Below are 72,089 nucleotides of genomic sequence, written 5' to 3'. Positions count from 1 at the left end.
GATGATTCAAAATGTTGTCAACTGTGATGAGCATAGTCTTGAACTTCAAAAGGACATCGACGTTGAAGATGCAGAAAATTTGGATTTATTTTAAAGTACTAGCCAGGACCAGCAGCTAAAGCACCAAAGCATACACAAACAGTCGCAGCCTTACGTGAAAGCTATAAACTTGTACAAAGGGCTCAGCTGTAAATTTGCAGTTAGGAAATGGGAGACACACGGGCGGGGACACGGGATAACTCAATCAAGAGATGGGGAAGGACATTTCGCACCGTCTGATAGCGATCTTCAAAAGGACAATGCCCAGTCCCTGCACTGCAATTACTGTACAAGAACACAATTATCAGCCCACCGGGGGACATTGTGCTGTGGCCTTTGTCTAACGAATACCATTAAGTTGTAACTGATAGTACAAGATATATAAACTGTGCTCATTTCAACCTCGGTGGAGAAGCGCCTGAATTTCCCAGTGTTTTCTCCCTGCATGTGTAATAAAGGAACCACTTGAATATTGCATCTGGACTCCGAGTGTTGAAATTTTGTCCCAGAGTATTCCTCGGACCTTTCAATTGGTGCTGCGAGCAGGGCCCGAAGGATGCAGGACACCGACGGGGAAATGGGATGAGTCACAGTGTGAATTCATTTTTATTCATACTAAATCCGACTCCGTCCCAATCCAGGAACTGTCAGGCGCCCCACGTATCAGAAACCTGGGCTCCAGGCAATAGTTCAAGGGGTGGTAAGGGTGGGGTAGATCGCTTGTCTTATAGATTGTTATAATTACATCCGGTATTAGCCGCAAGTAATGAGTTCGGTCTGAAAGGACCCAGGGTAAGAACCGTACCGCTGACAACAACTATACCCCGACCGTCTTACCCAGAGATGGCCAGTGGTGACAAACTCGAGTGGGGACCAGAGGGATCCTTGACACAGCATTTAGCTGACAAAAATAAGAAATCGATAGGCAAAATGATAAAGAACAATTGGAACCCATTTGAATCACCCGCTGATCAGAGAAAATGGCGGGATAATCAGAAAAAAGACAAAGATGATGAAGCCTGGATCCTAATGTTAAGACAACACGTAGAGTTAAGTAAGAAAGTAAATCGAATGTTGGCCAACAAATCCCAAAATGAAGAGCTGGTCCAGGCAAAAAACCTCATGTCAGTTTCGGCAGCTTTAACACAGCCACCACTAGCTGCACAATACGCAGATAATGTAGATTGGAACGGGCTGGTGGAACAGGCAGCAGGATATGAGGAACAACGGGAAGCGGGTTGGGAATCACCACCCCCATAACCCGTGGCCCCAATTAAGATAGAGCATGTGCCCCCGGTGCCCGGACAACCAGGCAGACCAGGCACAGCAGCAAGCTGATTTCCGAGCCTTTAGAGCAGAAATGGCACAAGACTTAGGGCAAGCCCCAGTTAATTGGAATACAGTGACTGGAGTAAAACAAGAAAAGGGCGAGAGCGCCCATGAATATGGCAATCGGAGGTTTGAGGCATATTGTAACTACAGGGTTGTAGGTGCTGTGCTGAACCGAGACGATGTACGGATTATGGATTTAAGATAAACCCCTTATGAGTTGATGACCGGGAGGGCTATGCGCTTGCCAGAGGGCATAGCCACCGGAAGTGAGGATATGGGACCCATCAGAGATAAAATTAAAAACGATATTAAGCAATTGGATGGGCAGCTAAAGGAATTACAACAGGAAGTGAAGGACCAACAGGCTATCAGGGATTTAGAAGAGAGGACAAAAGGGGGACCCCCGTCACCACCGGCTGAGGTCGGAGACATGGTGTTTGTTCAAATCGCCCCTAGCCAACCAGGTTTTGCCCCAAAATGGACTGGACCGTACGGAATTATTCACGTGCCTGCGTCGATATGAAGGGAAAAGCTAGGTGGAAACATTGGTCGCAACTGAAAAGGTATGATGTAAGTAAGAAAGACTAAATTACCAGGCAGCGGGGGGAAAACGGGCAACGAGCAGTCCGTACTGTGTTAGCCAAGTGGTTTAGGATTCATTCCCGATCTGGAGGACTGGCCATCTGAAAGACAAAAGGAGGAATCCTCAACTACGGGGAGGGTCACCGTGGGCTGTGCACAAGGAGGGACGTAAAGGAGAAAGCTGCCTCTTATATCCAACCTAAACCCTGGTGATCACCAGCAGTGTGCTTCATTACAGAAATAACAATAACCGGGTAACCTCCACGACAAGATGGAAAAAAGCTGGGTGTCGACGATCGTTACCAGGGCCCTGGCTACCGCAGCCACCGGCATACAGAATGTAAACCGTGAAGCAGTGGCCGGTATGGGCTTATACTACAAGAATGTCAGCGACGGATATTGTGTGAAAGGAGGTGTGAATGTCACAACGGAAAGGTCAATGCTCTTCAAGTGTGGCACCGGGCTTACGCAACTATCCATTGGAATGAGCGATGGTGAGAGCCTAGGGCAGAGCTCGCATTCGGGAACGGAAGTCCGATGGAAAAATGAGGGCCCACTGTGGTTCCAGATCAGCGATGGTTCGGACGGACCCTGGACATGTGCGAAGGGGGCACAGGTCCAGATACAATGTGTGAGAGATTTTTCGCAATTTACCTTCACACCCCAGGACAACAACAACTGGGGTCACTGTCCCGGGGAGGAAGACTTGGGAATGACAGATACCTGGCATTGGATCTTGAGGGCCAAACACGGAGAGTTGACTGCAACGGCGGACCCCCGGACCGACACCACCCCGCTATCACAGGACACGACGACACCACAGAGACTATCTTGCCCAGACATGACGCCTGGGCCAAAGAATGAACTGGTACTGTATACGGACGGTGAACTCTTGTATGATAATTTTAAACATGAAATTGTACAGGTAATTGTGAACCTGGCAGGTATGCGACTGCCTGAGTATTGCAGTAACCAAGCGCCCCTACGAAAACTGTACAAATTACTGAGTAAGGCTGTGATTAATCAGGCGGTCGACGCCACGGGTGCCACTAGATTCAGGGGACATCCTGCTTTCCACCGCCAGAAGAGAGAGTTAGTTAACAATGTACTTTCAGGGGTGAACACAGGGACTTCCCTGGTAAACTCTCTCGACATTCAAGGAATCAACTCCGAGGTCACGAATCTTAAAGGGATCATGAGGCAGCTTGCTCATAAGAGCAGCGAGGGGTGGTGAAATGGCAGCGGCCCTAGGGGGCAAAACTGTGGCATCTGTATTGGAAAGCGTACACGTTATAGAGACCCATGCTAAAGCCACCAGCCAATTAACAGAAAGGGAGGAACGACAAGAGGGCAGCACCCAAAAAAGGCAGCTTACGGCCAGTGGATGATCGGGCAATTAAGACACAATCTGGGCCGGATCCAAAGGGGCGAGGTACCGGGCTGGATCAACAGTGCCCGGTTGTGGGGGATGGCCAAGAACCCAGGCGTCATCGACGCATGTACATTGAAAGGAGTGACCAGGGTGTATGCAGTGATTCAGAAGTGCACCTCAAACCAAATGAACGTGATAGGTATAGGCAATCCCCTCAGTCACAGCAGACACGGGCCCACACCCTCAGTACCAAGTGGAGAACATTGGGTTAATCTGAGACAATGACTCCCTCCGGTACTACCCCATAGATATGCATGCCATATGCAAGAATGAGGGCATACACGGGGAATCACTGAGTGGGTGCAGGAGGAAAGGTAGCCTCACAATTTGCTCCCATCCAGTCGGAACGAGGAGGGGGCTGGACAAATGCGGGTACAACCGAACGGAGGGTTGTATATTAGAAATTACCCACAGAGGAAACCATCACACCCGCTCAGGATACAAGGGAACCCCGGCTCCCAGCTACTAACGGACACACGCGAATGATGTACGTCCAACAAAGGGGTCAGGTCTCAGTCAACCAGGGGGTCATTGTGCTGTGGCCTTTGTCTAATTAATACCATTATGTTACTGATAATAAATGATATATAAACTGTGCTCATTTGAACCTCGGTTGGGAAGTGCCTGGATTGCCCAGTGTTTGCTCCCCGCATGCGTAATAAAGGAACCACTTGAATATTTCATCTGGACTCCGAGTGTTGAACTTTTGTACCAGAGTATTCCTCGGTTCTTTCAACGTGTTGGTGGATTGAGCAGACAAGTGGCAGATGAAGTTCAATGTACAGAAGTGTGAGGTGATCCATTTTGGCAGGAAGAATATGGTGAGACAGCATAAAATAAAGGAAGAGCCTCTAAAAGAGGTGCACAAACAGAGGGACCTCAGACGTACATAGGCCATTGAAGATGGCAGGACGTGTTGAGAGCAGTTAATAAAGCAGATAGTATCTTAGGCTTTATTAATAGGGGCATTGAGTACAAGAGTAAGGAGGTCATGTTGAACTTGTATAAGACACTAATTAGGCCTCATCTGGAATACTGCGTCCAGTTCTGGGCACCATACTTGAGGAAGGATGTGAAGACATTGGAGAGGGTACAGAGGAGATTCACAAGAATGATTCCCGGGATGAAGAACTGTAGCTATGAGGATAGATTGTAGAGGATGGGACTGTTTTCCTTGGAGAAAAGAAGGCTCTGAGGAGACTTGGTGGAGGTATTCAAGATCCTGAGGGATATGGACAAGGTAAATCGTGAAAAACTGTTTCCACTCAAATGAACAGCAAGGACTAGAGGGCACAGATTCAAAATAATTGGCAAAAGGAGTAAATGTGATGTGAGGAAAGATTAATTCACCCAGAGGGTGGTTGGAGTCTGGAACAAAATTCCTGAGAGGGTGGTGGAGGCAGATTCGATCGAGGTATTCAGAAGGGAATTGGATCGTTACCTGAAAAGACAGAATGTGCAAGGTTACGGGGATGAGGCAGGGGAGTAGGACTAGGTGGAAGGCTCTTTCAGAGACCCAGTGCAGACTTGATGGGCCGAATGGCCTCCTTCCACACTGTAAAAAATTCTGTGACATCACAAAGCAGTATCAAGATTTTGCGATTTAGAGACAGATCATGAAATCGGAAATGATCAAAACAAAGGGCGTACATTTATTGTGAGCTGTACAGCCCGAGGGGCTCTAAACAGTTCCCAGTCCCTCGGTACACTGTGGCAGAAAGGTCTTAGACAGCGACCCTTCCCCATTGCGCCTTTGCGGCAGCTGCCCCAAGCTTTAGTGCGTCCCTCAGCACGTAGTCCTGGACTTTGGAATGTGCCAGTCCGCAACACTCGGTCGGGGACAACTCTTTGTGCTGGAAGACCAACAAGTTTCGGGCAGACCAAAGAGCGTCTTTCACCGAGTTGATGATCCTCCAGCTGCAGTTGATGTTTGTCTCGGTGTGTGTCCCTGGGAACAGGGACCTTGGCTCCCGAGGCCAGTTCGAACTGGTCGCAGATGTGGATCAGTCTGCGCACCGACAGCGGATCCGAGCAGAAGACGGCGACATCATCCATCTACAGGGAGGCTTTGACCTGAGTGCCTCCACTGCCTGGGATTGTCACTCCTCTTATGCCTGGATCCTTCCTGATGGACTCGGCAAAGGGTTCTATGCAACACACGAAAAGAACAGGCGAGAGAGGACAGCCCTGCCTGACTCCAGATTTAATCGGAAAGCTATCTGTTTCCCACCCATTGATTGAGACTGCGCTACTGATGTTAGTGTAGAGCAGTTGGATCCAATTTCGAATTCCCTCCCCAAACCCCATTTTGGAGAGCACATCCACCATGTAGGTGTGCGATATTCTGTCAAAGGCCTTCTCCTGATCCAGGCTGATGAGGCAGGTGTCCACACCCGTCATGCACATGATGGGGAGGGCCTTTGTCACTATCAGCCAAGCTACATCCTAATGCTAATTTGAAAGTTTTGGTGATGAGGCATTCTTCCAAATTACTTTGACAGTCAGCTCAGGAAACCACCCGACAGCATTCACTATCTCCTTTTCCCGCAGGACCACATTACAATATGTGCAGCCCACTGCCTGATGGACTTGTGGTCAACATGTTTTTCTGCATAAACTGTTCCACAAGGGATAGGTGATACAGCAGGTTCCAACTGAATGGAGCGTTCCCTGGTAACATAGCCACATCCATTCTTCCCAACACCGGGAAGAGGTAGAATCTCAGCACGGAGTGACACTTGGGCCTGGATTCTTGGGCCTGAGCATTGGGGCGTCTTAGGTCACTGTGCTAATGACATCATTGCTGCATCACTACCCAGCAGCCAAACTCAATGTACATTGCTCAACATGGGCTGCTGTGTTTAACCGACTTCAGTTTCAGGAAGATGTAACAGGAGCACATTTCACTCTGTGCTATTGGACAGTGGTTTAATAGTTGGAAAAGATCAGTGGTGCTCACCAGGGTTCACACCTGAAGAATTGTCAACCTTTGTGTTGCTGCACAGCACAATCAGATAAAGCATTTCTTACCTTCCGTCACTTCCTGTTCCTTCAGCTGTAGCCTAACCAGTGTACATTAACGGTTTGGCATAACTTCCTTCCCTTTGGACCCCATGCCTCAATTTATAAAGCCGAGGATCCTTATTTGTGTTTACATGAATTCTTGCTGCAACAAACAGAGCTTCGGCGAGATCATACCCAGAGTATTGTGTACCATTGTTTTGGTCTCCTCACCAAATGAAGGATATTCTTTCCATAGTAGGGATGCAACAATGGTTCAGTAAAGATTGAATGGAGTGGCCAATATTTTCTGGAGTTTAGAAGAATGAGCCATGGTCTTGGGTTCGCTAAGGCTGTGCTGAGGAAAGTGGAGGGAAGGAGAGTACAGCACAAAGGATAGGAAGGCTGGCACAGGCAAAAGAAACTGCAGCCAACAGGGTGAAGCGGGGTACAGGTGCTGTCACCCTATTTTCTAATGTGGACAACTGCCTTAGTGTGGTTGTGCCTGCAGTTGCACAGAAATCCAACAGGGGGCAGTGTCTGGCCTAGCTGCACAGGAGAAAAATTGCAAGGCCCTGAGCTGAACTTCAGCGCAAATACCCACATGTAAATGGCACATTGAAGGTGAGAAAAGCAACTCTTAATGAGGAGCAGTTTCAGAAGAAATGTAAAGCATGGTCAGGCAGCTGTAAAAACATTGTTCTGTTGACTGTTACATCTGCTCATCGTAAACAGGGGAGTTGCACCATTCTGCTATACCCTGCAAGACCAGGTTAAAGCATGTAGTGGACATCGGCATGTTTTAAAAGTTTTTGTCGCATCAGAATTGTTTAATTTAATAAGAAACTTACTGATGTGTCCCAATGAAACAATTAAGTGGTTCAGTATAATTTTTTTTCTGCCATTTTAAATCAGCTTACTCAGCGACAACTGGTCACCCAGATTACAAATTCTCATTTTATTACAATAAACCAGTTTCAGATATATCACTGAAACATTATCTGTCACCTACCGTTCAAATGCATCAAGGAATACAGAGAAAATAAAGTTACTTTTTATTATTCTGCCTTGTTGCGTTGGTTCAGGGAGATTTTGCATTCATGATTTTCCAAATGAATTGGTGGCCAGAAGCCTAACCTAACCAGCACAATTTCAAATGTTCTTTCAGTGCAATTTCCCGATTGTACCCAAAGTGAAATTATCTCAGCTCGTTTCTGTGATGTAAACTGCTGCATAGATGAGTGAGATGGAAACAATGGAAAGAAGCATTGAAGAAATTAAAGACATTAGCAAAACAAAGAACATGTGGATAGGTCAGACATGCAAGGAAGTGAGAAGTGAGACACATTGAAAACAAAGACACCCTGCAGATCAGGTCTGACATTCAAACGGAAAATTGCAGACAACTCATGATTTGATCAGAGAGTAAATGCAAAATACTGCTGATGGATGCTGGATGCAGATAGAAATCTGAAACAAGAACAGAAAATGCTGGAAAAGCTCAGCAGGTCCAGCAGCATCTGTGGAGAGAGAAACACAGCTAACATTTTGAGTCCCTTTGACCCTTTGTTTGGAGAGTACTGTGTTCTGACAAAGAGCCTCATCCCAACAGCTACACAGCTCCCCACACCCCAATAAAAAGCCTGTTTCCAGATTGTGTGAAAAGCTTGTGGAGCTGGGCTGCCCGCTGCCCAGAGATTTAAAGAGATAGTCCATTAAAATGACCAAAAGTAATTTGACTTCCATTAGTAGACCTCTAAACTGCAGGTTTTCTGTGGGAAGAGGGTTGTGTGAGATCTAGTATCACCCCAGAGAATTGAGCAGATATTCCAGCTAACATCATAACTGGATGCAAAATATTCCATGGCACTATTCAAGAAAGAGTGGCCGAATTCTCCCTGGTCTCCTGGCCAATATTTCTCCTTCAACCAACATTACTGAAAACAGATTATTTGTCATGATGTCATTTCTGTATGTGGGACTTTGCTGTGAGCAAATTAACTGACACATTTCCAGCATCACAACAGATTTCAGCACTTCAAAAATATTTAATTGATTGAAGTATTTTGCACCATCCAGTAGCGAGCAGGAATAGAAATGATTGCCTTTTGGTTGAGAAACGCAGCAGAAACTAAGCTATTAACAATGAAAAACATAGAAGTTCCCACAAGGGAAACCAATGAAATGACAGATAAAAGGTTTGAATTCTAAATACAGAAATATCACGGTCAGGGAGCCCTTAATAAGGTTTATGATTAAGAAGAACGAGATTGATCAGAAATTCATTTAAACTCACTCCTAATCTGTCCTAACCTGGGGAGATCCCTATCTGATGGAAACTGAATGGTAGTGTTGTGCATTTAAAGTAAAACAGACCATCAGTCATTGGCCATCTATTCCAAACATGGCAACTGCAACATGGATTCTTACATGTGCAAATCGGGATCCTAGTGTTGATTGTAGTGTCAACACTAAGCTATTAAAATGAATGCGCAGACAGAACGGAGCCAATCGGAAATATTATGTCAGGATATGCAAAATACAGAACCTCCAAAGCAACACAGCTGAGCTCCTGAACAATAACTGCCAGTGAATGATTGTGATCACAACAAGCAATTGAGGTGTGAATTGCTGCAACTCATTGCACCAGGCTTTTATTTTGAAATGCTTCCACCATTGTTGTTTGATCTGCAATTATTAAAGATGGCATTGCTTATAAAACTTCTCTCTCTTAAAAAGATTATTTTCTTCAACACTTTAATTTTTAAGCCTCAGTTCAGTTCTATTGAAGAGTCATACGGACTGGAAACGTTAACTGTGTCCCTCTCCGCAGCATGTCAGACCTGCTGAGTTTTTCCAGGTATTTTTATTTTTGTTTTGGATTTCCAGCATCTGCAGTTTTTTGCTTTTATCAACAGAACTCAGTCTTGGTAACAAAACCATTGTGAGCTCAGCACTGTACTTGCCAAACTGCAATGATTTTCTCTCTTTTCTTGAAATCATCTTTACAAACTTCAATCAGTCTCCTTACGACAGGCAATTGTGGTGAGGCAAAGTGGGAGCAGGAAAAAAACACCATGCAGATATATTAACCTCTAGGAATGAAACAGGCTTTATTCTGAAAAAGTGAAAATTGTCCAGTGTAAAACATCTGTCCCAAAGCTTTGAGCTGGAACTATAAAATTGTCAAATAATGGCTGAGTTCTCCCTGGTTTCCTGGCCAATATTTCTCCTTCAACCAACATTACTGAAAACAGATTATTTGTCATGATGTCATTTCTGTATGTGGGACTTTGCTGTGAGTAAATTAACTGACACATTTCCAGCATCACAACAGATATCAGCACTTCAAAAATATTTAATTGATTGAAGTATTTTGCACCATCCAGTAGCGAGCAGGAATAGAAATGATTGCCTTTTGGTTGAGAAACACAGCAGAAACTGAACCATTAGAATGAAAAACATAAAAGTTCCCACAAGGAAAACCAATCAGATAATGTCACAGAATCACAGAATTGTTAGGGTTCAGAAGGAGACCATTCGGCCCATCGTATTTACACCAGCTCTCCGAATGAGCATTATGACTTAGCACCATTCTCCTCCCTTTTCCCCTTACCCTTGCACATTGTTTCTATTCAAATAATCATCTAGTGATAATCCTCTTGAATGCCTCGATTGAACCTGCCTCCACCACACTTCCAGGCAGTGCATTCCAGACTCGAACCACTCGCTGTGTGAAAAAGATTTTTCTCACATCACGTTTGCTTCTTTTGTAAATCACTTTGAACCTGTGCTCTCTCGGTCTCGATCCTTTTCAGAGCGGGAACAGATTCTTCCTATCTACTCTATCCAGCCCTCTCATGATTTTGAACACCTCTATCAAATCTCCTCTTAGCCTTCTTTTCTCCAAGGAGAACAGTCCCAACGTTTCCAATCTATCTTCGTAACTGAAGTTTCTTACCCCGGAGACATATTTGTAAACCTCTTCTGCACTCTCTCCAATGTGTTCACATCCTTTCTATAGTGTGGTGCCCAGAGCTGGACACAATACTCCAGCTGAGGGCTAAATAGCATCTTATATGAGCTCAGCATAACCTCTCCACTCTTGTACTCTATGCTCCTCTTAATAAAGCCCAGGATACTGCATGCTTTACTAACTGCTCGCACCACTGTCCTGCCACCTTCAATGACCTATGCACATAAACACCCCGATCCCTCTGCTCCGGCACGTCCTTAAGAATTGTACCCCTTATTTTATATTGTCTCTCCATGTTCTTTGTACCAAAGTGCATCCCCTCACACTTCTCCGCATTGAGCTTCATTTGCCACCTATCTGCCCACTCTACCAACTTGTCTATGTTCTTTTGAAGTTCTATACTGTCCTCCTCACAGTTTACAATGCTCTGTAATAGATCAGTGCTCTGTACTCTTTTTGTAGTGGCTGCTAAAGGAGAAACATTTGACTCTTTATATCTTAGTAAATTCCAAGTAGAACCTGAAATGCTGCAGTTTTGTCCACTCCCAACCTAGCCTGTACCTGCTGGCTCAAATCTTGTATTCAGCTCCTGCTGATCTGAGGTACAGATAAAGGCTTCGATGAAAGGTCATGATCTGAAACATTAACTCTGGGCAGGGTTTCCCCTTCATTGGGTGTGGCGGGCGGGCCTGGGATCACCTGTGAAACGACCGCTGCATGCAATCGGGCCCTGGCCGCGAATTCACGCTGGCTGGCCAATTAACGGCCAGCTAGTGTGAAAGGTGCGCTGAAAGGCTCAGCGCTGCCGGCTAGGGGTGGGAGGAGGGCAAGCGCGGGAGTCTGCACATGTGTGAGGGAGCGTGTTGAAAGCTCCCTGAGGACACAGAGCTGCCTCAGGGAGCTGAAGAATTGGACACTGACCAATAAAGATTTTAAAGATGAAATATGCATGTCCTCACATGTGACTCAGTCAAATGAAGAGCAATATGTTTGAAACGATGGCAAAAATTTTTTACTGGCTTTTTACTTGCCGTTGGGAACCTCATCCCGCCCATGGATGAGGTTTTGTAAAAAATACAAAGGTCACCTGGCCTATTTGCCCACTGGTCAAATGAACGGTTGAGTGGGCAGCGAAAAATACAAATTAATTGATATTTTAAGAGCCTTAAGGGGCCTCTTAATTGTTGGTGGGTGCGCTGCCGATGTCATCGCACGTGATTTTACACCCAGTCAGGTCGGGTGTGCACCCACCTCACCAACTTAAAATCCTGCCCTCTGTTTTTCTCTCTCTCTCTCTGTTTCTATGGTAAATAAAAGGCAGCAGCATGACCCCCACGCCTGATTCCTGCCCTTAATATTGCGGACAGCCCATATCGTGAGCAGAAAAATTCCAAGCAGAGGGACCACCATCCGTGGTTAACTAAAAACTTAAAGACAATATCAAACTTAAAGAGAAAGATGAGTGGCAGGTCAGAAGATTAGACAGAATATAAAGAACAGCAACGAATGACAAAAAGATTAAGAGGGAAAAGTTAGAGTACGAGAGAAAGCCAGCAAGAAACATAAAGGCAGGTAATAAGAGTTTATGTAGATATTTGAATAAGAAAAGAATTAACAAAGTGAGTGTTTGCTCCTATCAAAAGTGAGTCTGGCAATTCATAATGGAAAGTAAGGAGATGGCAGATGAATTGAACAGTATTTTGAATCACTCTTCATTACAGAGGATACAAGTAACATCCCAGAAATCGCTGTACATCAGGAAATGGGAGGGAGGAACTCAGGAGAATTACAATTACCAGAGAAGTGGCATTGAGCAAATTGTCAGAACTGTGGACTGACAAATCCCTGGGTCCTGATGGGCTTATCTTGAAAGAAGTGGCTAGTGAAATGGTTGATGAATTGGTTTTAATTTTCCAAAATTCCCGAGATTGGGGAAGGTTCCATTAAATTGGAAAATAGCAAATGTAACTCTGTTTTTCAAAAAGGGAGGGAGACAGAAAGCAGGAAACTACAGGCCAGTCAGCTTAACATCTGTCATAGGGAAAATATTAGAAGCTATTATTAAAGATGTATAACAGGGCACTTAGAAAACTTTAAGGCAATCAGGCAGAGTCAATGTGGTTTTGTGAAAGGGAAATCATGTTTAACTAATTTATTGGACTCTTTGAAGGAGTGACATGTGCTGTGGATGAAGGGGAACCGGTGGATGTACTGTACTTAGATTTCCAGAAGGCATTTGATAAAGTGCCACATCAAAGGTTATTGCAGAAAATGAAAGCGCATGGTGTAGGGGATAACATATTGATATGGATAGAAGATTAGCTAGCTAACAGGAAACAGTGGGTAGCCATAAATGGGTCATTTTGCGGTTGGCAGGATGTAGTGAATGGTGCGCCACAGGGATCCAGTGCTGGGGACTCAACTTTTCACAAGGACGAAGGGACAGACGGTTTGGTTACTAAATTTGCTGACTACACAAAGATAGGTAGGAAAAAAAGTTGTGAAGAGGGTACAAAGACAAAGTGACATAGATAGGTTAAGTGAGTAGGCAAAGATCTGGCAAATAGAGTATAAAGTGGGCAAATGTGAAATTGTCTATTTTGACAGGAAGAATAAAAACTGAGCACATTACCTAAATGTTGAGAGGTTGCAGAGCTCTGGGATTCTGAGGAATCTGGGTGTCCTAGTGCACGAATCACAAAAAGCTAATATGCAGGTATAGCAAGTAATTAGGAAAGCTAATAAAATGTTATCGTTTATTGAGTGGAATTGATTACAAAAGTGGGGAGGTTATGCTTCAGTTGTACAGAACATTGGTGAGATCACATCTGGAGTATTGTGTACAGTGCTGGTCTCCTTATTTAAGGAAAGATGTAAATGTGTTTGAAGCAGTTCAGAGAAGGTTTACCGGACTAATTCCAGGTATGGATGGAAAGGTTGGACAGGCTAAGCTTGAATCCACTGGAATTTAGAAGAGTAAGAGGCGACTTGATCAAAACCTTTTAAGACCCCGAGGGGTCTTGACAGAGTGGATTGTGGGAGAATCTAGAACTAGGGGTCACTGTTTAAAGATACGGGGTCGCCCATTTAAGACAGAGATGAGGAGAAATCTTTTCTCTGAGGTTTGTGAGTCTTTGGAACTCTTTTTCAAAAGGTGGTGGAAGCAGCGTCTTTGAATATTTGAAAGGCAGAGCTGGATAGATTCTTGATGAACAAGGGGGTGAAAGGTTATCAGGGTAGGCAGGAGGTTACAATCAGATCAGCCATGATCTTATTGAATGGCAGAGAAGGCTTGAGGGGCTGAGTGGCCGACTCCTGCTCCATGGTCGTATGTTCGTATGTGGCACTAACAGGCACGAAGGCTGCTTCTGCCATACTACTGAAAGGGTTATAAAGATAAATCCGGTTAGTTTCTGGTTTGACATTTGAAGCTGCTGATGAACCTCTGGGTGTTCTGTTCTGTTTCCTGACTCTGAAAACTTGATTCTGACACTGAGAAGAGGTTTGTTGCTGCTGTTGGCTTTCTTCACAACTGTTGTTTAGCAGTAATGGATGGTCTGGTAGGGTCTGGAGGACAAAGGGGAGCAGCAAAGACAGGAGAGAGCAGAAGCAGCTCACACAGTAGGTAGGTCTATAGCACTGTGCAGGGGTTTATACAATCATAAAAGCAAAAAACTGCGGATGCTGGAAATCGAAAACAAAAACAAAAATACCTGCAAAAACTCAGCAGGTCTGGCAGCATCTGTGGAAAGGAGCACAGTTAACGTTTCGAGTCCGCATGACTCTTCAACAGAAGTAAGGAAAAATAGAAAAGGGGTGAAATCTAAGCTGGTTTAAGGGCGGGGGGGGTGGGGGTTGGGACAAGAAGAGCTGGATAGAGGGCCAGTGATAGGATGAGATAACCAAAAGATGTCACAGACAAAAGGGCAAAGAGGTGTTGAAGGTGGTGATATTATCTAAAGGAATGTGCTAATTAAGGGTAGAAAGCAGGACGAGCAAGGTACAGATAGCCCTAGTAGGGGTGGGGTGGGGTGAAGGAATCGAAAAAGGCTAAAAGGTAGAGATAAAACAATGGATGGAAATACATTTAAAAAAAATGGAAATAGGTGGGAAAAGAAAAATCTATATAAATTATTGGAAAAAACAAAAAGGAGGGGGAAAAATCAGAAAGGGGGTGGGGATGGAGGAGAGAGTTCATGATCTAAAATTGTTGAACTCAATATTCAGTCCGGAAGGCTGTAAAGTGCCTAGTCGGAAGATGAGGTGCTGTTCCTCCAGTTTGCGTTGTGCTTCACTGGAACAATGCTGCAAGCCAAGGACAGACATGTGGGCATGAGAGCAGGGTGGAATGTTGAAATGGCAAGCGACAGGGAGGTCTGGGTAATGCTTGCGGACAGACCGAAGGTGTTCTGCAAAGCGGTCCCCCAGTCAGCGTTTGGTCTCTCCAATGTAGAGGAAACCGCATTGGGAGCAACGAATGCAGTAGACTAAGTTGAGGGAAGTGCAAGTGAAATGCTGCTTCACTTGAAATAAGTGTTTGGGCCCTTGGATGGTGAGGAGAGGGGAAGTAAAGGGGCAGGTGTTGCATCTTCTGTGGTTGCATGGGAAGGTGCCGTGGGAGGTGTTTATACAATCACTTCTCCTGCCTCAGTTTCTTAGAGGAACAAAGGAGGCTGTCACTGAGTTATATTTCCTGCTGCATTGCAATTTGAGCTTTGTGCCAGGGCATAGCCAGCACTCTCTGTGTCCGTGTCAAAGTCACCGTGGCCTTCATTTTTATACCAAGGCCCCTTCCAGGCTGCAACTGGTGACGTCACCAATCTCACAATTTTCAGATTTCTCCTGTAGATGGGAGGTCACTGTCTCTACATCAGGAAGAAGATCTACATTACTCTCCTCATGGTTTGAGCAGGACAGAATGATAGAATGCAACAATCCTGGAACATGTCTACATCAGGTTTTCTTGCTGATGAACAAAATCTAACTTGGGTACCAGGAGTGACTTATTGTAGAGTTGAGGTTTCATTAGTTGCGATATGATGATGCTTACACAGAACTAAGTTTTAATTCTGCTCGGTAAAAGCAGTTGAAATGTGTCACGGTGGGAGACTGTGATTTGGGCTTTCATTGCCCATATGTTTTATTGGCCCAAAAGATTTTAAAGAAATCAAAATGGTTAAAATGAAAACTTCAGTGGAAATCTCCTTGAGTGTCTGGTTTCCTGGTCGGCGTTCAGTCTGGGCTCCACACTCTGGGAAGGCTGTCAAAGCACTGGAGAGTGTGCAGAGGAGATTTACCAGAATGGTACCCGGAATGAGGAACTTCTGCTGTATGGGAAGACTTGCGAAGCTGGGGTTGGACTCCTTAGAGAAGAGAAGCGTAAGGAGTGATTTAACAGAGGTTTTGCAAACGATTACATTTTTTATGGGGGATAGAAGGAGAAACTGTTTCGGCACAAGTGTCAGTAACAAGAGGACACGAGGACACTAAAGCAGATCTTTCAGGAGTGAAATTAGATAACACTTTGTCACACAGAGTGATAAAAGTTTGTAATTCCATTACGAAAATAGCAATTGATGCTCGGTCACTTGTTAATTTAGGCAATTGGCAGAAGAGCCAAAGGCGACACGAATAAAATAAGTTTTTAGAGCCCTGGAGAAAGAGCAGGGAATGAGGCTAATAAGGTATCTCTGCGAAAGAGATTGATAAAGAGGCCAAGTTGGTTATGGTTAACACACAAGGTAATGCGAATGCAATGTGGATGAGGCCTAGTGCTCTATCATCCTGCTCAATTCTGTCATGGGAGTGTAATCTAGGTGCTTCTTCCTGTATATGGCATTGCTGATTCCCCCATACACAGGGTGAACAGCAAATTAGAAACTGATATCACCAGCTGCAGTCTGAAAGCTCCCAAAGTCCTCACAAACTAGTGCCCCATCTCTACCCTTCTTCTACTGTGTAAAGGTCTTGAAAGTGTTGTCACCTCCCAGATCAGTTCCCATTCTTCCCAGAACTCGATGTTGGGGCAGAATCATCCCAGATTTGCACTGAATGCGGTGGTGGGTGGGAAAGAAGACGTTTAACCCGCCAGCCGCAATGGTGGCTTTTCACACTGTATCGTCCCATTCTCGCCCCATTCATTATGCATTCCCAGGAAACATGCTGGGTCATGGACCTCTGATTCGCCCACCCTGCCGACTTATCAGTCCTTCAGTAAACCAGGTGCCATATTTAAAGTCTGCCCCTTCAAAGAGCTGGCACTCTTCAAGGGATAGGAAGCTGCTGGGAACTGATGGCTGCCAAAAGGAGGAAATATTCTGCCCCCAAATTTAGTGACGCCTCCCTCGAGCGCCTACTGGATGCAGCGAAGGCCTGCCACAAAGTCCTCTACCCCCGCTCTGGGCCAAGACCAGCAAAGCAAGGTCACCAAACCCACATGGGAGGCAGTGGCAGCGGTGGTCAGCACCAATGGCCTGCAAAACAGGACAGCCATCAGGTGCTGAAAGAGGATGAATGCTCTCATCTGTTCCACCAGGGTAAGTCACTCTTCTCATCGCTGTCAACTCACGCACTCACAAACCCATCACACACCCACAGGGATCTCACACCCCAAGGGACAACACCACTAACTCTCACACACACCCTCACATCTCCATCAGGCTCATATCCTCTGGAGCTCACGTCCTCATCCCGTCCATGACTCCGCTCACCACACAAGCGTTCCCCGCAGTGCCATGTGTCCTGCTCACACTCTCTCCATCTGTTTCCATGCAGGAGAAGCTGGCTCACAACAGCAGGGAGAGGACCCAGACCGGGGGGGGTGGAGTGGCCCACATTAGACCCCTCACCCGCTTTGAGGAGTGTGCCATCGCGCTGACTGGTGAGGATGTGGACCCTGCCTGCAGCAACGGTGAGGTCAGTGGTGAACACCCATGTGACGATCCTGCGCCACATCATCCCTCTCTCAACGCAACTGTGAGTGCTCTCTCTCTCTCTGCTGCTTTTGACTCTGCTGCCATGCACTAATTATCTCGACTTTGGTTCACAGGGAGCTCTGCCAAGCGACCGACACCCTCAGCCAGCCAATCCCTCAGCTCCATCCAGGACCTTGCCTCCAGCGCAGAGGTCATCTCCTCCATTGAAGAGCTGGAAATAAGAAGCCTGGACGACCTGTCACAACGCATACCCACACCCTCCACCAGCGCGGAGACACACACCTCGATGGAACCTAGATCTAAAGCAGGTTCGGTTTCACCTGACGGTGAAGGGAACAAAGGATCGGTCAGCCCAGTTCCCACAGAACATGGCCTCACTCTTGCTGCAACCTTTCTTGGCTCCCGAGGCCAGTTTGAACTGGTCGCAGATGTGGATCAGTCTGCGCACCGACAGCGGATCCGTGCAGAATATGGCGACATCGTCCATGTACAGGGAGGCTTTGACCTGAGTGCCTCCACTGCCTGAGATCATCACCACAACCCCTCACCCCCACCACACCACCCTCCTTTATGCCCGGATCATTCGTGATGGACTCAGCAAAGGGTTCTATGCAACACACAAACAGGTCAGGAGAGAGGGGGCAGCCCTGCCTGACACCAGCTTTGATCAAAAAGCTTCCTGTTTCCCACCCATTGATTGAAACTGCGCCTCCGATGTTTATGTAGAGCAGTTGGATCCAATTGCGGATTCTCTCCCCAAACCCCATTTTGGAGTGCACATCCACCATGTAGGTGTGTGATACTCTTTCAAAGGCCTTCTCCTGGTCCAAGCTGATGATGCAGGTGTCCACACCCCATCCCGCACATAGCAGAGACCTTCCTGCTGGGTACAGCACAGCTCTGACAGGGTGAATCACCAACTCTGGAGTAGACTTAAACCAATTGACCTCAGACACGGGAGGAGCACAGGATATTAGGTGTGGTGGGGAGGAGCTGAGGGAATTGGATAAGCATCTTGTCATGCCCAGCACAGGCATGAAGATATTACAAATTTTAACACTATATTTTAAAAATGGGAACAGCAGCTTTAAGATGGCTGGCAACATATCACGTGACTTTAGCTACATCGGGTTCAGGCAGACCTGAAACTCAAACAAATACCTCATTAAGATCTGGACAATCACAGCCACTTATAAAATTCACAAGTCTCCTTGTTAAAGGTGAACTGTCAACAGAACGAGGCTATCACACACTACTTCACCCTGGGCCATAAAGACATCGAAACTTAATGTCTTTTCTGAAAGGCATTCAAATGTCATTTAAGTTGAATGGAGTCATTCAATTACAGAAACTAAAGCTGTCTCAAAAGCTGTCAATGTGTGAAAGGCTACAACACAGAATGTGAAAAAGCAACCCACAACCTTATTTTGGAAGTGCTCAGAACTTGTAATTTGTTACATGATCAAGGCAGCCTTTTAGTTACCTGTTCTTTTAAAAAATAACAGCAGAAGCTGTTCAGATCAGAAACACCATGACAGATACCACGTGAAACACCATCTGAAAACCCATCGAATCAGCGGCAAGGCGATCACACAGCCAAGGTAAAACAATGATACCTTAAAAATGGGAGAAGGATTCTCCCTTAACCAGTTCCAAGTTCATATTCACTTGAGAGTTGACCTCCTGGCGATTCAACTACTAGAAGCCTCACCGCTGATTGAAAATTCTCTGCTTTACAAGACCCCCACTACTGCCAAAGCATTAATTTATCCAAAATGTGAGACTGAAATAATTATTACTTGCAACCGTATTTGCTTTTTTTCTTCATCCATATCTAATTTTCATATATGTTTGTGGGAAGCATTCTGTATCTGTCAATCTCCGGTGCTTATGAGATTGTTAGATTTATTCTGAATTGTCAGCATCTGATACTCTATGGCAGTTTTGGATGTTTTCTGAATCTATCATTGAAAAATCATGAAATGTGTGTGAGAGGTGTAAACCTTCGGGGCAAGTCCTTTTTTCTTTATTTCATGAGATGTAGTTGTTGCTGGCTAGGCCAACATTTGTTGCCCATCCCCTAATTGCCTTTGAACTCAGTAGCTTGCTAGGTCAGAGGGCAGTTAAGAATCAACCGCACTGTTGTGGATATGGAGACACATGTAGGCCAGACCAGGGTTGGCTCACTAGTCTAGTGACATTATCACTACACTACCAACTCCCATAATCTTCTTTATTTTTAAATTCACAAAAGCTTGCTGCTGGAAATCATTTCCATTGGGACAAATCCCTCTGAGGGTAAGAAGGCACACATTAAAACACTTTGACCGTGGACAATAAGTAAACATATAAATGATGTCCGTGACACCCTGAAGGGGAAAAATGGAGGATGGGGAGTGGCAGTAGCTAAATTGCTCTTGCATTGAGCCAGGAGAGACTCGATTGGCCAAATGGCCCCCTGTACTGTAACCATTCTATGATTCGATGATTTTTCGATGAAAGATTCAGAAAACATCCAAAACTCACATAGAGAATCAGATGCTGAAAGAATTCAGAATAAATCTAACAATCTCCTAAGAACCGGGCATTGACAGATACAGAATGCTTCCCACACACACAGACAGTACCATTGACAACTATAGAATGAATCTCATACTCACAAACTGTGCCAGATAACAATGAATCTCACTCTCAAGTACAGGACAATGCAGTTATATTTAGCACAACATTATAAATATTGTTATGTATAATAAAAAATTACTAACAGCTTGTCTCCTAGTATTTCCTAAATTCCACCTCTTCAATATCATGTGAATAATTCTTGCCTGTTGTGCCTCTCTTCACTCTGTTGGAATGTGATGACATCTACTGGCCGGAAGTGAGAACTGCTACTGAGTGGGAGAAATTCCCATCATCTGTCAGTATTACAGAAACAGGAACAATATGAGGAATTATTGGGGTAGATCAAGAGAGATTCCCACTTGTGGAGGTGTCAAAACTGAGGGGCCATAAATACCATACAGTCATTTATGAGTCCAAAAAAATTCCAGAGTCACTTATTTTTCTGAGAGGGTGTTTAAAATTTGGAATTTGCTCTCGCCTGGAACAGTTATGGCAAAGGGTGAAGATGGAGCAACTAGGCCAAGCGGGCAGTTTTAAAGTGTATTTTATAGAGTATTTATTTATAGTGTATTTATTGATGATGTATTTTGTAGTGTATATATTTATAGTGTATTTATTTATGATATATGTATTTATAGTGTATATAATTATAGTGTATTTATAGTGTATATATTTATAGTGTATTTATTTGTGTGTATTTATAGTGTATATATTTATAGTGTATTTATTTATGATGTGTGTATTTATAGTGTATATATTTATAGTGTATTTATAGTATATATATTTATAGTGTATTTATTTATGATGTGTGTATTTATAGTGTATATATTTATAGTGTATTTATTTATGATATATGTATTTATAGTGTATATATTTATAGTGTATTTATAGTATATATAATTATAGTGTATTTATTTATGATGTATGTATTTAGTGTATATATTTATAGTGTATTTATTGTATATATATTGATAGTGTATTTATTTCTGATGTATGTATTTATGGTATGGTAAGAACCGTACCGCTGACAACAACTATACCCCGACCGTCTTACCCAGAGATGGCCAGTGGTGACAAACTCGAGTGGGGACCAGAGGGATCCTTGACACAGCATTTAGCTGACAAAAATAAGAAATCGATAGGCAAAATGATAAAGAACAATTGGAACCCATTTGACTCACCCGCTGATCAGAGAAAATGGCGGGATAATCAGAAAAAAGACAAAGATGATGAAGCCTGGATCCTAATGTTAAGACAACACGTAGAGTTAAGTAAGAAAGTAAATAGAATGTTGGCCAACAAATCCCAAAATGAAGAGCTGGTCCAGGCAAAAAATCTCATGTCAGTTTCAGCAGCTTTATCACAGCCACCAGTAGCTGCACAATACGCAGATAATGTAGATTGGAACGGGCTGGTGGAACAGGCAGCAGGATATGAGGAACAACGGGAAGCGGGTTGGGAATCACCACCCCCATAACCCGTGGCCCCAATTAAGATAGAGCATGTGCCCCCGGTGCCCGGACAACCAGGCAGACCAGGCACAGCAGCAAGCTGATTTCCGAGCCTTTAGAGCAGAAATGGCACAAGACTTAGGGCAAGCCCCAGTTAATTGGAATACAGTGACTGGAGTAAAACAAGAAAAGGGCGAGAGTGCCCATGAATATGGCAATCGGAGGTTTGAGGCATATTGTAACTACTGGGGTGTAGGTGCTGCGCTGAACCGAGACGATGTACAGTTTATGCAATTGTACAAGGATGGCCTTAGCCTGGCCCACCAGGCAATCCTAGACACCAGGCCTGGGCCCACCAGGCGATCCTAGACACCAGGCCTGGGCCCACCAGGCAATCCTAGACACCGGGCCCACCAGGCGATCCTAGACACCGGGCCCGGGCAAGTAGACAAGAACACATATGATCGAGGAAGATGGGCCATCGGGGTAGATAACCACATAGGGAAAACTAAGATAAAGGTGTCGGCAGTGAGGTTACAAACCCCACTGAAATGGTGGCCACTGCAGCAGCCGTTCCTAAACCCGAGGTGTGCTTTAATTGTAAAAACCCGAACATAAAATATTTACAGTGTTAGATGTAGCCAATGGATTTTGGTCGATACCACTGGACCAGGAATCCCAAGATAAATTCGCTTTCACAGTGGGAGGGAGACGGTGTACATGGGCGAGGCTCCCACAGGGATTCCACAACAGCCCCAACATCTTCCATCGGGTCACGAGTGAGAAGCTGAGTCCGTGCGACGTAGAGTCTTACAACAGTACAATCTTATAATGTGCAGATGATATCCTAATAGCGTCAGAATCGGAAAGGGGCCACATCGGAGATCTCCTGATAGTCATAAGGACACTGAAAAATGCTGGATTTAAGATAAACCCCTTTATGAGTTGCTGACCGGGAGGGCAATGCGCTTGCCAGAGGGCAGAGCCACCGGAAGTGAGGATATGGGACCCATCAGAGATAAAATTAAAAATGATATTAAGCAATTGGATGGACAGCTAAAGGAATTACAACAGGAAGTGAAGGACCAACAGGCTATCAGGGATTTAGAAGAAAGGACAAAAGGGGGACCCCCGTCACCACCGGCTGAGGTCGGAGACATGGTGTTTGTTCAAATCACCCCAAGCCAAACAGGTTTTGCCCCAAAATGGACTGGACCGTACGGAATTATTCACGTGCCTGCGCCGATATGAAGGGAAAAGCTAGGTGGAAACACTGGTCGCAACTGAAAAGGTATGATGTAAGTAAGAAAGACTAAATTACCAGGCAGCGGGGGGAAAACGGGCAACGAGCACTCCGTACTGTGTTAGCCAAGTGGTTTAGGATTCATTCCCGATCTGGAGGACTGGCCATCTGAAAGAGAAAAGGGGGAATCCTCAACTACGGGGAGGGTCACCGTGGGCTGTGCACAAGGAGGGACGTAAAGGAGAAAGCTACAGTGTGTGAGAGATTTTTCGCAATTTACCTTCACACCCCAGGACAACAACAACTGGGTTCACTGTCCCGGGGAGGAAGACTTGGGAATGACAGATACCTGGCATTGGGTCTTGAGGGCCAAACACGGAGAGTTGACTGCAACGGCGGACCCCCGGACCGACACCACCCCGCTATCACAGGACACGACGACACCACAGAGACTATCTTGCCCAGACATGCCCCCTGGGCCACAGAATGGACTGGTACTGTATACGGACGGTGAACTCTTGTATGATAATGTTAAACATGAAATTGTACAGGTAATTGTGAACCTGGCAGGTATGCAACTGCCTGAGTATTGCAGTAACCAAGCACCCCTACGAAAACTGTACAAATTACTGAGTAAGGCTGTGATTAATTAGGCGGCCGACGCCACGGGTGCCATTAGATTCAGGGGACATCCTGCTTTCCACCACCAGAAGAGAGAGTTAGTTAACAATGTACTGACAAGGGTGAACACAGGGACTTCCCTGGTAAACTCTCTCGACATTCAAGGAATCAACTCCGAGGTCACGAATCTTAAAGGGATCATGAGGCAGCTTGCTCATAAGAGTAGCGAGGGGTGGTGAAATGGCAGCGGCCCTAGGGGGCAAGAGTGTGGCATCTGTATTGGAAAGCGTACACGTTATAGAGACCCATGCTAAAGCCACCAGCCAATTAACAGAAAGGGAGGAAGGACAAGAGGGCAGCACCCAAAAAAGCCAGCTTACGGCCAGTGGATGATCGGGCAATTAAGACACAATCTGGGCCAGATCCAAAGAGGGGAGGTACCGGGCTGGATCAACAGTGCCCGGTTGTGGGGGATGGCCAAGAACCCAGGCGTCATCGACGCATGTACATTGAAAGGAATGACATGGGTGTATGCGGTGATTCAGAAGTGCACCTCAAACCAAATGAACGTGATAGGTATGGGCAATCCCCTCAGTCACAGCAGACACGGGCCCACACCCTCAGTACCAAGTGGAGAACATTGGGTTAATCCGAGACAATGACTCCCTCCGGTACTACCCCTATAGATATGCATGCCATACGCAAGAATGAGGGCATACACGGGGAATCACTGAGTGGGTGCAGGAGGAAAGGTAGCCTCACAATTTGCTCCCATCCAGCTGGAACAGGGGTGTGCTGGACAAATGCGGGTACAACCGAACGGAGGGTTGTATATTAGAAATTACCCACAAGGAAACCATCACACCCGCTCAGGATACAAGGGAACCCCGGCTCCCAGTTACTATCAGACACGCGTGAATAATGTACGTCCAACAAAGGGGTCAGGTCTCAGTCAACGCCTCCGACACACTCCACCATGCCCTGGAACACTATGAGGAACCTAAGCAGGCCCCAATTCCCCACCTTCCCAAAAGTCTGACAAAGTTTAAAGGTGTCTTACGAAAGGAGAGGAATCAGCATTACGTGTTACAGCCGGTGTTTAAAAGGCTAATCAATGATACGGAAGAGCACTTGAGAGATCCGACGGTGGGAGCAAGTGTGGGAATGGGGGCTGAATGTGGACATACACCCCTGGATAAGAATAAGCTCTCATATACTCGTCGCAGTGCAGCTAGTGTTAGCATTGTTTAACTCTAATTCTTTCAATGTCTTCTCCAGACAATCCAAAAAGTACCAGGGGACCATGAGTGGCGTACTGAGAGGCTGCGAGGAGACATTTGCGTTACATTATGGGACCAGCAACACTCACACACACACAGATTACACAATCCACACTGACATCACTAAAAATCACAGACGGAATCTCAGTAACAATCCACATGCTTTGCACAGTCTTGTGTTGGGGGTTTAGTGTTTGATATTTCGAACTGCAGTGACATTCCCGACAAGATGAGTTAAAGTTTTAACATTAACCAGAAAATGGCTGAAACATTGTTTTCCTGGGGTGAACACGTCAAAGGACAGGAAGAATCAGAAACTTGTCCTGCCCTGGGATTAACATATCAATGGACAGGCCTCCTGGGGAGCAGATTGAGAGACATCCCAACATGCCAGGGGTGGAGTCTGCAAACTGCTCATTCAGGATATACCTGGCTAGGAACCCAATCCGAAAACCGCCTCCAGAGTGCGGAGCTAGTCCCCACTCTGGTTTAATGTGCGTGTGTGTTCCCTCTGTCTCAATCTGCTTTATAACTCTTTGACTTGTTTGTATTTGGATGTTGCTGAGTTGTAACTGAGATGAAACATTGGCTCTTGCGTTATTTTGTTTGAAAATGTTCTTTGCTCTCTGTTTTAATGGAATTAATTTTCTCCCCCACCCCTCAAAGAATTTTTATTTTGAAACCTGCAATCTGAAGATCCAGACTGGGACAAGGACTCTTCTTCTTCAGGAGTTTCCTGAGACCTTCTCCAAGGCCGTGCCCCATGGGCCCAAGTGAGTTTGTGTCCGTTTCTTACCCCGAGATTTCATTTCCTCTCCGAGACCCTGGTTTTCGGTGGCTCCGGTTAACCAGTTCCTGTTGGACTGCGGGCCTGGAGTTTCAAAAAGAAAATCCTGGGGTTAAAGTAGCCCAGCCTTGCAATCTAAAACTTACATGTTAGCCTCCAGTGTGTGAGGAACAGGAGCCCCACAAGAGGAAATGAAAAGTCCTAAAGTGAAGCTGCCTAAAATCTTGTTATAATTCAGGGACAATGCGTGTATTTTGGGCCGTGCGATCATTCTGACGGTTAAACGGGATTCCCGGTGGTCATTTTACTGAGGGTTTAGATTTCTATCTGCCTTTCTCCAGTTTTCTTTCTGTTTATTTCTTCGCTTTGCGCTATTTAAGCCTTCAAGGAATAATCACAGGTGAATTGATGGACCTACAGCAGGGCAAGTGAGCTGCAGAAGGGGCAGGGAAAGACTTTACACATGAGGAGAGGGGGCAGGAGTTTCAGAAGGTAGGAGTCACAGAGGGGGCTGATCAAGGGGGAGATTATACAGAGGGGGTGGGAGGCTGCTGTTCGTTTTGGAGGGGGGTAATTAGAATGAACATGGGGACAGGGTGCTTGTTCATGTTTGAAATAGTGAGGGGTCGCTGCTACATGTTTAAAATGGTGAATGCATATGAGTTAATAGCTGATATGAGTTTGTATTTATACAGACGTCCAGATAGATAGGGGGTGGGGCGGTGCTGGGAGTGTGGGGACTGTTGTGATGGTGGGTTGGGTGTTAGATGGGGGTTGTTTGAGAGAGATTTTTGAGTGGGCAAACGCGGGGTTAAAAATGGCGCGAGTAATTTGGTGGCCACGAAACAAACGGTCTGGCGAAAATGATGCAGAGATGGAATAATTGCCGGCTGATAATGACAGGGAGGAAAAGAATGGGGGTTGGATAATATTTGCGAGGAGGAAAGAAAAAGCTAAATAACCAGTCCAGTATAGATTTTGAAGAGCACACATTGGGGGTTATATATTTCTTTTCTCAGAAAAGGTTGCTGACAGGAAATAGAAGAGAAAATGAAAGATATGACGAAATCTATTTTTTGAATTGTGAATCAGGGGAGAGCGCGAACGCAGTCCCCCACTACCACAAATTTTGCAGTCGAGTAACCCGCATTTGGGGACATCGCAGGCGTCAGCACACCCGAAGTGCAATGGGCTAGCCTCGTCCTGGGAGAACCTTTTTTTTTGCAAAAAACACCATTACAAGGGTACAATGCGGTTCAACTTTAACAAAATGTATCACCAGGTGCATCAGTACAAACAATATTACAGTCATTTACAGGCTTTCACTTTGAGCTGTACAGCTCGAGGGGATTTAAACAGTTCCCAGTCCCTCGGTGCACTGTGGCAGAAAGGTCTTAGACAGTGGCCCTTCCCCATTGCGCTTTTGCAGCAGCTGCCCCAAGCTTTAGTGCGTCCCTCAGCACGTAGTCCTAGCCATGGAATGTGCCAGTCCGCAACACTCGGTCAGGGACAACTCTTTGCGCCGGAAGACCAACAAGTTTCGGGCAGACCAAAGCGCATCTTTCACCGAGTTGATGATCCTCCAGCTGCAGTTGATGTTTGTCTCGGTGTGTGTCCCTGGGAACAGCCCGTAGAGCACAGAGTCCTGTGTCACAGAACTGCTCGGGATGAACCTCGACAGTAACCACTGCATCTCTCTCCAGACCTTCTTTGCAAAGGCACAATCCACAAGGAGGTGAACAACGGTCTCTTCCCCACCACAGCCACCTCGAGGGCAACGTGCAGAGGGGGTGAGACTCCTGGCGTGTAGGAAGGATCTGACGGGGAGGGCCTTTCTCATCACCAGCCAAGCCACGTCTTGGTGCTTGTTGGAAAGTTCTGGCGATGAGGCATTCTGCCAAATGACTTTGACAGTCTGCTCGGGGAACCATCCCACAGGGTCCAACCTCTCCTTTTCCCTCAGGGCCTCTAGGACGTTACGTGCTGACCACTGCCTGATGGTCTTGTGGTCAAAGGTGTTTTTCTGCATAAATTTTTCCACGAGGGACAGGTGGTACGGCACGGTCCAACTACTTGGAGCGTTCCGCGGCAGCGTGGCCAGACCCATCCTTCGCAACACCGGGGACAGGTAGAACCTCAGCACGTAGTGACACTTGGTGTTTGCGTACTGAGGGTCTACGCACCGCTTGATGCAGCCACACACAAAGGTGGCCATCAGTATGAGGGCGATGTTGGGCACGTTTTTTCCCCCTTTATCTAGAGGCTTGTACATTGCGTCCCTGCGGACACGATCCATTTTCGACCTCCAGATAAATCGGAAGATGGCTCGAGTGATCGCCATCGCGCAGGAGGCTGGAATGGGCCAGACCTGCGCCACGTACAGCAACAGCGAGAGTGCCTCACACCTGATGACCAGGTTCTTACCCGCAATGGAGAGGGAGCGTCGCTCCCACATGCCCAGTTTCCTTTTCACCATAGACACTCGCTCCTTCCAGTTTCTAACGGATGCCCTGGTCCCTCCGAACCATATCCCCAGCACCTTCAGGCCGTCAGCCCTGACAGTGAAGGGGACAAAGGATCGGTCAGCCCAGTTCCCAATGAACATGGCCTCGCTCTTCCCACGATTTACCTTGGCTCCCGAGTCCAGTTCGAACTAGTCGCAGATGTGGATCAGTCTGCGCACCGACAGCGGATCCGAGCAGAAGACGGCGACATCATCCATGTGCAGGGAGGCTTTGAACTGAGTGCCTCCACTGCCTGGGATCGTCACTCCTCTTATGCCCGGATCCTTCCTGATGGACTCAGCAAAGGGTTCTATGCAACACACGAAAAGAACAGGCGAGAGAGGACAGCCCTGCCTGACTCCAGATTTAATCAGAAAGCTATCTGTTTCCCACCCATTGATAGAGACTGCGCTACTGATGTTAGTGTAGAGCAGTTGGATCCAATTTCGAATTCCCTCCCCAAACCCCATTTTGGAGAGCACATCCACCATGGAGGTGTGCGATATTCTGTCAAAGGCCTTCTCCTGATCCAAGCTGATGAGGCAGGTATCCACACCCCTGTCCTGTACATAGGCAATCGTATCCCTGAGCAGCGCGAGGCTGTCAGAGATCTTCCTGCCCGGCACAGTGCGGTCTGGTCAGGGTGAATCACCAATTCCAGAGCGGATTTGACCCGAATGGCGATGACCTTGGACAGAATCTAATGGTCCACATTCAACAGTGAAATGGGTCGCCAATTTCTAATTTCATCCCTTCCCCCCTTGTGCTTGTAGATGAGGGTGATAATGCCTTTCTTCATGGATTCTGACATACTGCCGGCCAGGAACATACTCTCGTACACTTCTAGCTGGTCTGGGCCGGTCCAGACCCACAGAGCAGAATATAACTCCGCCGGCAAGCCGTCGCTTCCGGGAGTTTTACTCTTCTCGAAGGACTCAAGGGCCTTAGTCAGTTCGTCAGGAGTTAGCGGTTTTTCCAGGCTCTCCGGTGTACTATCGTCTAAGACCTCCGTGATAGAGGACAGGAAGGACTCGGAGGCCGTGCTGTCCGAGGGCTTCACGTCATACAATCCGGCATAAAAGGATTTGCTGATCCTCAAAATGTCGGACTGTGATGACTTTACTGATCCGTCTTCTTCCTTCAAGCTGCTGATCACAGAGCTCTCTCTGTGTACCTTTTGGAAGAAGAAACGTGAGCACGTCTCATCCTGCTCCACGGAGCGGACTCTGGAACGGAAGATGATCTTGGAGGCCTCCGAGGCAAAGTGCGAGGCTTGCTGGCTCTTCACCTCTTGGAGGTCCTCCTTGACATCGACTGCAGCCGGAGCAGGTTCTGCATATTTTTCTGGAGTCGAGACATTTCCCTCTGTTCCTTTCTAGCTCTCTGGGTGACTTTGAGGATGAAAAACCTCTTGATGTTTCCCTTGATCGCTTCCCACCAGTGTGTCAGGGACTCAAAGAGGGGTTTCACGGTTCTCCAACCTTTGTAATTCCTCATGCGCTCCTCAATGTTCTCTGGGGTCAGCAGTTGCACATTTAGCTTCCATGCCCCCCTGCCCACCCTCTGGTCCTTCTCTAAGTGGCAGTCCGCCAGTAGGAGGCAGTGGTCAGAGAAAAACACCGGCTTGACGTCGGTGGATCTGACTGTGAATGCACAGGACACAAACAGGAAGTCTATCCTGGAATGGATGGACCCGTCTGGCTGCGACCAGGTGTGTCTACGCTGCCTTCCATCTGCAGGGTTGCGGAAGACGTCGTGCAGCTTGGCATCCTTAACTGTTTCCATCAGGGATCTGGACGTAGCGTCCAATCTGCTGTCGGCCCTGCTGGATCGTCCAGCAGCATCGATGATGCAGTTCAAATTACCGCCCAGAATGACCGGCCTGGAGGTCGCCAGCAGCAGTGAGAGCTGCTGAAAAACCTCCAGCCGCTCGGCCCCTTGTGACGGGCCGTATACGTTAATTAACCGGAGTGGAGCGTTCTTGTACATTACGTCTGCTACGAGGAGGCACCCGCCAACCACCTCCTTAACCTCGGAGACGGTGAAGTTGCCTACCGCAGCAGAATACCCCGGCCGGAGGAACGAGAGTCGTTTCCGCCCGACCACATCGATAGCCCGTGGGACCACCATCGTGACCATTGCCTGTAGGAGCTGAGGTGCAGTATCACACACTCCTGTAGTAACAACAGGTCAGCTTTGACCTTGGCAAGGTAGTCCAAGGTCGCAGCACATCGCGTAGTAGATTTAATGCTACGCACATTTATGGATACAATCTTTAAACCCATTTTAAAGCATTTATTCTCCTACCAAACCCGTTGTCTCTGAGAGTCCCGGACCTTTAGTCTGCTCCTTCATACCCGTAGTGAGCTCAAATTCCTTCACTTTGGATGGGCTGAGGAAGTCCTCATTGGCAGTGTTCTGCTTGGGTGGCATCTGGGGGTTCGCGTAGAGAGCGGGGTTTGAGATGACCTTTGCTGGAGAAGCTTCTCCAAACCTCACCCCCTCTGGGGCGTTGCTGTTCCCGGCTTCCTGGAGCTGGGGCGTGCTGATTGCCTCACTGCTCCCAGATTCCAGGGGCTGTGTTGCACTGGCCTCCTCGGGTTGCAGGCAAAGTTGGGGTGCGCTGGTCTCCTCGTTGTCTCCAATGTTCTGGAGCTCGGGTGTCTCGTCCTCCAACTCCCTAGAGCTTCGCCGCTTCTTCTGTCGGTGCCGCCCTGGCACTTCTTCTTCCGAAGAACTGCTGCCTTTGTCATCCATGTCGGATGGGAGACAACTCTTGCCACTTGTCTGGGAAATGGCTTTGCTTCTTCTTCGCTCCTTCTTCCTTTTGGCTCTCTTCACCGTCTGCCACTCCCCCTGCTGCTTTTCCACTGCTGCCTCCTCCTCCATTGATTCACTGTCCTGAGGACTGGGAGGTTCAGGGGGTAGTGCTTTGGATTGGCTATCTGTTGCCTCAATCTCTTCCTCCACCTTGTCTCTCTCTGTGTCCTCCTTTGTCCCGTTGAGCTCCCTGGGGGCCTTGGTGGTTGGAGTGACACAAAGCATTTCTTTTGCTCCCGCTCGTTGGCTTTGGCTGCCTGTGCGTAAGTACGGCAGCGTTTGGGGCAGGTCCTGTAGAGGTGGCCTGCCTCGCCACACAGGTTGCAGCACTTAGCCTGTTTGCAGTCATTTGTCTGCTGCCCTTCCTGTTTGCAGTTCTTGCAGAGGGAGGCGCTGCAGTTGGCCGCCACATGACCAGACTTGCCGCATAAGCGACAATGTTTGGGTTGCCCAGTGTAGACCAGGTAGCCACGGCTTCCCCCGATAGCGAATCTGGAAGGAGGGTGGAAGGTGGCTCCCTTACCGTCGGTCTTTAGCGTCACCTTAAACTGGCGTTTGCCTGTCCAGATCCCCAAATCGTCTCTAACCTCGGTGCAGCTCCCCACCTTATCGAAGTACCTGGTGAGGAAGGTGAGCACGTCGGCGACAGGGACGAAGGGGTTGTACAGATGCACCGTCACCACCCGGTCCCGTCGCAACAGCAGAGCAAAGAGCGGCTCTGCCGTCAGGATCTTCATCTGCGGCAGGTCTCTCTGCTCCTCGAACACCCTCAGGAGCTGGAGGCAGTCTGCCACTCGCTTGAACGTCGCGTCGAAAAATCCGGCGCTGGGGAAGTTCTGCAGGGTGTAGATCTCCGCAGCTTCTAAACCACACGCCTTCAACAGGATCCTCCTGGCGAAGAAGGCCCGATCCATAGGTGATCCTCCTTCGCAGTCCTTCATCGTGACTCGGACGGTGTTAGATACCCCATGGTCTGGGGTTCGATTGGTTATAGCATTTGCTTCCAGACCTTGCCTTGGCAGAACCATGCTCATGGTCTCTCCCCTGACAGGTAAGTATCTCGCGATGGGTGGAGGCGTATCCCACCCGATGAAATGATGCTGTTGTTGTTGTAAAATTGTTGTTCATTTTACTGATAAAGTGAGAAAGGAACTGTTGAAGGCCTTACAATGCAACCATCACCTTTCCTGCCCATACCACTCCCAGTCTACTGGGGCGGTGGAAAGACAAAATGGTATTCTGAAAAACAAACTAAGTTATGTGAAGAAACTGGTTTGAAATGGCCTGAAGCTCTACCCTTGGTGCTCATGACTACGCGCTCTCACCCTAACCGTACCACCTCCCGCTCTCCTTATGAAGTTGTAATGGGATGTCCTATGCACCTCCCAGTGACCCCACCCTTGTCTGCTAGGGAAATGGACATCCACGCTATGGATGAGGGATTGATTACATACTGTATAGTGCTCACTAATTCTCTCAAGAGCTTGCATATACAGGTAGTAGAAGCTCAGAAAAAGCCCACCATTGAAGACTGCCATCAAGACCAGCCTGGGGACCTAGTCCTAGTAAAGACCTTCAGGAGAAAGAACTGTTTGGAACCTCGATGGGAAGGGCCTTTCCAAGTCCTGCTCACCACCCATATGGCCGTAAAGGTTGAAGGACGCCCTTGTGGATCCACGCATCGCACGTCAAGCGGACGCTGACCTCGGACGGAAGTGCTTGTGCAAGAACTTTAACTGAGCCTATCAGAATGCTGACTCTGATTTGGATCCTGTTCTGCGTGGTCCTTGCTGGGGCATGGAATACCAATTCTGCGGTTCAACGAATGCAGGCGGTAGCCTCGCAAGTTAATCGGACTAAATGTTGGATTTGTACTCATTTTCCTCTATGCAAAACAGCAGCTGAATTGCATGAGAGGGTGGAAAGGACCCTACCTTGTGCTGCTAACAACTCGAACGGCCTCGAAGGTTAAAGGGAAGGAAGACTGGGTCCACGCCACTCGCAAAAAAACATTGTCCGGCAGTCCTATAACCGTCGATACCAGTGAACTAATTTGTATTATGTATTGGATACTGCTTCTTGCTATATTCTGTGAAGTATACCCAAAGGATTCTCACCCCAACACCTTTTTGCCTTAATGCTGCGCCTATGCTAGACAAGCAGGACAGGGCTCCTGTTGGATATGTGCCCAGACTCCCCAACATGGGGATGAGTCAAGCACCTATCAGGCAAAACCAATAACTAAGGAAGAAGTGAAGGATCTCTCAAATTTCCACACCCAGTCAGATGATGCAGAATCCAATATGTTCAGGAGATGGTTCCGTCGCTCTCCACCTGCTAATGGGTGGAACTATACAGATCATGGGATAAGAATCAAGTCTCCTCAGGAGCCGATAAATGCCACCTGTTGGCGTTCGAACCTTGCAACCGGTACCTATAACCTGGGAAGCAGTAGTTGCAAAAACACCATATCTACTAGCCCTGGCAGTTATGACCCTCAAAATCCTCTAAATGGTACGTACTGGGTTTGTGGGGAAAAAGCATACTCCTGGCTGCCTGGGATGCCGCAATTATCTTCCTTCTTTAATCAAGATAACGGAAGTTTGGGCAAGGGCGCTACCGCTCCCACCTGGAGTGGTTGCTGCTACCTAGCATATTTGAATCCCTATCTTCGCTTATAAGTAAATTAGATATTCACCCGCATCAGCGTCTATATCGCCGTGACATCTCGGAATCTGAACGATTCTGGATGATTGCTATCCCCTCTTATGGAGCTGCTCGTAATTCCCGAGAGATTATCAACCTGGCAGCTGCACTTGAAAAAATTGCTAATTCAACGGCTGATGCTTTGAGACACAGAAACAGATTTCAGCTACCGCTACTGAAATGACAGCCCTACGCCTGACCGCCTTACAAAATAGAATGGCCCTTGATTTCCTCCTAGCTGAAAAAGGTGGCACTTGTGCCATGATAGGTTCAGAGTGCTGCACTTATGTGCCTGATCTTTCTGAGAACATTACTAACCTGGGACAGCATGTTATGGATAAAGTGCAAGAAATAAAGAAAGTTGGGGAAAGATTGAGTAATTTTTATAACAAGGATTCCTGGTGGGCTACAGTAATGGGGTGGTTCTCCGGTTGGGGAAGTTGGTTGCTGTATGTTTTAATTGGGTTGGTCATAGCATGTGTTATAGAGTGTTGTGCATGGGTTGCTCTACGAATTTGCTGTTCCCAGGTTATTAACAGTGTCTCTACTGGATTAGGAAGAGCTCCAGTTGTCCCTGAAATGATACGCTCTGGTCCCAGTGAGGCCCACTGATGGGAAGAGAAAGTTTACCCCACCAGAGATCGGCCTTTTCCTTATGGTTATGAACCCCCTTATGATAATGAAGATACTGTTACTCATTGGTATTAATCTAGAAGATTAACAAGGAGGGATTGTGGGAGAATAAAATACATCTACAGGATAACAAAGTGGTTAAACCATAGTGGAATAGTACAACGAAGTCTCCTGGCACCAGTAGCAGACAAACCTGCGCTGTCAGCTATTGTGAAGGAAGAAAAACAAGTATCATGAACAAACTACCAAGAGTCCTTGAAACAAAGTTAGGATGTCTGTTATCAGTACATGAGACAGGGCCTAGTCACGCTATCTGTTGTCTGTCCAGATGACTAGTCGCCAGATGGGCTACTCAAGGTTTTGTGTAACTACTCAAGGTTTTTGTGTAATTATAAACTAAGACAGAACAATTGTATGCATGCCAAAGATAAAATTTCAATGTTATTAATTACGTACGCTTTCACTATAACTATGTGTGTACTCTGATGCTTCCTCAGAGTGCCGGCTAGCTCCATTGTATGCAGCTGGGCTCTCCGTGATATCATGATTCAATAAAGACTTCTGAGACAAACCTCCTGGGTCTGAGTGTTCACTCCGTTTTCCACGACAACCTGCATACTAGCTTTCAACGATTCATGCGTGAGGACACCCAGATCCCTCTGCGCTGAAGCATTTCTGAAGTTTCTCTGCATTTAAATAATAGGTCGCCTTTATATTCTTCTGACCAAAATGGATAACCTCACACTTATCCACGTTAAACTCCATCTGCCAAATTTTGGCCCATTCACCTAACCTGTCCATATCCATTTGTAAATTTCTTATTTCTTCACTGCAACTTAATTTCCCACCTATTTTGGTGTCATCTGCAAATTTAGCTATGGTACCTTCTACTCCTGAATCCAAGTAAATAGTTGGGGCCCAAGGACCGAACCCTGTGGCACCCCACTAGTTACAGCTTGCCATCCACAAAAGACCCATTTATCCTGACTCTCTGCTTTCTGTTGGTTAGCCAAAGCTCTATCCAAGCAAATATATTACCCTTAGCTCCGTGTGATCTTATCTTGTGTATTAATCTTTTGTGTGGCACCTTATCAAATGCCTTCTGGAAGTCCAGACATACTACATCTACAGGATCGCCATTATCCACTTTGCTTGTCACATCTTCAAAGAACTCTAGCAATTTAGTCAAACACGATTTATTCTTCATAAAGCCATGCTGACTCTGATGGATTGCATTTTGACTTGCATTTTAGGAAGGTAGTGAAGGCATTGGAGAGAGTGCAGAAGAGGTTTACGAGTTTGGTTCCAGGGGTGAGGAAGTTGAGTTATGAAGTAAGATTGGAGAAGTTGGGACTGTATTCCTTGGGGAAAAGAAGTCTGAGAGGAGACTTGATAGAGGTATTGAAAATCATGAGGGATCTGGAGAGAGTAGATAGGGAGAAACTGTTTGCACCGATGAAAGGATCGAGAAGGAGTGGGCACAGGTTTAAAGTAACTAGCAGAAGAGGCAAAAGTGATAGGAGCAGCGAGTGGTCAGGTCTGGAATGCACCGCCTGATAGCGTGGCGGAGGCAGGTTCAACTGAAGAGGGAATGAGATGATTATTTGAAAAGAAAGCATGTGCTGGGTTACGTGGAGACGGCAGGAGAATGGCACGAAGTGAAATGTTCATTGGGAGAGCTGGTGCAGTCACGACGGGCGGAATGGGCTCCTTGTGCAGTGTAAGGATTGTGTGAATGTGGATGTAGACGTTTCCGAGTAGCTGTGTAAAGTGTGTGAGCTTTGAGGTGTGAGTTTTGATTGTTGCTGTATCAGCAGCAGCAGCAGCAGCAGCGGGCGGGAGCGGCAGCAGAGAGCTGGTTGAAAATGTTGTGAGGCGAAAGGTGCAGCTGAGAGAGTGTTTGAGAGGTGTATTTGCAAGTGAAAGATGTTTTTGTATGAGTGAGGTAGAGTGTTTGTGAGATGAGAGTGGTGTCTGTGAGCGTTGGGTGAGCGTGCGTGTTTTTTGTGTGTAGCTGGTGCGGGTGAGAGAAAGAAAGAAAGTTGGGTTTTGAAAGATGTGCATGTTGAAAAGTAAAGAAAGCAGATGTTTGTAAGAAAACTATTTTTAGCATTGAAAATCCCCTGGAAAGGGGTGGTGCACCATTCCCAGAGATACTGCAATACCGGGTCGATGCGTGGAGTGGACGGAGCAGGCCCCTATTAGATCTCCCTGCTCCAAAAATCAATTTAATATATGGTCCCCAGATAAGGGACGTATCAGATATTAAACTGATAAGAACAGATTTTTTTGTTTTTTTTTGCAAAAATAAACTTTATTCATAAAATATCTTCAATCACATTCCAAACCATTTCAAAAACACCATTACAAGGGTACAATCCGGTTAATCTTTTACAAAATGTATCACCAGGTGCATCAGTACAAACAATATTACAATCATTTACAGCCTTTCATTTTGAGCTGTACAGCCCGAGGGGATTTAAACAGTTCCCAGTCCCTCGGTGCACTGTGGCAGAAAGGTCTTAGACAGCGACCCTTCCCCATTGCGCCTTTGCGGCAGCTGCCCCAAGCTTTAGTGCGTCCCTCAGCACGTAGTCCTGGACTTTGGATTGTGCCAGTCCGCAACAATCGGTCGGGGACAACTCTTTGTGCTGGAAGACCAACAAGTTTCGGGCAGACCAAAGCGCGTCTTTCACCGAGTTGATGATCCTCCAGCTGCAGTTGATGTTTGTCTCGGTGTGTGTCCCTGGGAACAGCCCGTAGAGCACAGAGTCCTGTGTCACAGAACTGCTCGGGATGAACCTCGACAGCAACCACTGCATCTCTCTCCAGACTTTCTTTGCAAAGGCACAATCCACAAGGAGGTGAACAACGGTCTCTTCCCCACCACAGCCACCTCGAGGGCAACGTGCAGAGGGGGTGAGACTCCTGGCGTGTAGGAAGGATCTGACGGGGAGGGCCTTTCTCACCACCAGCCAAGCCACGTCTTGGTGCTTGTTGGAAAGTTCTGGCGATGAGGCATTCTGCCAAATGACTTTGACAGTCTGCTCGGGGAACCATCCCACAGGGTCCACCCTCTCCTTTTCCCTCAGGGCCTCTAGGACATTACGTGCTGACCACTGCCTGATGGACTTGTGGTCAAAGGTGTTTTTCTGCATCAATTTTTCCACCAGGGACAGGTGGTACGGCACGGTCCAACTACTTGGAGCGTTCCGCGGCAGCGTGGCCAGACCCATCCTTCGCAACACCGGGGACAGGTAGAACCTCAGCACGTAGTGACACTTGGTGTTTGCGTACTGAGGGTCTACGCACCGCTTGATGCAGCCACACACAAAGGTGGCCATCAGTATGAGGGCGATGTTGGGCACGTTTTTTCCCCCTTTATCTAGAGGCTTGTACATCGCGTCCCTGCGGACACGATCCATTTTTGACCTCCAGATAAAGCGGAAGATGGCTCAAGTGATCGCCACCACGCAGGAGTGTGGAATGGGCCAGACCTGCGCCACGTACAGCAACAGCGAGAGTGCCTCACACCTGATGACCAGGTTCTTACCCGCAATGGAGAGGGAGCGTCGCTCCCACATGCCCAGTTTCCTTTTCACCATAGCCACTCGCTCCTTCCAGTTTCTAACGCATGCCCTGGTCCCTCCGAACCTTATCCCCAGCACCTTCAGGCCGTCAGCCCTGACAGTGAAGGGGAAAAAGGATCGGTCAGCCCAGTTCCCAAAGAACATGGCCTCGCTCTTCCCACGATTTACCTTGGCTCCCGAGGCCAGTTCGAACTGGTCGCAGATGTGGATCAGTCTGCGCACCGACAGCGGATCCGAGCAGAAGACGGCGACGTCGTCCATGTACAGGGAGGCTTTTACCTGAGTGCCTCCACTGCCTGGGATCGTCACTCCTCTTATGCCCGGATCCTTCCTGACGGACTCGGCAAAGGGTTCTATGCAACACACGAAAAGAACAGGCGAGAGAGGACAGCCCTGCCTGACTCCAGATTTAATCGGAAAGCTATCTGATTCCCACCCATTGATTGAGACTGTGCTACTGATGTTAGTGTAGAGTAGGATCCAACTGGATCCAATTGCGAATTCCCTCCCCAAACCCCATTTTGGAAAGCACATCCACCATGTAGGTGTGCGATATTCTGTGAAAGGCCTTCTCCTGATCCAGGCTGATGAGGCAAGTGTCCACACCCCTGTCCTGCACATAGGCAATCGTATCCCTGAGCAGCGCGAGGCTGTCAGAGATCTTCCTGCCCGGCACAGTGCAGGTCTGGTCAGGGTGTATCACCAATTCCAGAGAGGATTCGACCCGATTGGCAATGACCTTGGACAGAATTTTATAGTCCACATTCAACAGTGAAATGGGTCGCCAATTTCTAATTTCCTCCCTTGTGCTTGTGGATGAGGGTGATGATGCCTTTCCTCATGGATTCTGACATGCTGCCGGCCAGGAGCATACTCTCGTACACTTCTAGTAGTTCTGGGCCCTTCCAGTCCCACAGAGCCCAATACAACTCCGCCGGCAAGCCGTCGCTTCTGGGGAGATTTACTCTTCTCGAAGGACTCAAGGGCCTAAGTCAGTTCATCAGGAGTTCGCGGTTTGTCCAGCCTCTCCCGTGTACTGTTGTCTAAGACCTCCGTGATAGAGGACAGGAAGGACTGGGAGGCCGTGCTGTCCGTGGGCTTCACGTCATACAATCCGGCATAAAAGGATTTGCTGATCCTCAAAATGTCAGACTGCGATGACTTTACTGAGCCGTCTTCTTCATTCAGGCTTCTGATCACAGAGCTCTCTCTCTGTACCTTTTCGAAGAAGAAACGTGAGCACGTCTCATCCTGCTCCACGGAGCGGGCTCTGGAATGGAAGATGTTCTTGGAGGCAAAGGGCTAGGCTTGCTGGCTCTTCACCTCTTAGAGTTCCTCCTTGACATCGACCCCCACCGACTGCAGCCGGAGAAGATTCTGCATGTATTTCAGGAGTCGGGACATTTCCCTCTGTTCCTTTCTAGCTTTCTGGGTGCCTTTGAGGATGAAAAACCTCTTGATGTTTCCCTTGATCGCTTCCCACCAATGTGTCAGGGACTCAAAGAGGGGTTTCATGGTTCTCCAACCTTTGTAATCCCTCTTGAGCTCCTCAATGTTCTCTGGGGTCAGCAGTTGCACGTTTAGCTTCCATGCCACCCTGCCCACCCTCTGGTCTTCCTCTAAGTGACAGTCAACCAGTAGGAGGCAGTGGTCAGAGAACACCGGCTTGACATCGGTGGATCTGACTGCGAATGCGTGGGACACAAACAGTAAGTCTATCCTGAAACGGATGGACCCGTCTGGTCGCGACCAGGTGTATCAATGCTCTGCTCCGTCTGCAGGGTTGCTGAAGATGTCGTGCAGCTTGGCATCCTTAACTGTTTCCATCAGGGATCTGGACGTAGCGTCCAACCTTCTGTCGGCCCTGCCGGATCGTCCAGCCGCATCGATGATGCAGTTGAAGTCACCGCCCACAATGACCGGCCTGGACGTCACCAACAGCAGTGGGAGCTACTGAAAAACCGCCAGCCGGGCGGCCTTTTGTGCCGGGGCATACACTTTAATTAACCGGAGTGGAGCATTCTTGTACATTACATCTGCTACGAGGAGGCACCCACCCATGACCTCCTTAACCTCGGAGACGGTGAAGTTGCCTCCCCGCAGCAGAATACCCAGGCCGGAGGAACGAGAGTCGTATCCGTCCGATCAGATCGATGGCCCGTATGACCACCATCGTGACCATTGCCTGTAGTAGCTGAGGTGCGGTATCACACAGTCCTGCAGAAACAACAGGTCAGCTTTGACCTTGGCAAGGTAGTCCAAGGTCGCCACACATCGCGTAGTAGATTTAATGCTATGCACATTTATGGATACAATCTTTTAAATCCATTTCCAGATCTTACCAAACCTGTTGCCTCTGAGAGTCCCAGGCTTTTGGTCTGCTCCTGCATACCCATAGTGTTTACAAATTGCCTCACTTTGGATGGGCTGAGGAAACTGTCCTGAACATCCCCATTGGCAATGTTCTGCTCAGGTGGCATCTGGGGTTCGTGCAGAGAATGGGATTTGAAATGTCCTCTGTTTGAGAAGCTTCTCCAATCCTCTCCCTCTCTGGGGTGTTGCTGCTCCCGGCTTCCCGGAGCTGGGGTGCGCTGAGCGCCTCACTGCTCCCAGATTCCTGGGGCTGGGATGCGCTGGCCTCTTCGGGTTGTGGGCAAAGTTGGGGTGCGCTGGTCTCCTCATTGTCTCCAATGTTCTGGAGCTCGGGTGTCTCGTCCTCCAACTCCCTAGAGCTTTGCCGCTTCTTCTGCAGGTGTCGCCCAGGCACTTCGTCCGAAGAGCAGCTGCTCTTGTTATCCCTGTCGGATGGGAGACGCGTCTTGCCTGGGAAGTGGCTTGGTACCTTCTTCCTTTTGGCTCTCTTCACCAGCTGCCACTCCCCCTGCTGATTTTCTGCTGCTTCCTCCTCCTCCATTGATTCGCTCTCCTGAGGAGTGGGAGGTTCAGGGGGCAGTGCTGTTGATCGGTTGTCTGCTGCCTCAATCTTTTCCTCCACCTTGTCTCTCCCTGTGTCCTCCTTTTTCCCCTTGTTTTCACTGGGGGCCATGGTGGTTGGAGTGTTGCAAGTGTCCTTGGTAGTGGTGAATCGAAGCATTTCTTCTGCTTCCCCCTCTTTGGCTTTGGCTGCCTGTGCATAATTGAGGCAGCGTTTGGGGCAGGTCCTGTAGAGGTGAGCTGCCTCGCCACACAGGTTGCAGCACTTAGTCTGTTTGCAATCCTTTGTCTGGTGCCCTTCCTGTTTGCAGTTCTTGCAGAGGGCGGCGCTGCAGTTGGCCACCACATGACCAGACTTGCCGCATGAGCGACAAACTTTGGGTTGCCCAGCGTAAACAAAGTAGCCATGGCTTCTCCCGATAGCGAAGCTGGAAGGAGGGTGGAAGATGGTTCCCTTACCATGGGTCTTGAGCGTGACCTTAACCTGGCGTTTGCATGTCCAAATCCTGAAGGCATCTCTATCCTCGCTGGAGCTCCCAACTTTGTTGACGTACCTGGCGAGGAAGGTGAACACGTCGGCGACAGGGACGTAGGGGTGACAGAGATGCACCGTCACCACATGGTCCCGTTGCAACGGCAGAGCAAAGAGCGGCTCCACCGTCAGGATCTTCATCTCCGGCTGGTCTCTGTTCTCCTCGAACAACTTCAGGAACGTGATGCAAGCTGCCACTCGCTTGAAAGTCACAACGAAACATCCGGCGCTTGGGAAGTCTTGCAGGGAGTAGATCTCCTCCGCTTCAAATCCACACGCTTTCAACAGGATCCGCTTGATGAAGAAGGCCCGATCCATGGGTGCTCCTCCTTCGCTATCCTTCACCGTCACCCGAACAGTGTTACGTACCCCATCATATGGGGCTTGACTGGTTATAGCCATCGCTTCACGACTACACTTTATCTTAGCCAAAAGGCCGAGTCAATCGAATGTTGGCCAACAAATCCCAAAATGAAGAGCCGGTACAGGCAAACAATCTCATGTCAGATTCGGCAGCTTTACCACAGCCACCAGTAGCTGCACAATACGCAGATAATATAGATTGGAACGGGCTGGTGGAACAGGCAGCAGGATATGAGGAACAACGGGAAGCAGGTTGGGAATCACCACCCCCATAACCCGTGGCCCCAGTTAAGATAGAGCATGTGCCCCCGGTCTCCGGACAACCAGGCGGACCAGCTCAAGCGGCCGTACCGGCACAAAATGGGCAGCCGGCCCAGGCGCCAATACACGGACAGAGAGCTATAACGGGGGGTTCCTGGCGCAACTGTTAACTACGTATGTGTCCCTGTCACCTAGCGACACTATGAAGCCATTGGAAAAAAATTACCCCAACTAAAACCTAGACACAGAAATGAGTCGTTTTGGCAAAAATTGAGGGAAATACGGCAATGCCACGGTCTCCATAACAGGGACGTTCGCGGGTTAGTCCGGATAAAACTACCTGGGGCGTTTTGGGGACGGCTGCGGCGAGCGTATCAGGGTGGAACCTGGTGCAATGATATCGCTGCAGACCAGGGACAGCAGCAAGCTGATTTCCGAGCCTTTAGAGCAGAAATGGCACAAGTCTTAGGGCAAGCCCCAGTTAATTGGAATACTGTGACTGGAGTAAAACAAGAAAAGGGCGAGAGTACGCATGAATATGGCAATTGGAAGTTTGAGGCATATTGTAACTAAGGGGGTGTAGGTGCACTGGAGGTTCACTAGAGCTTTCCCCACCAGGGACTGCAGCGCCACCATGGCCACAAAGATCCTCGCTTTTGAAGTAGTACCAAGGTGGGGAATCCCTTTACAGATAGATTCGGATCAAGGAGCGCATTTTACGGACAGTATTATGAAAAGGACGTGTGAGCTGCTCGGAGTAAAACAGAAATTTCACGTACCTGACCATCCACAAAGCTCAGGAATGGAAGAATGTATGAACCGCACGTTAAAAAATGCTATTGCAATGGCAAACACAGCAACTGGTAGGGGATGGGTGGATGTGCTCCCCTGCATATTGATGCGACTGAGGGCTACCCCCAACAGGACAACTGGTTTAACCCCTTATGAGTGGATGACCGGGAGGGCTATGCGCTTGCCAGAGGGCAGAGCCACCGGAAGTGAGGATATGGGACCCATCAGAGATAAAATTAAAAACGATATTAAGCAATTGGATGGGCAGCTAAAGGAATTACAACAGGAAGTGAAGGACCAACAGGCTATCAGGGATTTAGAAGAGAGGACAAAAGGGGGACCCCCGTCACCACCGGCTGAGGTCGGAGACATGGTGTTTGTTCAAATCACCCCTAGCCAACCAGGTTTTGCCCCAAAATGGACTGGACCGTATGGAATTATTCACGTGCCTGCGCCGATATGAAGGGAAAAGCTAGGTGGAAACACTGGTCGCAACTGAAAAGGTATGATGTAAGTAAGAAAGACTAAATTACCAGGCAGCGGGGGGAAAACGGGCAACGAGCAGTCCATACTGTGTTAGCCAAGTGGTTTAGGATTCATTCCCGATCTGGAGGACTGGCCATCTGAAAGAGAAAAGGGGGAATCCTCAACTACGGGGAGGGTCACCGTGGGCTGTGCACAAGGAGGGACGTAAAGGAGAAAGCTGCCTCTTATATCCAACCTAAACCCTGGTGATCACCAGCAGTGTGCTTCATTACAGAAATAACAATAACCGGGTAACCTCCACGACAAGATGGAAAAAAGCTGGGTGTCGACGATCGTTATCAGGGCCCTGGCTATCGCAGCCACCGGCATACAGAACGTAAACCGTGAAGCAGTGGCCGGTATGGGCTTATACTACAAGAATGTCAGCGACGGATATTGCGTGAAAGGAGGTGTGAATGTCACAACGGAAAGGTCAATGCTCTTCAAGTGTGGCACCGGGCTTACGCAACTATCCATTGGAATGAGCGATGGTGAGAGCCTAGGGCAGAGCTCGCATTCGGGAACGGAACTCCGATGGAAAAATGAGGGCCCACTATGCTTCCAGATCAGCGATGGTTCGGATGGACCCTGGACATGTGCGAAGGGGGCACAGGTCCAGATACAATGTGTGAGAGATTTTTCGCAATTTACCTTCACAAGGAGGACTTGGGAATGACAGATACCTGGCATTGGATCTTGAGGGCCAAACACGGAGAGTTGACTGCAACGGCGGATCCCCGGACCGACACCACCCCGCTATCACAGCACGCGACGACACCAAAGAGACTATCTTGCCCAGACATGACCCCTGGGCCACAGAATGGACTGCTACTGTATACGGACGGTGAACTCTTGTATGATAATGTTAAACATGAAATTGTACAGGTAATTGTGAACCTGGCAGGTATGCGACTGCCTGAGTATTGCCGTAACCAAGCACCCCTATGAAAAGTATACAAATTACTGAGTAAGGCTGTGATTAATCAGGTGGCCGACGCCACGGGTGCCACTAGATTCAGGGGACATCCTGCTTTCCACCGCCAGAAGAGAGAGTTAGTGTGGAAGAATAAAATACATCTACAGGTCAACTAAGGGTTAAACAGTTAGCACCATAGTGGAATACTACAGCACTGTTTCCTCTCTCGTTAGCACCATCGTGGAATACTACAGCACAGTTCCCTCTTTTGTTCTAGCAGGTACACCTGCAGCTGCCAGCTAATCGAGCAGGAGGGGAGAAAGGGGAGTGTCATGGGCATGCTTCCTGGAGTCCTTGAGACGGGGCTGGGATGTCTGCCCCCAACACAAGGAGACAGGATCAAGCAATGGTCATCTGTTCTCTAGAGTGTACACGCCCTAGCACTAAAGATAAGGTCAAGCATGGTTATCTATTCTCTGTCTCACTTTTTATTACTACGTGAGCTTCCCCTAATATCCTGTATAGTCATAAACTTAGAATAGACTAATTGTGTGACAATGATTCTCAATGTAATTGATCATTGAAAGTTAGACAGGCTTATCACCTTCAAGCTCTTTGATATGTACAACCTCTACTATAAATATGTGTGTGCTCTGATGCTTCCTCAGAGTGTCAGCTAGCTACCTTGTATGCTACTGGGCTCTCCGTGATATCACGATTAATAAAGGCTTCCGAGACAAACCTCCTGGGTCTGAGTGTTCACTCCGATTTCCGCGACAGTTAGTTAACAATGTACTGACAGGGGTGAACACAGGGACTTCCCTGGTAAACTCTCTCGACATTCAAGGAATCAACTCCGAGGTCACGAATCTTAAAGGGATCATGAGGCAGCTTGCTCATAAGAGTAGCGAGGGGTGGTGAAACGGCAGTGGCCCTAGGGGGCAAGAGTGTGGCATCTGTATTGGAAAGCGTACACGTTATAGAGACCCATGCTAAAGCCACCAGCCAATTAACAGAAAGGGAGGAAGGACAAGAGGGCAGCACCCAAAAAAGCCAGCTTACGGCCAGTGGATGATCGGGCAATTAAGACACAATCTGGGCCAGATCCAAAGAGGGGAGGTAGCGGGCTGGATCAACAGTGCCCGGCTGTGGGGGATGGCCAAGAACCCAGGCGTCATCGACGCATGTACATTGAAAGGAATGACCAGGGTGTATGCGGTGATTCAGAAGTGCACCTCAAACCAAATGAACGTGATAGGTATGGGCAATCCCCTCAGTCACAGCAGACACGGGCCCACACCCTCAGTACCAAGTGGAGAACATTGGGTTAATCCGAGACAATGACTCCCTCCGGTACTACGCCATAGATATGCATGCCATACGCAAGAATGAGGACATACACAGGGTATCACTGAGCGGGTGCAGGAGGAAAGGTAGCCTCACAATTTGCTCCCATCCAGTTGGAACGGGGGGGGTGCTGGACAAATGCGGGTACAACCGAACGGAGGGTTGTATATTAGAAATTACCCACAGAGGAAACCGTCACACCCGCTCAGGATACAAGGGAACCCCGGCTCCCAGTTAGTATCGGACACGCGTGAATAATGTACGTCCAACAAAGGGGTCAGGTCTCAGTCAACGCCTCCGACACACTCCACCATACCCTGGAACACTATGAGGAACCTAAGCAGGCCCCAATTCCCCACCTTCCCGAAAGTCTGACAAAGTTTAAAGGTGACTTACGAAAGGTGAGGAATCAGCATTACGTGTTACAGGCGGTGTTTAAAAGGCTAATCAATGATACGGAAGAGCACTTGAGAGATCAAGGGGAATGTCCCCCCACCCACTCAGGGAATGGCTCAGGGAATCCCCCCCCCACCACACAGGTAGCTCTCAGCGATTGCGAGCGAGCATCACGCTGCCCGGGCCTTAATTGGCCCACCCACATAAAATGGCAACTCGCCCTCGATTGGGGGCGTCAATTGGGTTCACGCCGGCCCCTGCACAACTCCCCCCCCCCCGATGGGGGGAAGATTCAGCCCATGAATATATTTCAATCTGCGTCACTCGGCAGTGAGAGAAAAGCTGAAAGGATCAATGATATCCTCAGGCTCGGTGTTCATACTTGAATTGTTGGCCTTTGTGTCATCGCATATCACATTTAGACAAAATGCTTTATAGTAAGGTTGATATAAATTGGAACTATTTCTTCCCTTCTATCACTTTACAGATAAACTGCTTTATGCAATGTGCTGCTGACAGTGGAGAATGGCCTTGGCTGACCTCTTTCTCCGGACATGCTTATTCGTACTGTCCACTTTAACAGGCTTCTCGTGGAACCCGCTCAACAGCTACCACCCAGCAAAATAGATGTGGCTGACTTCTTACCTTCCCACTAACTTCCTCATTTTTAAATTAATCCACTGGCCGTCGACATTTTGTTCAAATCGAAGGATTTTACTTTTACTTTGTCGATCGCCGCGCGCGCCATTCAGTTTACCGCCAAAACCAACCGCCGCCTCCCGATCCCCGGCAACGGCCGCGTGACCCGGCTCAAACCTCGCGAGAGGGCCCCGGAGCGGCCGCCCGTCTCCCCGGCAACGGCCGCGTGACCCGGCTCAAACCTCGCGAGAGGGCCCCGGAGCGGCATCACGTGACAATGGGTATTTAAGGCGCCGCCGGAGCCCCTGTCTCTCCAGCGGGCAGGGTTTGGGAATTTATGTCTTTGGGAACTCTCATTGGGGGGAAACTCTCAGGGAGGGAAAAACGGGCCGAATGGGCTTTAGTCCGATGAGGCTGTGTGGAGAGCTCGGGCTCGGCCACTGACATTAACACTCGATGTCCGGCTCTCTCCGCTCTTTCCAAAGCTTCTTGTGACATTCAGGCTTTTTCTTCTCTTTCCATCCGGATGAAGCAAATGTGGCTGCAACAAAACAAGGCCAATGCGGTCAGACATTGTGGAGAATGTACTGCCTGGAAAGATGCTGGAAGCCCATGCAATAATTTCCCTAAAGGAATTGGACATCAGCTTGAATAGGAACAATGGCTGGGGTTGGGGGGAGAGCAGAGGAATGGGATCAATTGGATCTTTTAAAGAGCCAGCACAGCCTCAATGGTCGAATAGCTGCCTTTTTTTAATGTATGATTTTAGACAGTGAAGAATCAATGGGAATCTGCATTGGTGCAAGAATTCATCGAATTAATCCTGATTAATTTAGCATTTAATTAGTTTCCTGTTTCAAGAAGCTGCTGATAATTTCAGCATCTCGCCAATTTTGATCTCCCTATATTTTCTGAACAACATCAACTTGAATAGGCAAACAAAGCACCCCTCTCAACCTCTGCTTTTGGGGGATTTCTGATAGTACAGTGGACACGTGTTGGGGAGTAAGAAGCTGGGGGAAGTCTGGAGGGTATAAAATAATGAAAAGGTACATGTGTTTATTACATCATCTGATTTCTGGATTGTTTAAAAGAAGGCAGTCTATTGCATTGAGCTAAAATGAATTGGTGGCAATATTCTACTCTTATTAGGAAGTGAAAACAATTTGGGTACAGTTTCCAGAGATGCTCAACTTGATTTCCAAACCATTAGTATTAGCTGGTGCCTGCCTCGCTGAAATGGTGTGACGCAGGGGTCAATTCAGGCTCCTCAGGGGTGAGAGGGGGCATCTGCAATTCCTCCTGGTGGACAGGCTCTGATGATAGACAGTGGGTCAGTTAGCGTCCACACAGTAACACACTTCATCCCTTTCCCCCAGGCTCATAATGCGCTCAATCTTCCAGAACCTATGGACACGAATATTGATGGGGTGGCAAATAGTCAGGAGGAGGCCCAAACATTGCAGGCGGACACAGGCGGGCTGGTCAGATGGCCGAAGGAATGCCAAGTGGAATGTTATGTGGATAAGTGTGAGGTGATGCACTTGGGCAGGAGAAACAAGGTACGGGAATACATGAGGAATGGTAGGGTCATGGAAAGTAAAGACGATTAGAGGGGCCTTGCTGGGCATGTGGACAGGCCCGTTAAGGTAGCAGGACAGGTACATCATGTGCTTAAGAAGGTAAGTGCTATACTTGCCTTTATTAGCCGAGGAATAGAATATCGGAACAGGGAGGTCATGTTGCAAGTGCAGAAAATGCTGCCTAGGCCACAGTTATAGTTCTCGGTGCAGCTGTGATATGTGCTTCACGGGAGGGATGGGATTGGAGTGCAGAGAGTGCAGAGGTCGCTGACCAGGATGCTGGTTGGGCTGCAGAGTTTGCCTTATGAGGGGACATAGCATAGACTGGGGTTATTTCCCCTGGAGCAGAGGAGATTGAGGTTTATAACATTGAGGGGCATAGATAGGGTCGACAGAAAGGAACTTTTCACCTTGGCGGAGGGATGAGTAACCGGGTGGCATTGATTTAAGGTAAGGGGCATGAGGTTGACAGGTGATGTGATGAACAACTTTTGCACACAGTGTGTTGGGAATGTGGGACGCACTGTCTGAAAGGGTGGTGGACACAGAAACCCTCCTAACATGTAATAAGTATTTGGATGTGCAGTTGCGTTGCCATGGCGTACAAGGCCATGGGGATAGTGGTCGGAAATGGGATAAGGTGACTTGGGAAGGTGCTTGACATGCGCATCTTCGAAGGGCTGAGGGACCTTTGACTATGACCCACACTCTGACTCTAACAGTCTGTGACTGAGCAATGTTGCAACAATAACAAGTTAAACAATCATCAGTGCTATGGATGGTGGGAGGACAGAGTGAATCTCACTGTTGACCTCAAATACCTGGCTGTTCCACCCCAGCCTCACCGACACCAGTGGACATGAGCGCATGGCGCCTCTCAAGCTCCAGGGCCTCCTGCTTGAAACGGGTTAAAACCATGAGCTGGGCCTGGCCGTCTCCAGTCCTCGAACGCTCACAGGCATTGTAGACATTTTTTGCTGAAGAACAGAAGACCATTCATTGCGATAATCGCACAGGGACTCAGCACACGCACGCCACACCCCTACCACAGTGACCCATATCAGGCCTCCAGTGCCTCCTGTCCGCGCTACTGCTGATCAGTCACACAAAGATAGTACGCCTGCTCCCAACCCCCTCCAACATTCTGCGTCCATCACTTTAGGAAACACACTGTCTTAGCTCCCATAGCAAGGAGGCGCAGCTAGGTGCAGCGTCGAGGGCAGCAGATGGCTCTTGGCCACGAGACCTTGAGGCTCCCCTTCCACAATCCCATCACCGTGAATAGGACATGCATTGGAGTTCTGAGTATGTGCGGAACTGCATCTCCTGCAGGTTGCCCCCAGACAGACAGTGGTTCATGAGGAGATGAGTTCTCCCCACACCATGTGCTGCTCTTGACTAAGGCTGATGTAAGCATGGGGACTATCAGCTTGACCACCCAGCGTACGAGAAATGCAGTCATGACAATAAGACTTGCGGGGGGGTGGGTGGTCCTCAAAGGCTAAGGCTACCTGCTGGGTTAAATGCCCAACGCCAACATGGTACTCCAGAGCGCAACAAATCATTGAAGCGTTTACGGCACTGGATCCAGGGAGCTCACCACCTCCTCCCAGGCTTCGTCATGTGGGGGGACCCCCCTCCTCCCATCCTGGGGGGGCCAATACCTCCCACTGTGCTGCCACCTCCTCCAGGAGGGCAGCAAGGCAGTCATCAGAAAAACGAGGAGCACATTGGCCCCCCCCCCACTGACTCACCCTGCAGCCTGCCCTGCTCCTGAGGCCCACCCTGCAGCCTACCCTCCTCCTGAGGCCCCACCCTACAGCCTGCCCTCCTCCTGAGGCCCCACCCTGCAGCCTGCCCTGCTCCTGAGGCCCCACCCTGCAGCCTGCCCTGCTCCTGAGGCCCCACCCTGCAGCCTGCCCTGCTCCTGAGGCCCCACCCTGCAGCCTGCCCTGCTCCTGAGGCCCCACCCTACAGCCTGCCCTGCTCCTGAGGCCCACCCTGCAGCCTACCCTCCTCCTGAGGCCCCACCCTACAGCCTGCCCTCCTCCTGAGGCCCCACCCTGCAGCCTGCCCTGCTCCTGAGGCCCCACCCTGCAGCCTGCCCTGCTCCTGGGCCCCACCCTGCAGCCTGCCCTGCTCCTGGGCCCCACCCTGCAGCCTGCCCTGCTCCTGTGGCCCACCCTCCAGCCTGCCCTGCTCAGCCGACCCACTACGGTGTGACCTGGTCGTGGCCATTGTGAGCAGCCTATAGGAGGCTGCCAGACCTTCCTTTAAACAGACTGTCAGGTCACCAATGGACCCAGTGGCCTGTGCACGCCCGCCGCAGCCCGCACACTGCCGCTATTCACAGGAATCGGAAACTCGCCGGGCGGGCCTTAATTGACCCACCCGCACAAAATGGCGGCGCGGCCGCTATCGCAGGCGCCGATCAGCTCCACGCCCGCCCACAGCCACTCCTGCTCCGCCCGCCCGACAGGCAGAAAATTCTGCCCATAGTCCGTGTAGGGCACGGGTTTTCTAACAATCTGACCTCTAGATGTGATTCTCTGTGGGCTCGGGGAATTGTCAGTTCCAGACCTGTCCGCAACACCCCCAGTGTCTGCTGCCTCTTGTGACCTGTCACCAGCTGGTGAAACCTCAGAGCCGACACCTTCAAAGTCTTCCACATTTGACGTTTGTGCCTTGATAGGTTTCAGATGGGGTCTGTTCTGGCGGAGATCGTCCTCTGAATGGATTCGGTCGGATCTGATGGTATCAGCCGGCTGCAGCACCAGAGCTTTGGCATCCCGGCCTCGTTCTTCATCCAGCTTCACTGCAGCCTCTTCAGGACCCAGGGTGGCAGCTCCTTAACACAATCTCACCTGTTGGAAAAGTGTCCGGAGCTTTGGCTGAGTGGTCAGCCTTCGGGCTAACTTTAAGTTGGGCCATTTTAGGCAGCAGGTTTCCCTCTATCGTGGGAACAGGAGCTCTGAGCTGTGTGCCAAGCATGAACTCTGCTAGACCGAATCCAGCTGCTTGCAATGGAGTAGCTCAGCAGGGTTAGAAATGGGTTGTCCTGACACAGAATCACCTTGGCAGTTTGCACAGCTCGTTCCGCTTCCCCATTGGCCTGTGGATAGTACGGGCTAGTCATTAAATGTTGGAAGTTGTGCACTCTGGCAAATTCAGAAAACCCCTTGCCCGTGAGCTGGGGCCTATTGTCGGTGACCAGGTCATTTGGACACCCCCAGCAAGTGAAGATATTCTTCAGTCTGGATATCACCGTGTCACGGGCCAAGTTCGATAAGTAAGCGATTTCCAGGTATCTAGAGAAGTCATCGATGACGATTTGGTAGTATTGCTTCTGGAATTCGCATATGTTGGCTCCCACTCTCTTCCAAGGTCTTTATGGCAGTGGTGTGGTCGTCAGTGGTTCCCTCTGGCGGGGGCTTCACTACTTGACAAACTGGACATGTTCCCACCCTAGTGTCTATGGCCAGAATTTTCCAGTCCGCTTACGGGGATGGGCCCGACATGTCGACACGTAAAATGACGTGCGATATTTTGGAGGGCGGGCACATTGAGTTCAGGGGTGCAACCGCCATTAAATAATGGGCCACTTAAGGCCCTTGAGGCAGTAATACACAGCGATTTTTAGAGCATCGGTGGGTGGGCCACATTTTTACAAACCTCATCCACGGTCAGGATAAGAGGGGTGAGGGGGCTCACGAATACAAGTTGTTAGTCATTTACTTCAGAAACTTACTGCCACTTGCTTGTGTGAACAGGAGAAGTTCAAATCTCTTCAGAGCAGCTTTGACAGGAATAGCAGGCGTCAGGTCAGGACTCTGCAGGAAACATTCTTAGGGCCTAGCAGGTTTCAGGCAGCCTTCCCTTACCCTGGGAATGGGGATTGTGCTCTCCACCGGAGGCACCTACTCTGAGGAGGAAGAGAGGGCCAGGTGGGGGAGGAGGGCAGGAGCCTATATTCAGCCTCTAGGGTAGCCACCTTTGGGAGGGGAGGTGCAGGCACAAGGGGCACAGGGCCAACAGGAAATCCAAGGCGGAAGGGGCCGCAGAAGACACAACTATCCGGCCGCCAGGGTTTACAGGTGGCGATCCAGCTACCTCAATGTGTCTGAGATGCAGTGCTGAAGGAGGCTCCATTTCAAGGGAGACAGATGTTTGGGTCCTGAGATTAGCTCCGACTGTGTGGGTGGACACCCCATGCCAGTGGCACTGGAGGTCACTGTGGCCCTCAACCTCTATGCCTCTGGCTCTTCCCAGGGGTCAGTGGGTGATCTATGTGGAGTCCCCCAGTCAGCTGTCCATAGTTGTGTCAAGCTGGTGGATGCTCTGTTCAGGCGGGTACTGAACTTTATTCACTACCGTACGGACGAGGCCAGTCAGGCAGAGCGAGGCAGAGGCTTTGCAGTGATTGTTGAGTTCCCCCACGTCCAGGGTGCAATCGACTGCACACAAGTGGCCATCAAGGCACCAGCGGGTGAGCCGGGAGCCTTCGTCAACAGGAAGGGATTCCACTCCATGAACGTGCAGATAGTGTGTGACCATAGGATGCAGATTCTGCAAGTCTGTGCAAGGCGGGCTCCAGGCAGGGAGCTAGGCAGCTCCCGTGACCCGTACACCCCGAGACTCTCCCAGGCGCCGCAGCTCTTCAGTGCTCCAGCCCAGCTGGATGGATGGCTGCTGGGTGACAAGGGCTATCCCCTCAGAAGGTGGCTCATGACGCCTCTCCGCCATCCAGGAAGAGAGGCTGAGCAGCAGTACAATAGGAGCCACGGCACCACAAGGGCGATGATAGAGACAACCATCGCTCTTCTCAAGATGCACTTCCGATGCCTGGACCGTTCAGGGGGCACACTCCAGTACCCCCCAGATCGTGTGTCACTGATAGTGGTTGCGTGCTGGACTCTTCACAACCTGGCATTGGAAAAACAGCGTCACATTTCTTCAAGAGCTCTGAATTCCATCGGACTTCACATGGAATATTTCTGACCAGTCAAGTTTTTTAATTTCTGCAGCCAATCTCGACCCAAAGGCTGGGCCCCTGCCCTATACGACCATCACAGGAAGCTGGGCTGTCTGCTGTTGTAACTGACTGCAACAGCAGCAATGCCTTTGACATGAATGGATTCTCCAGCGTAGGTTCTCAGCTTGGCAGATATCCGCTCCGCTGTTGATGGCTGACTCCCTTCACTGAGGTATGTGAACGTGTGGTCCTCAGCAACAGTAGCTAAGGGACTGGTGTCCACCTCCATCTGCAGTTACTGCCATTCACTTGCACTGTCACTGTAACGGGCTAGGATATAACAGCTGAGACATGATGATAGAATATGCATCAGCTTCTGCTGTGTCAATCAGATCCATTCTTTGCTTTTCTGTTTGTTCATGTTTTGTCCTGCATTGCCTCGCCAGCTGCCCTTCCTTGTGCCAATCGTTGTCCTCTGCCTCTAAACCTGCATATGTCTGCTCCATGATTCCCTCCACATCCATCACAAGAGTGAGGATCCTCATCTGTGGCTGGTCTCTCTTCTCCTCAAACACCTTCAGGAACTGGGCACAGGCAGCAACATTCTTGAAGGTCACATCGAAGTATCCAGCGCCGAGCAAGTCCTGCAGACAGTAGATCTCCACAGCTTCAAATCCACACGACTCCAAAAGGAGTCTCTTCGTGATGAAGGCACAGTCAATGGGTTTACCTCCTTCACTGCCTCCCTAACGGTGTTACTGACACCGTTGGGGCTCAAAAGACCTTGGAATTTTTTTTCAAAAACATCGGTTTTTACAGCTATTACTTTATACAGGATCGGTTTTTACAGCTGTTACTTTATACAGGTTCAGTTTTTACAGCTGTTACATTATACAGGCTCAGTTTTTACAGCTGTTACTTTATACAGGCTCAGTTTTTACAGCTGTTACTTTATACAGGTTCGGTTTTTACAGCTGTTACTTTATACAGGCTCAGTTTTTACAGCTGTTACTTTATACAGGTTCGGTTTTTACAGCTGTTACATTATACAGGCTTGGTTTTTACAGCTGTTACTTTACACAGGTTCGGTTTTTACAGCTGTTACTTTATACAGGTTCGGTTTTTACAGCTGTTACATTATACAGGCTCAGTTTTTACAGCTGTTACTTTATACAGGTTCAGTTTTTACAGCTGTTACATTATACAGGCTCAGTTTTTACAGCTGTTACTTTATACAGGCTCAGTTTTTACAGCTGTTACTTTATACAGGTTCGGTTTTTACAGCTGTTACTTTATACAGGCTCAGTTTTTACAGCTGTTACTTTATACAGGTTCGGTTTTTACAGCTGTTACATTATACAGGCTTGGTTTTTACAGCTGTTACTTTACACAGGCTTGGTTTTTACAGCTGTTACTTTACACAGGTTCGGTTTTTACAGCTGTTACTTTATACAGGTTCGGTTTTTACAGCTGTTACATTATACAGGCTTGGTTTTTACAGCTGTTACTTTACACAGGTTCGGTTTTTACAGCTGTTACTTTACACAGGCTCGGTTTTTACAGCTGTTACATTACACAGGTTCGGTTTTTACAGCTGTTACATTACACAGGCTCGGTTTTTACAGCTGTTACTTTACACAGGTTCGGTTTTTACAGCTGTTACATTATACAGGCTCGGTTTTTACAGCTGTTACTTTACACAGGTTCGGTTTTTACAGCTGTTACATTATACAGGTTCGGTTTTTACAGCTGTTACTTTACACAGGTTCGGTTTTTACAGCTGTTACATTATACAGGTTCGGTTTTTACAGCTGTTACTTTATACAGTGAATAGATGTCGGTGTCGGTAGCTTCAGGTTCTGCTGTATTCTTTAATTCAATCTTCTTGGTTTGATGCTTTGTGGGCTGTTTTGACCCTTCTTATGGCAATAATGACATTCTGCCTCCTTGAATTTACAGCTGTCTGGCACATGGTCACCTCCACATCTATAACAACTTAATCTTGGAGCCGCTGATGAATTCTTTCTTTTGATGAAGGACTTTTCATGGTTTTAACAGCAGACATTGCATCTCCCCTCGACGCTGTGGGTCTGGTTTCCACGCCACACTCAGCAGCAGGTTCCTGCCCCACATGAAGAACAGCGCCATGTTGTATGTGTACAAAGCCTGCCAGTCTCTCGCTGCACTTTCCATGGCGAGGGAGATTCCTTGGGTACGCTTAAAGACGATGTTTACCTCGGTGAGTGAAAGGTGCTCTGTGGCATCGTCTTGAACTCCACAAACTAATCGGTCCTGCAGCAAATCATTTACCGTGTTCCCGATGTCAGTGTTCTGTCAGCGCATACCATATCCGGGAAGCAGCAACGCCCCTGAGGGGGAATGGATCAGAGAGACTTCTCCAGCAGAGAACAATCCAAACCTCGCTCCTTGCACGAACCCCCCGTTGTCACCTGAGCGGAACATTTCCAACGGGGCGGTTCAGGGCTGTTTCCTCAGCCCGTCAAAAGTGAGACAATTTGAAAACACTATGGGTTTGTAGGAGCAGATCAAAGGACTGGAACTGACAAAGACAACAGGACTGGTAAGTGACAAAATACATTAAAATGGGGATCAAGATTGAGTCCATCAACGTGTGTAGCGTTAAATCTACTATGTGATGTGTGGCGACCTTGGACTACTTTGCCAAGGTCAAAGCTGACCTGTTGTTTCTGCAGGAGTGTGTGATACCGCACCTCAGCTCCTACAGGCAATGGTCACGATGGTGGTCCCAAGGGGCATCACTCTGGTCGGGAGGAAATGACTCATGTTCCTCTGGCCTGGGTATTCTGCTGCAGGGAGGCAATGTCACCATGTCCGAGGTTGAGGAGGTGGTGGGCGGGCGCCTCCTTGTTGCGGACGTTATTGTACAAGAATGCGCCGCTCTAGTTATTAACATGTTTGCCCCGGATCAAAACAGCGAGTGGCTGGTTGTCCTTCAGCAGCTCCCACTGCTGCTGGCGACTTCCAGGCTGGTCATTCTGGGTGGTGACTTCAGCCGCATCATCGATGGAGCTGGACAATCCGGCAGGGCCGACAGCAGACTGGACGCCACGTCCAGACCCCTGATGGAAATAGTAAAGGATGGCAAGCTGCACGACGTCTTCAGCAACCCTGCAGATGGAGCGCAGCAGAGATACACCTGGTCGCGGCCAGAGTGGTCCACCCACTCAAGGATAGACTTCCTGTTTGTGTCCCGAGCGTTAACAGTCAGGTCCACCGACATCAAGCCAGTGTTCTTCTCTGACCACTGCCTCCTACCGGTCAACTGTCACTTACAGGAAGACCAGAGGCTTGGCCGGGGGACATGGAAGCTGAACGTGAAACTGCTGACCCCAGAGAACGCAAGAAGGATTACAAAGGCTGGGGAACTGTGAAACACTCTTTGATTCCCTGACACATTGGTGGGAAGAGATCAAGGAGGATATCAAGAAGGTACTCATCCAGAAAGCGAGAAAGGAACAGAGGGAGATGTCCAGAGAAACATGCAGAATCTGCTCCGGCTGCAGTCGATGGGGTTGATGTCAAGAAGGAACTCCAAGAGGTGAAGCCCACAGACAGCACGGTCTCCCAGTCCTTCCTGTCCTCTATCACGGAGGTCTTAGACGACAGTACACGGGAGAGCCTGGACAAACCACTAACTCATGACGAACTGACTAAGGCCCTTGAGTCCTTCGAGAAGAGTAAAATTCCCGGAAGCGACACCTTGCCGTTGGAGTTGTATTCGGCTCTGTGGGACTGGATGGGCCCAGACCTGCTGGAAGTGTACGAGAGTATGCTCCTGGCTGGTAGTATGTCAGAATCCATGAGGAAAGGCAACACCCTCATCTACAAGTGGAAGTGGAAAGGGGAGGAAATTAGAAATTGGCGACCCATCTCACTGTTGAATATGGATTATAAGATTCTGTCCATGGTCATTGACAATTGGGTGAAGTCTGCTCTAGCGCTGGTGATCCAGACCTGCACGGTGCCGGGCAGGAAGATCTCTGACAGCCTCGCGCTGCTCAGGGATACGATTGCCTATGTGCAGGACAGGGGTGTGGACACCTGCCTCATCAGCCTGGATCAGGAGAAGGCCTTTGACAGAATATCGCAAATATCGCACACCTACATGGTGGATGTGATCTCCAAAATGGGGTTTGGGGAGGGAATCCGCAATTGGATCCAACTGCTCTACACTAACATCAGTAGCGCAGTCTCAATCAATGGGTGGGAATCAGATAGCTTTCCCATTAAATCTGGAGTCAGGCAGGGCTGCTCTCTCTCCCCTGTCCTATTCGGATGTTACCTTGAACCCTTTGCTGAGTCCATCAGGAAGAATTAGGGCATAAGAGGAGTGACGATCCCAGGCAGTGGAGGCACTCAGGTCAAAGCCTCCCTGTACATGGACGATGTTGCCGTCTTCTGCTCGGATCCGCTGTCGGTGCGCAGACTAATCAGCATCTGCGATCAGTTCAAACTGGCCTCGGGAGCCAAGGTAAATCATGACAAGTGCGAGGCCATGTTCTTTGGGAACTAGGCTGACCGATCCTTTGTCCCGTTTGTCGCCAGGTGAGACTGCCTGAAGGTGTTGGGGATATGGTTCGGAGGGACCAGGGCATGCGTTAGAAACTGGAAGGAGCGAGTGACTATGGTGGAAAGAAAACTGGGCATGTGGGAGCGACGCTCCCTCTCCATTGCGGGTAAGAACCTGGTCATCAGGTGTGAGGCACTCTCGCTGTTGCTGTACGTGGCGCAGGTCTGGCCCATTCCTCACTCCTGCGTGGTGGCGATCAATCGAGCCATCTTCCGCTTTATCTGGAGGTCAAAAATGGATTGTGTCTGCAGGGATGCGATGTACAAGCCTCTAGAAGAAATGTGCTTAACATCACCCTCATCCTGATGGCCACCTTTGTGTGTGGCTGCATCAAGCTGTCTGTAGACCCTCGGTACGCAAACACCAAGTGTCACTACGTGCTGAGGTTCTACCTGTCCCCAGTGTTGCGAAGGATGGGTCTGGCCACGCTGCCGCAGAATGTTCCAGGTAGTTGGACTGTGCCGTACCACCTGTCCCTCGTGGAAAGATTTATGCAGAGAAACAACTTTGACCACAAGTCCATCAGGCAGTAACGTCCAAGAGGCCCTGAGGGAAAAGGAGAGGGTGGATCCTGTGGAATGGTTCCCCGAGTAGACTGTCAAAGTCATTTGGCAGAATGCCTCATCACCAGAAATTTCCAACAAGCACAAAGACATAGCTTAACGGGTGGTGAGAAAGGCCCTCCCCGTCAGTTCCTTCCTACACACCAGGAGTCTCACCCTCTCTGCACGTTGCCCTCGAGGTAGCTGTGGTGGGGAAGAGACCGTTGTTCACCTCCTTGTAGATTGTGCCTTTGCAAATAAGGTCTGGAGAGAGTTGCAGTGGTTTCTGCCGTGGTTCATCCCGAGCAGTTCTGTGACACGGGACTCTGTGCTCTACGGGCTGATCCCAGGGACAGGGACGCACGTCGAGACAAGCATCAACTGCAGCTGGAGGATCATCTACTCAGTGAAAGACGCTCTTTGGTCCGCCCGAAACGTGTTGGTCTTCCAGCGCAAAGAGTTGTCCCTGACTAAGTGTTGCAGACTGGCACATTCCAAGGCCCATGACTATGTGCTGAGGGACGCACTAAAGCTTGGGGCAGCCGCTGCACAGGGGAAAGGTCGCTGTCTAAGACCTTTCAGCCGTAGTGCACCGAGGTGCTGGGAATTGTATTGACCCTTCAGGCTGTGTGACTCACATTGAATGTATGCAGTGAATATTACATGTATCACAATTGTACTGAAGGACCTCAGAGTGCAACATGATCTGCAAGGAAAAGCTGAATATTATTACCCTTTTTGTGAAGGCCATTTTGAAATGTCTTGTCATCTTCTATGTTCATAAAATATCTGAAAGTACAGTTTTGCACAAAAAAATCATTTTTCACTCCTCACTGGATACAGGCGAGGTACCAGAGCACTGGAGGTCTGTGAATGTTGTGCCATTGTACAGATAGGCCAAATAATTATAGACCAGTCAGTCTTACTTAGGTAGTATTCAGATTATTAGAATCAATTCTCAGACACAGGGAAAACTGTCAATTAGAAAGGCACAGATTAATCGGGGACAGTCAGCATGGTTTTCTTAAGGGAAAGCTGTGCCTTATTAACTTAACTGAATTTTTTGAGTAAATAACGAGGATTGATGAGGGTAGTGCAGTGAATGTTGTCTACATGGATTTTAGTAAGGTATCTGACAAAGTTCCATATGGCAGACTGGTCAGAAAAGTCAAAGCCCATGGGATACAGGGGAATGTGGTGGGTTGGATCCAAAATTGGCTCAATGACAAGAAACGAATGGTAATGGTCGACAAATGTTTTAGCGAAAGGAAAGCTCTTTCCAGCGGTGTTCCACAGGGCTCAGTATTGGGCCCCTTGCTGTTTGTGGTGTGTATTAATGATTTGGACTTAAATGTGGGAGGCATAGTTGGGAAATTTGCCCATGTCACAAAAATTGTCCATGTCTTGAATTGTGAAGATATCAATGGTTTGGCCGAGTGCGCAGAAAAGTAGCAAATGGGGTTCGATCGGAAATGTCTGAGGTAATGCATTTGGGGAGGGCAAACAAAGCAAGGGAATACTCAATAAATGGGAGGATATTGAGAGGGGTTGAGGAATTGAGAGTCCTTGGAATGCATGTCCAGAGGTCCCTGAAGGTGGCAGGACAGGTGGATAAGGTGCTCAAGAAAGCATATGGAATGCTGTCTTTTATTTGACAAGGTATTGAATATAAAAGCAGGGATGTAATGAGGGAACTGTATATAGCGCTGGTTAGGCCACAGCTGGAATTTTGTGCACAGTTCTGGTCACCAGATTACAGGAAGGACATAATTGCTCTGGAGAAAGTGCAGAGGTGATTTACAAGAATGCTGCCCGGGCTTGAAAATTGCAGCTATGAGGAGAGACCGGGTAGGCTGGGGTTGTTTTCCTTAGAACAGAGGAGGCTAAGGGGTGACCTAATTGAGGTGTACAAAATTATGAGGGGCCGAGATAGAGAGGACAAGATGCCCTGTTTACCCCAGTGGAGAGGTCAATTAGCAGGAGGCACAGATTTAACATGCTTGGAAGAAGGGTTCGAAGGGATATTAGGAATAACTGTATCACCCAGAGGGTGGTGGGCATTTGGAATTTGTAGCCCAGATTGGTATCGAAGCAGGAACCCTAAAACCATCGGTTGCACACCGCGATTTTACGTGGGCGGGCCAATTACAGCCCGCCCAGCGTAATTCGTGCCTCCTGATATCTGCAGCAAGGGGCGGGCAGCGGCAGGAGGCCAATGACTGCCGGGTCCAATGGCGACCCGGCGGCCTATTCAAAAACGGTGCAGGCAGCCACTGAGTTCGGTCATCTGCTATGTATTGATTTCAGCCTCCAACATGGGATTCCCATTGATAATGGAAAGACGAGCGCACCCTGATCCGGGTGCCAGGCATGCACATTAACAGTGTAACTACTTCAACTAATCAAATGTCCTGGTTCTCCCTTTCAGCCTCACCAGAGCACGCCCGGTCTCAGGAGCCTGAGGGACCGCCGCTGACCCCTGAGACACAGATGATATGAACGTACCAGCGCCACACCCTCTCAGCCAGGCAGGCACCAGCGCCACACCCTCTCAGCCAGGCAGGCACCAGCGCCACACCCTCTCAGCCAGGCAGGCACCAGCGCCACACCCTCTCAGCCAGGCAGGCACCAGCGCCACACCCTCTCAGCCAGGCAGGCACCAGCGCAGATACCAGCACCTCAGTGAGAATAAGATTGTCAGCTAGAAACTCGGTGCACAGCGGTGAGGGCACTTCATACTTGCTTGAGGTGTAGGCGGAGGCAGAGCACGTCCAGGGCGCTGGCAGTTGGAGGACGGCTGGGGACCAGAAACATGCTCAGTCAGTGGCTGCTGATGAGCCTCTGGTGTCGTCCCTGAGACAGCAGATGCTGGAAGTCCAGCAGGTTGTGTGGGAGGATCTGACGGAGATACATGAGGGAATGCGTGCCATGGTCTACGTTGTGGAGGAGTCCATACGGAGCATGAGCAATGCAACGACCCTCATGGCCGAGTGCGCTGCCTCCTCCATAGAGAGAGTGGCAACTCTCATGGAGAGGCTCCTCCAGGAGAACAACCAGGGCTTCCTGGGGATGCGCTCAGACCTGCAAGCCCTCAATGACCGGCAATGACCTCAGGTGGTCACCGTCAGTGTGGGAGATGGATTGGTACCCAGTATCCCAGCTAGGCGACTATCCATCAGTGGTGAGCAGGGAGGTCCAAAGTGACCTGACGGTGGCGCACCAACTGCCTGTCGTCTCTGCGAGCTCCTCTCAGGCCGCTCTGGGAGGCTCCGTGAGCAGCAGCTCCTCTACCCCTCTGCCAGTGACCGTGGCGTCTGGTGAGGCTACGGCAACTGGGGAGATGCCAGCCATGGCACTGGCCACTCCCTCCCAGGCAGGGACAGCATAGGCTCCATGGCCAGAGGATGCCCACCAAGGTCATCAAGGCCAACAGGACAGCAGAGTGAGCAGGCTGTCTGCAATGCCAGTGTCAACGAGGGGGGAGCACCAAGACGTAGCACCCGCCAGTGTAAATGTAAAGCACTTTATGCACAACACGGGCTTAACACTAGTCGTTTTCTTTTGTCCCGCTTTTAAGTTCCTGTTAAGTTGGTGCTGGTGTTGAACACATTTTCATTTAGTTTAATTTCTGTATGCCAAGCTGTAAAGCATTAAATGGGTTGGTTCTCAACAAGCCTCTGGGTGCTTCATTAGTTCTGCAGGTGAAGGGGAATCCATGATGTTATGAGTGACTGTTTGTCACTGAGCTTTATTGAAATGGCACATAGTGCATGTTGCTGACCAAGCAACTGTTGCTCTCAGGTATTGAGTATGGAGCCTCCAGCCCTGCCATGTGGTGGTGGTTCATGTGTGGTAGGCGAGCTGAAGGAACAGTAGATCAAAGCCTCCCGAGTGTCCCTGCTTCCCTGGAGGTTGCCCAGGTCGGCATCTATCTCTTCAGCGTTCTCCTGACCGTGTTCGTCCTCGGACTCACGACTGGACTCATTGTCTGCCGCCAGAGCAGCTGTGGCAACATCATCCTCCACTGATTCCCCCCTTTCCGATGCCAGGTTGTGGAGAGTCCAGCATGCAACCACTATCAGTGACACACGATCTGGGGGGTACTGGAGTGTGCCCCCTGGACGGTCCAGGCATCGGAAGTGCATCTTGAGAAGACCGATGGTTGTCTCTATCACCGCCCTTGTGGTGCCATGACTCCTATTGTACTGCTGCTCAGCCTCTCTTCCTGGATGGCGGAGAGGCGTCATGAGCCACCTTCTGAGGGGATAGCCCTTGTCACCCAGCAGCCATCCATCCAGCCGGGCTGGAGCACTGAAGAGCCGCGGCGCCTGGGAGAGTCTCAGGGTGTACGGGTCATGGGAGCCTCCTGGGTACCTTGCACAGACTTGCAGAATCTGCATCCTATGGTCACACACTATCTGCACGTTCATGGAGTGGAATCCCTTCCTGTTGACGAAGGCTCCCGGCTCACCCGCTGGTGCCTTGATGGCCACTTGTGTGCAGTCGATTGCACCCTGGACGTGGGGGAACTCAACAATCACTGCAAAGCCTCTGGCTCGCTCTGCCTGACTGGCCTCGTCCGTACGGTAGTGAATAAAGTTCAGTACCCGCCTGAACAGAGCATCCACCAGCTTGACACAACTGTGGACAGCTGACTGGGGGACTCCACATAGATCACCCACTGACCCCTTCTATACCGGAGGGCATAGAAGTTGAGGGCCACAGTGACCTTCAGTGCCACTGGCATGGGGTGTCCACCCACACAGTTGGAACGGATCTCAGGGCCGATCATCTGACAGGTGGAGGTCACTGTCTCCCTTGAGACACGGAGCCTCCTTTGGCATTGCACCTCAGGCATATTGAGTAGCTGCATCGCCGTCTTTAAACCCTGGCAGCAGGTTAGTGGCATCTTCTGCGGTCCCTTCTGCCTCGGACGTCCTGTTGGCCCCGCACCCTTGTGCCTGTGCCTCTCCTCCCACAGGTCAGCCTGGAGGCTGAATAGGGACACTTGGTCTCCTCCCTCTTCTACCCCTCTCTTCCTCTTCAGAATAGGGGCCTCCAGCGGAGATCACAATCCCTTTTCGCAGGGTAAGCCAAGGCTGTCTGATACCTGGAAGGCCTCAAATGTTATGAATCCTCCGGGGACCTGGAAAACAAAACTGAGTCCTGAACTGAAGCCTCTTATTTCTGTCAAAGCAGTTCTGAAGCGAAATGAAGATGCCTTATTCACACAAGCAACCAGCAGCAAGTTATATCCTAAACTACAAACTACTCACATTTACAAGCTCTCTGACCCCTCTTATCCCACTCGTGGATGAGGTTTTTGTCAATGTGGCCTGCATGCCAGCATATTTAGCCCATGCGGTAGCCTGAAAATCGCACGGGCTACGTAAAGTCCGGGACACTTAGTGTCTCAAGGGCCTTACATGGCCAGTTAATTAATGGACGGTGCGCCTCCAACCCCATCGTGCACCCACCTAGCGAAATATGCTGAGAGTGCGCTCGGCTGAGGTCAACTCGCTTTATATCACAGTCGGGCATGTCGGGCGGGCGCCTGCACACCGAGCTCAAAATTCTGGCCTGGGAGTTTTGCTCACCTTATACCTGGGCCTGTTGGAGACAAATTGATAAGAGTTTGATCGCTGTGATTAGTGAACAACTCCATCAACATCCTATCATGCAACTACCACAGGTGGTGAACTGGATGAACCTTAAGGGCAGAATTTTGCCCACGTTGGGCAGGATTTGCAGGGTGAGCGGGAGCGGCTGGGAAATGGACCACTGCCCACGAGTGGGCTGTGACCACGATTTCACACCGTGCGGACCAATTAAGGCCTTAACTGTCCCCCCAGCGTGAACACCAGCTGCAGAAATGTTTGAGAAGGGGCAGGCGGGGGCCTGTTGGCCGCTGGGTCCAATGGCGACCCGGCAGCCAGTTCAAGAACGACGCAGGCAGCGCCAGGGAGGCTGCCCGGGTCAGAGTTGCTGCAAGGACATGGCTGCAAACGAGGATGCAGAGACCAGGCGGGAGAGGAGGTCGGCTGGTCACTCGGTACCCTGTTTTTCGGACGAGTGCCTCGTCGTCCTCCTGGAGGGGGTGGCTGCCAGGAGGGACACCCTTATCCCCAGAGATAGGAGGAGGAGGCCACTGCACCTCAGCAAGAGGGCATGGGAGGAGGTGGCAGCCCGGGTGAGCAGCCACGATGTGGTTTAATGACCTGCTGCGCTCAGGAAGGGCGAGTACCATGTTGGCATGGGTCAGTGTGGTGAAATGTTAAGGGCTGGCCGTCTCCTCGTGGAGCTCAGGGGTTTTACAGTGTGACTGCCAACTGTCTACGACACCGGAGCTGTCCCAGGGGCTGAGTCCTGGCTGCTTGGACTGAGTGCCTTGCGGCATGAGGCCCCCAACTCGGATGAGCCCTGTGAGGTGCTCCTCAGGTGGGGTTGGCCAGGCTGCAATGGTGCTGCAGGGAGAGAGTGGACCAATCAATGCTCCTCTGTCCTTTCAGGAAAAGATATCCTATAACAATATTGAGAGGTCACGGACAGGCGGAGGACCCCCACACCTTCTCAGCCTCTCCCACAATGAGCAGGAGGACTTGGAGCTTGAGAGGTGCCACGCATCTCAATTAACCAGCCATGGAGAGGCTGGGAGTGCCAGGTGAAGGTAAGAGTGCAGTGCACTGAGGTGAGAGTGTCGGATGGTGCAAACATGTAGTCTCATTATTCATGGTAGCCTCCAGACTGGAGTCTCCATAGGCCACTGAATGATGATGGCACCATGATGCACATCGCCATTGTCTCACCAGGGTGCCTGGCATGCATTAAACTAATGACTTGTCCTCATTCTCCCCTAGGTCTGCCACCAAGCAGCGAAGCACACAACCCCCAGGAGCTATACCTGACCCCAGAGGACCACCATGCTCCCCAAGCACATCCGCCACACCCACTCTCTGAACCAGACACCAGCGCAGATACCAGCACCTCGGTGGGCATCAGTTCGGCAGATAGTATCTCAGTGCACATTGGTGAAGGCACTTCACACTCGCTTGAGGTGTAGGCAGAGGCAGAGAGTGCTCAGGGCTGATGATGAGTCTCTGGAGTTGTCCATTAGGCGACAGATGCTGGATGTCCAACGGGATGTGCGGGAGGATCTGGCGGAGATACACGAGGGTATTCGTGCCATGGTCTCCAGTATGGAGGAGTCCCTGTGGAGCATCAGCACTGTGTTGACCCTCATGGCCGAACGCACTTCCTCCTCCATTGAGAGAGTGGCGACTCTCATGGAGAGGCTGCTCCAGGGACAGAATCAGGGGTTCCTGGGGTTGCGCTCAGGCCTGCAAGCCCTCACACAGACGCTAACCTCAAATGGTCAGTGTCAGTGTGGGAAGTGGATGAGGCACCCAGTATCCCAGCTAGCTGCCCATCCATCAGCAGCAAGCAGGGAGGTGCACAGCGACCTCACGTTGGATCACGACCAACTCTGCGGGCTCCTCTCAGGGCGCTCTGGATGATGGCAGCAGCTCCTCCTTCCCTCTGCCAGTGACTGTCACATTTGATGAGGCTGCGATGACTGGGACGATGCCAGCCGTGGCACTGGCCGCTCCCTCCCAGGCGGGGCCAGCACAGGCTCCACTGGCCAGAGGATGACACCAAGATCATCAAGGCCAACAGGACAGCAGAGTCAGCAGGCTGTCTCCAATGTCGGTGCCAGTGAGGGGAGAGCACCCGTAAACGCAAGTTTAAAGCACCTTAAGAACAAGAGGGACTGGTCACCGGTCATCTATTGTTCCCTGTTTTGTTTATCTTGTTTTAATGGTGTGACCACCAACACCGGATATTGTTCCCTTCAATACTATGTGACTTCCAACATTAAATTATATTTGCTTTTGTGTTATTGGCGTGTGTCTGTTTCATTTATTTTGTAGGTGCAGGGTACGCCGGTATGTAATGCTGGATGTGGGTGGCTCAAAACTTTATTGCACAGGCACTGAGTGTATCTTGGGGCCCAAGGAAAGGGTGATTTCTGTGATCCAGGATGGAGGTGGCAGCCCTGGCATGAGGTGGTAGTTCTTATTTGGCAGCCTAGCTGAAGGAGCGTTGGATCAAGGCATCCCTGCCTCCATAGACGTTACTGAGTCTCCCTCCACACCCTCAGCGTTTTCCTCACTGTGCTCCTCTTCGGACTCACTCCGGGATTCATCATCTGTGGCCTATGGAGCTGTGTCAAGATCCTCTTCCTCCAGTGGGTCCCCCTTTGCCATTGCCAGATTGTGGAGAGCGTAGCATGCAAGCACTATCAGTGACACCCGCTCTGGGGGGTTATTGTAGTGCTCCCCCGAACGGTCCAGGCATCGGAAGCGCATCTTCTGAAGTCTTTTGGTCCTCTCTTACCACCCCCCTTTGGAGGCTTGGCTCCTGTTGTATTGCTGCTCTTGGATGACGGAGAGGCATCATGAGCCACCTTTTCAGGGGATAGCACTAGTCTCCCAGGAGCCATCAATCCAGATGGGCTGTAGCACTGAATAGCCTTGACGCCTGGGAGTGTCTCAGGATGTAAGTGACATGGGGTCTGCCTGGGTACCTTGCATAGACTTGCAGAATCTGCATCCTATGGTCACACACTATCTGCACGTTCATGGAGGGGAATCCCTTCCTGTTGACGAAGGCATCCGGCTTACCCACTTGCACCCAGGATGGGAGGGCATCCCAGTAATCGCTGCAAAGCCTCTGGCTCGCTCAGCCTGGCTGGCCTCGTCTTACGGAAATGAGTGAAGTCAATACCCGCCTGAACAGAGCTTCTGTCACCAGCTTGACACAACTGTGGACAGCTGATTGGGAGGCTCCACACAGATGCTCCACTGAGCCCTGGAAAGAGCCAGAGGCATAGACATTGAAGGCCACAGTGACCTTCAGAGCCACTGGCATGAAGTGTCCATCCACGCAGTCGGAGGTCATCTCAGGCCCGATCATCTGACAAATGGAGGTCACAGTCTCGCTGGAACGATGGAGCCACCTTCAGCATTGCACCTCAGACATATTGAAGTAGCTACATCACTGCCTGTAAACCCTGGCAGCAGGATAGTGGCATCTTCTGCGGCCCCTTGTGCCTTGGACTACCTGCTGGCCCTGCGCCCCTTGTGCCTGCAACTCTCCTCCCGCAGGTCACTCCCCTGGACCTGCATTGGGACACTTGGCCTCCTCCCCCTTCTGCCCCTCCCTCCTCAGAGGAGGTGCCTCCAGCAGAGACCACAAGGCTGTCTGATACCTGGAAGGGTCCACACGATCCGAATCCTCAGGGGGCCTGGAAGACACCAACGAGTCCTGGGATGACGTGTGGAAATGCTCTGAATGAAGCCCCGATCAGAGATTCAGCTGACAAGTACCAATAAGCCACCAGCAGCAAGTTATCTCCAAAACTCCTCACTACTCACATCGACAATGCTGCTGACCCTTCTTACGCCGCACGTGGATGAGGTTTAGCGAATTGTGGGCTGCCCACCTGCCTGTGCAAGGACTGACAAGTCGCACGGGGAACATTCAATCAGCATCAGCTGAGTTGCTAAGGGCCTTAACTGGCCTCTTTATCAATGGCAGGCGCGGCTCCGACTTCTGCGTGGGTCCGCCGAGCGAAATATCGCACGAGTGCGCGATGACACCAGGACACTCGCCCGCCGCCATCGCCCGTCATTTTACACTTGTTCAAGTCGGGCGCACGCCCGCCCAGGTGAAAAGTCTGGCCTATATGTATTTCTGTAGACTGTATGTACCTTCTGTAACTTTGTAATTTCTGTAAGGCAACGTGTCACTCTGTACTTTCACCATTTTTTAAAATTAACTTGTACCAAGCACAGGCAGATAAGAATTCTAGAAGACATCTAGACATCAATTAAACAGATAAGTTAGTGAGCCTCATACCGCTACCTGCACGTTGGTAGAGGAGAATATTGGCATCTTGAAGATGCGATTCTGAAGCCTCGACAGATCTGGCAGAACGCTCCAGTCCAATCCCCAGAGGGTCTCACAGATCATCGTAGCTCAGTGAATGCGGCCTAACCTGGCACTACAAAGGGGTGAAGACTTATTCGTGGGTGTGGACATCACTGCCTAGACCAGCATCTATTGCCCATCCCTAGTTACCCTTGAGAAGGTGATGGTGAGCTGCCTTCTTGAACTGCTTCAGTCTATGTGGTGTAGGTGCATCCATAGCACTGTTAGGGAGGGAGTTCCAGGGTTTTGACCCAGTGACAGTGAAGGAAAGGTGATATATTTCCCAGTCAGGATGGTGAGGGGCTTGAATGGGAGCTTCCAGGTGGTGGTGATTCCATGTGTCTGCTACCCTTCTCCTTCTAGGTGGTAGCGGTGGTGGGTTTGGAAGGTGCAGTACAAGGAGCCTTGGTGAATTTTTGCAGTGCATCTTGGGGATGGTACACACTGCTGCTACTGTGCATCGGTGGTGGAGGGAGTGAAGGTTTGTGAAAAGTCCAGCTAAACGCGATTAGGGATGGGCAATAAATGTTGGCCGAGCCAGCGACACCCACATCCCATCAATCAAAAAAACAAACACCTCACCCGGAGACTTCAGAGAGGCACAACTGATTTGAGCTGGGCTGCTCCAAAAAGCAGGGACAGAATTGTTATGTGAGCCATCAAATGCTGAAGCCTTTTATCCTCAGGGTGGGGATTTGTAGAAAGTTTAGCTTTAATAATTAGCTTGTAGTTCAGTCATGTTTAGTGATCAACCAATCGAAGTATGTTCATCAATTAACCCAACATGACTTTGCTGAATTGTAGTCAATACAGGACATTAGTGCATCACATGACTAGGCCCTTGTTAAAAGTCAGATCCACACTTGATCGAGTGGACACACCACACGGCCCCAAGCCAGTGCTCTGAAGTCAGTCAATGTTGATTCGATTAGAATGTAGCGTCATTGTGCTTCCTAGCAATTGAAATTCAGATTGCATTTCAAAATTTAAATGAAGAAATTTAAAAGGTTTATTGTGTGAAGTAAAACAACTGCAAGGTTCTAAACAATTAATCAGAACCAGCTTAGTCTTTTTAAACTGGGAGTGTTGTAAATATATAACCATCCTCGTCTCTGTAAATTTAGTGAAGTTCTGTAATCGGTTTTTGTAGCTGTGTAGTTCCTGTGACTTTTATTCTTTATGAACCTGTGATATATTAGTCTATATCTTGTACCTGTACCTTGTTACCTTAAGATAAAAGCAAAAAATTGCAGATGCTGGAAATCCAAAACAAAAACAAAAATACCTGGAGGAACTCAGCAGGTCTGACAGCATCTGCGGAGAGGAGCACAGTTAACGTTTCAAGTCTGTATGACTCTTCACCAGAACTAAGAAAAAATAGAAAAGAAGTGAAATATAAGCTGGTTTAAGGGGAGGTGGGACAGGTAGAGCTGGATAAAGGACCAGTGATAGGTGGAGATTGCCAAAAGATGTCATAGACAAAAGGCCAAAGAGGTGTTCACGGTGGTGATATTAGCTAAGAAATGTGCTAATGGTGACATTAAGGGTAGAAAGCAGGACGAGCAAGGTACAGATAGCCCTAGTGGGGGTGGGGTGGGGGGAAGGGATCGAAATAGGCTAAAAGGTAGAGATAAAACAATGGATGGAAATACATTGAAAAATAATAGAAATAGGTGGGAAAAGAAAAATACATATAAATTACTGGAAAAAGGGGAAGAGACAGTTCATGATCTAAAGTTGTTGAACTCAATATTCAGTCCGGAAGGCTGTAAAGTACCTGGTCGGAAGATGAGGTGCTGTTCCTCCAGTTTGCGTTGAGCTTCACTGGAACAATGCAGCAAGCCAAGGACGGGCATGAGAGCAGGGTGGAGTGTTGAAATGGCAAGCGACAGGGAGGTCTGGGTCATACTTGCAGACAGACCGGAGGTGTTCCTCCAAGCTGTCACCCAGTCTGCGTTTGGTCTCTCCCATTGGGAGAAGTGAATGCAGTAGACTAAATTGAGGGAAGTGCAAGTGAAATGCTGCTTCACTTGAAAGGAGTGTATGGGCCCTTGGACGGTGAGGAGAGGGGAAGTAAAGGGACAGGTGTTGCACCTTCTGCGGATGCATGGGAAGGTGCTGTGGGAGGGGGTTGAGGTGTTGGGGCTGATGGAGGAGTGGATCAGGGTGTCTCGGAGGGAACGATCCCTGCGGAATGCCACCAGGGGGGTGAAGGGAAGATGTGTTTGGTGGTGGCATCATGCTGGAGTTGGCGGAAATGGCGCAGGATGATCCTTTGAATGCAGAGGCTGGTGGGGTGATCTCAAGGTAACCTTGTTACCTTAAGTTTAATACAGCAGTAATCTCTATGCACTGATATATGCATTTGTGTAGACTGTTTGTACTTTCTGTAACTTTGTAATTTCTATGACGCTATGTACCAATTTGCACTTTCACTATTTTAAAAATTAATTTGTAACATTTAGGTGAATGAGTCTAAATGTTAATCAGTAGTGTTGGGCACCACACTCTCCTAACATAATCCAAAAATAGAACTCATCGTGCACATGGGTTGTACTTTGGAAAGAGTTAAAAGCACCAGCTTTAAGCTGTCAGGCACTATGAATTTGAAGATTGAACTGGGAGCAGAAGACCACAGAACTGATAGAGAAAAGGTGGGGGGAGGGGGAGAGAGAGAGAGAGGGGGGGAGGGGGAGTGAGAGAGAGGGGTGGAGGGGGAGAGAGAGAGAGAGGGGGGAGGGGGAGAGAGAGGGAGAGGGGGAAGGAGGGGGAGAGGGGGAGGGGGAGAGAGAGGGAGAAAGAGGGAGAGGGGGAAGGAGGGGGAGTGAGAGGGGGGAGGGGGAGAGAGAGAGGAGAAAGAGTGGGGGGAGGGGGAGAGAGACGGGAGAGAGAGAGAGCAAGTGAGCCTAGCTTGAATGGAGAAGTAAAAACTGTATTAAGTCAGTAAATTCACTGCCTAATTGGTTAATTCTTATTTTTGGTGCTTAATAAACGTTCCTGAGTTACATTACTAGATTGTGTTCTGTTGCCTGAATGGTTAAAGTCTCAAAAGAACAAACCAATATTGGGTGAGTGGATTTGGAGGTTAAAACCCTGAAAAAACTTAGTGGCCATGTACTGAACAACTCCACACAGACACACACAACAGGAAGAGACCAGCTGAGCTGCTACTTGGATACAAAGCAACAGCAAGATGCCAGAGCTGAGGGAGATCAGTGTAGATCAGGAGGTCTGAGATCATGATGCTGAAAAAATGCAGAGGCTGCTGCAAAGCTTTATGGAGACCACTGAAGGCGGGCGGTGGGGGGGCACGAGACAGTCTGATCAAATACTGCTGAGACAAAAGAATCTGAGGGAGAACGGATACACCATTTTACCCCAAGCTGTACACTGTCATTGCCGAGAAGGGAAACCGTGCGAATCTCCAGCTGCCAGAAGCAGTACTGTGTGGCACAAATTCTCCATGTGTCGAAAAGGATTCTGGTGACAAAGGCATAAGCAGCAGATGAACCAGATGTAGGAGCTGAGGCAAAGCTGACATCCAGTAATCCACAAGCCCAGGTCAGCAATGCTGACGGCAGGCACACAGCTAGCTATCCAGAGGGGAAAGCACCAGTTCCAGAGGGGAACCTAACCCTGACATGATGGCCAGAGTTCCCAAAACAGCAGGCAGGGCCACGATGCGACAGGTTTGGCTCAAAGAAGGGCAGGACTGGGCATTAAATATTCTCGGTGTTTGGGAGAGACAGGAAAGGGGGGAAACGGCCGGGGGTGGATGGGAGCGGCGATATTGGTTAAAGGTGGCTTTACAGTACTGGAAAGAGAGGATGTCCCAGAGGGGTCAAGGACAGGATCTCTCTGGCTAGAGCTAAGGAATGAAAAAGTTGCAATGACATTGATCAGTGTAGTATATAGATCGCCAACTAGTGGAAGGGATGTGGAGAGATAAATTTGCAAAGTAATTTCATAGAGGTGCAAGAATTATAGAGTAATCGTAATGGGGGACTTCAACTATTCAAATTCACACTGGGATAGGAATAGTGCAAAGGGACAAGAGGGGCCAGAGTTCCTGGAATGTGCTTAAGATCATTTTCGGCGGCAGCATCTTTCCAATCCAACCAGAGGGCAGGCA

At 49.2% G+C, this 72,089-nt stretch overlaps 2 non-coding genes across 2 annotated transcripts; both read right to left on the bottom strand.

The window, feature by feature from the left end:
• Nucleotides 1-26,389: 26,389 nt before the first annotated feature.
• LOC144674341 (U1 spliceosomal RNA) lies at nt 26,390-26,551 on the bottom strand. Its single transcript, XR_013574520.1, has one exon. It is a non-coding gene; the product is annotated as a U1 spliceosomal RNA (small nuclear RNA).
• Nucleotides 26,552-36,094: 9,543 nt separating this feature from the next.
• Nucleotides 36,095-36,281, bottom strand: LOC144674349 (U2 spliceosomal RNA). Its single transcript, XR_013574521.1, has one exon. It is a non-coding gene; the product is annotated as a U2 spliceosomal RNA (small nuclear RNA).
• Between the last annotated feature and the right edge of the window lie 35,808 nt (nt 36,282-72,089).

The sequence above is a fragment of the Cetorhinus maximus genome, unplaced genomic scaffold (assembly GCF_964194155.1).
Source record: "Cetorhinus maximus unplaced genomic scaffold, sCetMax3.hap1.1 HAP1_SCAFFOLD_632, whole genome shotgun sequence".
In the NCBI taxonomy this organism is placed as follows: domain Eukaryota; kingdom Metazoa; phylum Chordata; class Chondrichthyes; order Lamniformes; family Cetorhinidae; genus Cetorhinus; species Cetorhinus maximus.
The sequence above is the reverse complement of the archived record's forward strand: the minus strand, read 5'-3'. Positions and strand labels throughout refer to the sequence as shown.